Source organism: Triturus cristatus, chromosome 7, assembly GCF_964204655.1.
Source record: "Triturus cristatus chromosome 7, aTriCri1.1, whole genome shotgun sequence".
Taxonomy (NCBI): Eukaryota; Metazoa; Chordata; class Amphibia; order Caudata; family Salamandridae; genus Triturus; species Triturus cristatus.
This window is the reverse complement of record NC_140590.1, coordinates 101,154,412-101,226,500: the sequence shown is the minus strand read 5'-3', so window position 1 is coordinate 101,226,500 and position 72,089 is coordinate 101,154,412.

Below are 72,089 nucleotides of genomic sequence, written 5' to 3'. Positions count from 1 at the left end.
AAGGACCCCCATGTCACAGAAAACAAAGATGTGGGCGAGGAAGGTGAATGCCCAAGCACCAGTAAGACGCACAAAGGACGATATCCAGAACAGGTAGTATGCCATGCGCAGGAGGGTCAAGAAACTCATCGAAAAAGATCACGTCCTGAGTCAGTGTACTGGCAGTGCCCTCCTGCCAAACCAGTCTACTTCAGGACCTGGGAGGAGAAGGTGCGGGACATCCTACCACCAGAGAGCATCCATGGGCTAACAGACATACCAGAGCCTGGTGAGTACACAAACAACATACCCAAGATTGTGTGGCAAGGGGACAGTGAAACCATGCACCGCAAACAAAGCTACAGTAACCAATAGATAATCATCCCAAGATGTGTATGCCAGTCAGACAAACACAATACCTGCCATCTCATAGTGACTTGGAACTGTGTCATGACATGCACCAACCTACAAACAAATAGAGCAAGGCAGTGGCACAAAGCTAAATAGACACTGCCAGACAGTTTTCCACCACAAACACACTACCTAACAGTGCAGCTGACGGACAGGAAGGAATTGTGGGGATGCAGGTGAAGTGAGTGTATCCAAAAGCATGATGGGGTTTGTAGTCACATATAATGCTCCCCCTCAAAATTGGCCCATCAAGGCCTCTCTGAAACATGCACACATCACAGGGAGTGGAAAATGAATGACAAGATGGCTGACACTGGGTCCTGCTGCGGGGAGGACAAGGCCCTGCTAGGGCATGTGCGCAAATCAGAAGCAGGACACCACTGACTGACATCCTGAAAGACAACTTGCACGCCCTACAATGGAAGCACGTTTCATGGTGGGATGTCTGGTCGGGTGAGAAGGAGGACTGACAGCTCTGATCATACTTACAAGCATGTGGACACACACCCCCAAACACAAACTCCACACAACTCACCGGGTAGAATGCATTGACCCACATCTCTGTGAAACATCATCAAAAGACACCCCGTACTGGGCTCTCTTTTGACTTGTAGCCAAACAAACACCAGGATTTCACAGTCAGCCATCTTTCCATTGCTGTCACACTCCCTCACAGAGAAGCGGAGTCAAGAGGGAGGAAGTATGGGCATGCTGGGAAGGGGGGGTGTAGCCAAGAGTATGATGGGTGTCGCAGTCACAGACAATCAATGCCCACTCACATGGCCCAGCAAGCATACACTGAACCATACTCTCCCCACAGGGAGTGGGAAGGGACTGACAGGATGTCTGACACTGGGCTCTGTTGTGGGGAGCACAAGGCCATGCTGGGACATGGGCAACAACAATATCAAACTCTGTCTGTGACAAGCTGGGAAAAAGCAGTGTACAGGCAGGCATCTGTTCGTACAGTATAAAATGTCATGTTTGTGAACCATCGATGCATGTAGAAACATAACTCACATCGTGTGTCTCTTCCAAACACAGGAGGTGCTGGGGACCCAGCTCCAAATGAAGAGGATTCCCAGGCCCAGACTCTGGTGGACACTGAGCTCTCTGGTTTGACTCTGTCTCTGTCCTCTTCGGATGACGACGACCAACCTGGCCCCCCTGGTGTGAATCATCATGCAGCACCAGCAGCATCAACATCTGCACCCCCTGTACCCACACCTCCAGCATCTGGAAACCGACAGGGCACCCCCGCCAACACGGACAGACCAAGGCCACTGAATACCCACAGCACAGGGACACAGGACCCCCCGGAAGCTACAGCAAACACCACCAGCAACACCACCCAAGGGGTTCCAGTGTCACCTGTGCGTCCCGCCGCTGGTCCTGCCCGTGTGGATAGGGGTGCTGGGAGGGGTGGGAGGCAGAGGGCGCGCCTTGCAGAGGGGTCTGGACTGCATGATGACCCCCCACTGGCACATATCATAGATGCGTACCAGGATAGTACCGAAGGATTTGGCCAGGAAGTGGGGATCCTCAAGGACATGCAACAGGAGCAGGCTGCCCACCATGCCCACAAGGAGGCCAAGTGGGATGCCCTTACTGCGGTGCATTGGGACATACTCCAATGCCTCCGCCAGATCAACACAAACCTGTCCACACCTCCCTGTGTGGCCACAGCATCTGTTGCAACACCATCTGCCAGTGCCACAGGGAGGGAGGAGGACTCTGGCGGAGAGTCCCCTGCACCGCAGAGGCCTGCACCTGAGGATCCCCCCCCCCCAGGAAGAAGAGGGGTCGTCCGAAGAAGGACATGTGAGAGGCAGATGTCCCAGCACATCACCCAGGGCCTCTAAACCTGTTCTGGACAATGTTCTTTGTGCGCAACCCGTTCACCTTGTTCAATCACACTCAACTCGCCCACATGACATGGAGGGTTCATGTTGGGCCAATGTAGCAGATGATTGTGGACTTTACTCTGGACATTTCATCTACCAGCACCTCCAACTCTAATATGAACTTTGGATTCCAAAACCAATGTACAGCACCCACCATACTGTGCACTTTCCTCACACATGTTCGAAAATAAACTCACCAGTACACCATACTTGCCTCTGTTGTGATTCCAAATTGTCATGTGTCATGGAGATGTCGCTCTGCTACACAACACAGTGCATGCCAAATACTGCAACAATGTGACCAACGTTAGGTGAGTCATGGTGCTGTGACAAATGTGAGGGAGACACACCACTGTGGCACCACAACACATAATCACCATGGCCATGTTACTCATCCCACACAATGATGTTGACTTGAAACACATAGGTATGCACAACAACAACACCTATCCACAGTCAGTGGCAACAAGTCCACAGGTGAGGTAAGCAAATGTCAGTCAGATGTGGGAAGACAGACAACGCACCTAACAAAGCATAGCACAGGTTAATTACACATCAGCAACATGTTTATTCAAAAATAGGTGCAAGGCAATTATACGTTACGGTGGACACACGGTCACAGAGTGTCTGAGAATTGTAGTCCAGGGGTGTGTGGCACATCACTTGATGTCAATTGACTACTCCCACACTGGTGTCGGATTCTGGGTGTTGGGGGTCAGTGTTGAACATACAACAGTCAAATTACCCTGTGAAGGACAGACACAAGACACAGTCAAAAACAGGAGAGAAATGCAATACACATGCACAAAACATGTCACAAGAAACCTACACAAAAACAAGTTAGCAGTACTACCCTATTGTGGTGTACACACCACCTGAATGGACACATCACTGCACCCATCCAGTCAAGTGGCACACAAACACACTTAGACAGCAACAGAGCAGCCACAACACATTTCAGGCTAACTCCATACATTGACATAACAACCCTGGAAACTCACATTCAGGTGAAGAAGTTGTTGATGAGCTGTGAGCGGACATCACCCTCATCATCACTGGCATCTTGGCCCAGGCCGGGATCCTTCACAGGTGCCGGAGGTTAGTCATCGTCATCCTGGATGAGAGGCACCTTCTTCCGCACTGCCATGTTTGTAGCATGCAGCATACAAGGATTATTTTGCACACCTTTGCAGGTTCATATGGGAGGGCCCCTCCGGTCTTGTCCTGGCAGCGAAAGTGGCTTTTCAGGAGGCCGAATGTCCGCTCAATCACTCTCCTGCTCCGACCATGTGCCTCATTGTAGCGCATCTCGGCTGGTGTTACAGGGTTTCTGAGGGGTGTCAGCAACCACGGCATGTTGGGGTATCCGGAGTCACCTACACACACAAAAATGAACAAGTAGCTGAGTTTTGGAGGAGTGCGGAATACAACATTGACAAACACACACAATGATAAACAGTCAGTACACACCGACAAGCCAGGCATGCTGAGCTGGCATCTGTGACAGCAACGTTGCAATGCGACTACTCCTCATTATGTAGGCATCGTACGCAGAACCAGGGAACCGTGCACACACATGTGTGATACACATGTCTGCAAGACATACCACCAGAGCATTTATCGAGTGGAAATGTTTCCTGTTCCGGTATGCCTGCTCATGTGCCTGTGGTGGTATCAGGGCCACATGTGTCCCATCAATAGATCCGATGACGTTCGGCGTCCTCCCCAGTGTATAAAAGGCATCCTTTATTTTAGGGAGTTCAGCTAGGCTCGGGAACTTGAGGTACAGGTCTAGGAAATGCAACATCCCCTCCAAGACATCGCGTAGCATCCGACTAAACATAGTTTGCGACATTCCACCAGCAGTAGCCACAGTGTACTGGAAGGTACCAGTAGAAAAGAAGTGCAGGGCTGCTATCACCTTCACCTCTGGGGTCAATGCTGTAGGGTATGTCCGGCCAGGTAGCTGATGTGGCACCAACTGCTCCGCCAACTCCTCAATCTGTGGCCTGGTGAAGAGGTACCGTCGGATGCAGTTACGTTCCTGCATGGTTGCAAGGTCTGGGAACGGTCGATGGACAGCTGGTGCCCTGCAGAACAGAGATGAACAAAGGAAGATTGTCGGTTCATCCACCCATGTGGCCATGACCAGGCTTAATATCACATGATAGATCATGACATTACAAAATGTACTGAGGTGTGTGCTGTTGGGCATGGACACATATGTCACCTACATGACCATCACATCACATCTCAATTCCACATGTCCACATGAGACCCATGCAATGGCCAATCATCTGGCTGTGTCACCCAACCTATGTACTGCTGTGACGTTCCAAACACACACCTCAGTGACAAGTGAGGCCTGATGTCTCCCAGGCATCACAGATCTTTGCCATTTAGAAACCCAGGGTCCCTGTATTGCCACATCGACACTGGCATGGACATAGCGTATCACGTACACACCACAAGGCAAGCGTGAGTCCCACAGGTAGTGGCCACTGTTGTCCCTGCAGGCCCTACATGTACGTCTCTTAGACACACACACACACCATCAAGGTTGATGCATATACCACATGGATGTGGAGACTGTCACCCATTGGGCACATTTGATCAGACACATCTGAGACAAAACATGCACACAGACTGTGGGTGCACATCAGTATTTTGGCTACAGGTCTCACTGTGACATACATGCCATCACCCCCAGGACTCAGGCTGTATGTGACATGGCCCAAACATATCCAACATGAAAATGTGTCCGTGACTCATGCCCATTACTGTACATTTGCACATCACAGTGGTAATGTGCACGACACACAAAGGATTCCCCAATGTACACGTGCACAGCCTGGGAGTGGCTGCACAAAAGTGCCACACAACAAACCAAATGTGCCCCCCCCCAACACACAGGGAATGCAGCCTTACATGCCATGGGACACTGTGTGGCCAATGCTGCAGTGTGGTAGGTGTGCACAGGTGTCCCTGGCAAGTAATTGTGTGTTGAATACGTCGAATAGTCGCACCAATGAGGTCCGACGCGGGTGGCAATGCGTACGCATTGCACGGTTCATGACCAAGCCGTGCGTACACTTTGCCATTGACTGCAATGAGGTCTGACGCGGCTGACAATGCGTACGCATTGCACGGTTCATGACCGAGCCGTGCGTACACTTTACCATTGACTACAATGAGGTCCGACGCAGGTGACAATGCGTACGCTTTGCACGGTTCATGACCGAGTCGTGCGTACGCTTTGCCATAGAATGCAATGAGGTCCGGCGCGGGTGACAATGCGTACTCATTGCACGGTTCATGACCGAGCCGTGCGTACGCTTTGCCATTGACTGCAATGAAGCCCAATGCGGGTGACTATCATGCATACGTGTCGGGCAGGCATGGTCCGAGACAGGCGTACGCCTTGGCCATTGAATCGTATGGAGACGGGTGCATGTGTATTTTCAAAATACGCGTTGTACAGTCAGTTGACCGAGCCGGGCGCACCCATTGGCTCTGGACTGTCATGGAGACGGATGCAGATTCCAAACTTGTACAGGTTGTGCGCATTAAATTCAGTTGGATGCCTACAACAATGTTGCAATTACTTGTGTTTCATGAAGGTGAAGATTTCAACGATGCGGAAGGCGTGTACGAGTCTTACTTTTCCATGGATTGGCCAGATTCATAGAATGCAACCGTGTTGGGCCTATCACTTGGGACACATGGCACAGATTCTGCCTCTGCAGCAGAGATATAAGGCTGGCTGGCACCCAGGGAACTCACTTGCCTGCACTACATGCTACTGGACCACATCCCTGCTACCACTGCTGTTGTCTCTGCATCCTCTGGCTTCTGCTATGGCACGTACTCTGGAGAGGGCCACAGCCTTCACTGAGGAGGAGAACCAGGCCCTGCTGGACGGGCTCCTTCCACAGTACAGCAGGCTGTATGGGAAACCAGGGGAGCAGGTGAGTGTGCAGTCCACTGCCTTCCTAATAGTGCATGTTGTCTGACTAGCAGTACTAGCAGTGTGTACACCAGTGGCAAGCATTCTCACTGACTACTTTCATCACCCAAAGTGTGTAGGTACATGTAATGAACAGGTGTCCTGCTGCTAAAGTGTATTAGTGCAAGCGTAAACTTCACAGGCATTGTTAACATGTCAGACATGCAGGTGATTTGTCCTTCCCCATGGTTGCACTACCTGTGTAACTCATTTCCCTTTGTGATGATGACATGTATCTCCAAATGTGTGCAGCACAAATATGGGGCATGTGTGTTAATGTACTTTTAACTTTGTCATCCTCACAGGTTGATGCCCACCAGAAGCAGGAGATATGGCTGACCATCGCCCGGGCAGTTCGTTCGGTGAGGGTCTACAAGCGCCGGATCCGCAACTGCCAGAAGAGGTGGCAGGACCTTCGGGGCTGGACCCGGAGGATAGCTAGAGTCCAGCTGAAGCTGTCACCTCCACGCAGGAGGGACGGACACCGGACCCTGACCCCCCACATGCTCCGGATCCTGGCGGTGGTCTTCCCGGACCTGGATAGGTAGCTGAAGGCCAGACAGCAGCAGGAAGGTGGTAAGACCATGCCTAATCTGTGTACTATGTCTGACATGCTAATTTCAGTCTTTTGGCCTGGTCACACTTCCACATTACGTAGGTCTTGTAGTCCAATACTCAGGTCCCTCAATTGTGTGATGCACCCTACTCATCTGTTCCACAGGTGTGGCCCCTACAGTCTGTTGCTTGTGTCACTAGGGCACTGTGTCCCTGTAGTCAGCTATGCTTCAGCTACCTGACAGCATCTGTTCCCGTGACTCTGTTGTGTGTTTCATGGGTGGTTGAATTGTTTGCCCAATGCCTGAGATCTGACATGTGATCTGTTTGTGCCCTTGAGATGCGTTCCAATTGCTGGTCTGAAACGCCACATGTGGCTGGGTTATTCCAAACAAACCCATGCTGCAGGGGACTCCAATTGTGGGGCCTCAGGAGTATGTATAGCAAGTATGTCACACTTGCTTAGCCACCTGACTATTGTCCAGGGCCAAACATTGTTTCACATAGACCTGGGCAGTCATGCCTCCTCAAGGGCATTTAGAAACACTCTGTAATCCCACTCCTGTGCATCAAATTACAGGTTGTGCTTAGTGACATGTGCCTTCAGGTGTCTGCCTCTGTGTCATTATGGTGTGGCTTGTTGTTACGTACAACTGGGGTGTCCATGATTTAGAGGGTCAGCAGGACATCTGCGATGTGACTGTGAGAGACAAGACCTGTGTGACATATGGGTGTGTGATCATCTGACAGCGCACAATGGTGTATGCAACTGTGTCCTTCAGGCAGCTGGGTTACATGCATGGCAGAATGTGATGTGTTAATGTACAGGGAGTTGTGTTTGCAGAGACTCATTTGTCTGATTTGCATGATGTGGGGTCTTCTGGGTCCTGGATATGTTTGCAGGGGATGGGCAAGTGCACCTGTCATCTGCAGAGTTAGGTTTACCCCTGAGCTATGATTGTGAGACAGTGCATACTGTTGTTGTCTCAATGCCCTGCCCCTGTGATAGGAGACAGTGTTGACTGACTTTCAGGGCATGCCAGTGCCATGGCATTTAACTTGCTATGAGTGATTCTGCATTGTGTTCCAAGTGTGCACCATGCACCCCATTGTGGCATTGCCCATCAGGACATGGGAACATCATAGTGTGGGTGGCTGGCATGCATCACAAGCATGTGGAATGAGTCTCTGCCCATCCCTTCATCCGGACACCTGTACTGAGTCAGTAGCAAGAGATGTGCTGTGTGTATAGTGACATACTCCTACATGTTTACTTGCATGTCCAACTAATGTGTGGGTGGTGCATATCGGGCCATTGGGGCATTAGCATCCAACATGCAACAGACATATGTGTGCAAGTCAAGGGGGGATATGTGTGCCATGGTTGATGATGAGAATGACAATTGGCTTATTCTAAACAGCGTTGGCACTTTGAGCTGTGTTCAGCTGATGATGCCAGGGCTTGCCCTGTGATGTGATGTACTCACTGCGGTGTGTGCCGTCAGTGCAGGTGACTGATGTTGTTCTCTTACTTCCTATTCCTATCCAGATACATCCACGGGCACAGGAGGGGACAGGTCCACGGACCAGGAGGAGCCACAGAGCCTGACAGGGACAGAAGGAGAGGAGTCGTGGGGACCCAGTGGCACGGAGGGCGAGTGGAGCCACACAGAGGAGTCGTCATCACCATTCCCCCCCAGCTGAGGGCCACAGCAGCTCAGAGGATGACTCCCTTGTGGAGGCGGGTGTCAGCAGCCACCAAACCCCAGCTAGTGAGGCTGTCCCCGCCACCGCCCCCACCACCACCACCCTCCCATCGGCTCCCATCCCAGAGGTCCCTGGAGAGTCCCGTGTTTGGGAGCATGTCTCCTTTGTGCCAGGCACCGCATCCCCTTCCCCTGTGTCCCCTGCTGCCCTGAGTGAGGAGTCTGTGGACTAACTTAGACAGATCCATGTAGGGCAGACATCGATGCTGAAGATCCTCCATGAACACACAAGTCTGTTGACGCAACTGGTGTCGTTCATGGAGGGCATTTCCTCGGGCATGTCTGCCCTACAGAGGACCAATCAGTCTGTGGCCTCCTCCCTGACGGCAGCAGTGTCCCTCCTCAAACAGTCCCGCACCCTTCCTACCCCTGCACCACCCACGATTCCTAGCAGCCTACCTGTCCCAAGCACACACACATCTGCACATTCTCACAAAGCCACAGACACGGGCAGCACACAAACACCCAAACCAAGGTCTAGACGTGCACACAAGCAAGCGCAGGGGACTGATACCACACTCACAGGGGATGGTTTGCAGACACACACACAGTCATCCACAACCACTCGCAGTCCTCCGAAACCTCTCCCTCCCAGCCCCCTTCCCTTGCCTCACCTGCAACCCCATCTCCACAGAAGCTCTTCCTCTGTGACATTGGCCTCATCCCCACTGACCCAGCAGATCCAGATTACAAGGGGAAGAGGAAGTCCCCACACACAGAGGGGAGTGCCCCTCACACCCGGACACCCTCCCCCAGGCGCAGTCAGACTGAGACCCCCACCCGCAAGTCCCCCCGGAGCCGGAAGAGCAAGACCCCACCGCCGCCACGCAACTCCAAGGTGAAGTCTCCGTCCTCCATCCCCCAGGCCACCACTCCTGAGGTTCCCCCTCAACTCCCTGCCCCGGGTTCCCCCACGCACAGATACACCATCCCCAAAATGCTGAGGCCATCCCCCCTACCACTTGCTCCTCCACACCTGGTCAGACGGTTAGTGCCACTGATGTGGGGAACGTGTCCCCCCCCCTCTGTCCTGCCGACCTCACCTGCACCCCATTCAGCTCACATGGATTTAGGCACTGCAGTGGAGTCCACGACCACCCCGTCTGACTTGGGCACTGCAGTGAGGACCCAATCCACTCCATCTGACCTGCGCAATGAAGTTGTGCCGGCACCCACCCCATCTGACTTGTGCCCCACAGTTGTGACTGCACCCACCACTTCAGTCAGCTCCACTGCAGTTGCAAGTGTCTCTCCTGCATCCACACCTCTTCACTGCCTCCTTCTGCTGCACCCTGATCCTGTCCCTGCGGTGCCTGGCCTGCCCCAATATATGCCCCTCCGAGGGCATGTCCCCTGTGCTTAGCAGTGCAGGCAAGCAACGTGTGACAGTTGTCACTCTAGTTCACTCCTTGGCATTTGATAATGGACTGGCCATTAGCCTTTTGTTTGAACGGACGTTTAACTTTTAATATGCTGAATATAGCTTTTTTCTTTATCCCTGTGAACTTGATTTAGCTGTACATTAGGATGATGATGTTTAACATGCCCTTGCACCTGTAATGCTTGGTTTCCAATGTTGAATACTGAGGTGTTGATGTGAATTACTCCATGTGGTCCATGAGATATGTATCCTATTCTGTTCGGTATCCATGTCATCCTTTGCAGCTACCTGGGTGTGTCATGATCAACTATTTGTGGACATCTCTGTGAACATTTCATTTGCATGGTCACATCTCTGGCTTGCACCCATGCACATATGATGTGCTTCCCATTGTCCAATTTGTCTATTTCACAGACCTTGTGCGCATCACCACTGGACCTACAGGTGCGGGCATCATTGGTATAGGAGCAACTGGGTCCTCCGTGCAACTTGCTGTACATATGTTTTGAGTAAGTGTAGATGACTTACGGGAGACTCCCGTACCCAGGCTGTTGTGACCAGAGCCTTCATTGTGTGGTAACTGATGGCTGACTGACCAAGTGTTCTGCTGACATGACTGAGACGTGCTGTGACTATGTTTGGCATAGCTGGGCTTCCACAGGAGTTGGGTCCCCTCAAGTAAGTGTGTTGTCCTGTGACATCGCCTGGGCCCATGGTGCATGTTGTATGAGCATGTGTGTGTGTGTCCACATCCCTTTTCATACACAGGCAGTGTTCCCTTGATATGTTCCTGTTGTTGATGCTTGCTGAGTGGTACTGTGTTCATCCCACAACTTTGCCATGGGCTACCAGATGTGCGGGTGCATGACACACTACTGTTAATTGGTGTTTCATCATTGGGATTTGTCAGTTCTGAGTGGTGATGATGTTGTCAGACGCAGATGGGACACAGTCAGGGGTCCCCAAGGCACTCGTTTGTTCACAATATCATGTAGTTGTCCCTAGGTGGTACCTTTCATTGATTGGGACATGTATAGGTGTGTGTGACTGCTCCCACTTGTCGGGTTCAGGGCTGCAATGTTTGCAGGTGTCAGCATGTGTGCCTTGTGGTTCCCCTTGGCTTCTGCATTGCCCTGGGACTGTGGCAGGTATTCGGAGGGTTACGTGAGCTTTGACGTAATGGCCATGTACCGCATACTGTGCAGTATGTCTGTCATTCACCAGGGTTGTAAACTGTCCTTCCACTAGCTCCCGTTTGTCCATGGATGACGGGCCATGCTGAGTGATTTGTGTTTGTGTATGTGTGATGTACGTTTGTGGAACAGGACACATGTCTGGGTTTCCCAGTTTGTACTATATCTACCTTTGTCATCACAGTGGAGGTGTCATGCATGCTTGTGTCACCCCAATGTCTGGTCCCTGGGGGTAGTGCTATTGTGTGTCAGTCTCTTGATGTGTTAGTTGGTGTTCATTCCAGCTTGTGTCACATGTGTCTGTTGTGCTCCCTCTAATCTCACAATGCCTGATTGCCCACCAAGGGTGTCCCAATGATGGTTTACTTTTGTTTGGCACTGTGTCCACATCTGTGTCACTGTGGTTCAGCCCCCTCATGTGTTGTGTAGTTGCCTGGGGATACTGAGACACACACACATATTGTGTCAGATGTGCAGTGTGAGGTTGCCTGTTTGTGTTTGTGCATCTGCATCAGTGCATTGGTATTGCTGTAGTGGGCCATTGTCTGGATGCTGTTTCTGTGATTTTCCCTGCTGTCCCTGTGAGTCATATCACATCATTGTGCACATTCATCCTGGTTGTTAGGTGCCATTGCTGGCATGGAATGGGAGTTTGTGGCCTGACACCTACAGTCTACACAGGTTGTTTTTTTTAGTGTGTCTATTTTCAAGATGTGGGTATGCTTTGTGATGGTCACTTCTGCTCTTGTGTCATTGTACACTGTATGCTTTGTCAGCCCCCATGGGTGGTGCTTGTCTGCAAATGGCCGAGAGTATGTTAGGTTTTCACAGCACTGTTAGCCTCACCACATCTCTGTGGGTATGGGACACAACCACTACTTTGCCCCAGGAGTGTTTGATGTGTTGGGACCGGGAATCATACATGCTGTTTGGCATTTGCAGCTTTGACCATGATGACACTTACCTTTTGGTCACTGTTATGAGGGGGGGTTTAGACCCCATCACCACAATGCTCAACATTTGCTCCAGTTTGGAAGCCCACACTTAACTTTTGTTCTACACAGTGAGGGGGTGTTATTTTTACATTGACACAGTACTATAGTGATGCTTGCCTTATGTAGGGAACACATTTGTTGGTCACACATGTGCTGTTAGTTACATTGTATGTTCGAAGTCATAATCACTGTTGTGGGCATTTGTCACAGACTACACACTGTTGTCATGATGTTAGGGGGGATGTATTTTGCTGACATACCTGATGTTGGAGTATGATGGATGTGTGGCGCATTACCCATCCTATGAGTGGGGGTGGCAGGGGTGATGGGCAACATAAGCCCTATGAGTGTGGGTGGCAGGGGTGATGGGCAATATAAGCCCTATGAGAGGGGGTGGCAGGGGTGATGTGCAACATAAGCCCTATGAGTGGGGGTGGCAGGGGTGATGGGCAACAGGTCCCCTATGGGTGGGCGAGGCAGGGTTGATGGGCAACATAAGTCCTATGAGTGGGGGTGGCAGGAGTGATGGGGAACAGGTCCCCTATGGGTGGGGGTGGCAGGGGTGATGGGCAACATAAGCCCTATGAGTGGGGGTGGCAGGAGTGATGGGCAACAGGTCCCCTATGGGTAGGGGTGGCAGGGGTGATGGGCAACAGGTCCCCTATGGGTGGGGGTGGCAGGGGTGATGGGCAACATAAGCCCTATGAGTGGGGGTGGCAGGAGTGCTGGGCAACAGGTCCCCTATGGGTGGAGTGGCAGGGGTGATGGGCAACAGGTCCCCTATGGGTGGGGGTGGCAGTAGTGCTGGGCAACAGGTCCCCTATGGGTCGGGGTGGCAGGGGTGATGAGCAATAGGTCACCTATGGGTGGGGGTGGCAGTGGTGCTGGGCAACATATGCCCTATGAGTGGGGGTGGCAGGGGTGATGGGCAACATAAGCCCTATGAATGGGAGTGGCAGGCGCGATGGGCAACATAAGCCCTATGAGTGGGGGTGGCAGGGGTGATGTGCAACATAAGCCCTATGAGTGGGGGTGGCAGGGGTGATGGGCAACAGGTCCCCTATGGGTGGGGGTGGCAGGGGTGATGGGCAACATAAGCCCTAGGAGTGGGGGTGGCAGGAGTGCTGGGCAATAGTTTCCCTATGGGTGGGGGTGGCAGTAGTGCTTGGCAACAGGTCCCCTATAGGTGGGGGTGACAGGGGTGATGGGCAACAGGTCCCCTATGGGTGGGGGTGGCAGTGGTGCTGGGCAACATATGCCCTATGAGTGGGGGGTGGCAGGAGTGCTGGGCAACAGGTCCCCTATGTGTGGAGGTGGCAGTAGTGCTGGGCAACAGGTCCCCTATGGGTGGGGGTGGCAGGGGTGATGGGCAACAGGTCCCCTATGGGTGGGGGTGGCAGTAGTGCTGGGCAACAGGTCCCCTATGGGTAGGGGTGGCAGGGGTGATGGGTAACAGGTCCCCTATGGGTGGGGGTGGCAGTAGTGCTGGGAAACAGGTCCCCTATGTGTGCGAGTGGCAAGGGTGATGGGCAACAGGTCCCCTATGGGTGGGGTGGCAGGAGTGCTGGGCAACAGGTCCCCTATGGGTGCGAGTGGCAAGGGTGATGGGCAACAGGTCCCCTATGGGTGGGGTGGCAGGAGTGCTGGGCAACAGGTCCCCTATGGGTGAGGGTGGCAGTAGTGGTGGGCAACAGGTCCCCTATGGGTGGGGGTGGCAGGGGTGATGGGCAACAGGTCCCCGATGTGTGGGGGTGGCAGGAGTGCTGGGCAACAGGTCCCCTATGGGTGGGGGGGCAGTAGTGCTGGGCAACAGGTCCCCTATGGGTGGGGGTGGCAGGGGTGATGGGCAACAGGTCCCCTATGTGTGGGGGTGGCTGGAGTGCTGGGCAACATGTCTCCTATGGGTGGGGGTGGCAGTAGTGCTGGGCAACAGGTCCCATATGGGTGTGTGTGGCAGGGGGGATGGGCAACTGGTCCCCTATTTGTGAGGGTGGCAGGAGTGCTGGACAACAGGTCCCCTATGGGTGGGGGTGGCAGTAGTGCTGGGCAACAGGTCCCCTATGAGTGGAGGTGGCAGGGGTGATGGGCAACAGGTCCCCTATGGGTGGGGGTGGCAGGAGTGCTGGGCAACAGGTCCCCTATGGGTGGGGGTGGCAGTAGTGCTGGGCAACAGGTCCCCTATGGGTGGGGGTGGCAGGGGTGATGGTCAACAGGTCCCCTATGTGTGGGGGTGGTAGGAGTGCTGGGCAACAGGTTCCCTATGGGTGGGGGTGGCAGGGGTGATGGGCATCAGGTCCCCTATGTGTGGGTGTGGCAGGAGTGCTGGGCAACAGGTCCCCTATGGGTGGGGGTGGCAGTAGTGCTGGGCAACAGAACCCCTATGGGTGGGGGTGGCAGGAGTGATGGGCAACAGGTCCCCTAAGGGTGGAGGTGGCAGGGGTGATGGCCAACAGGTCCCCTATGGGTGGGGGTGACAGGAGTGCTGGGCAACAGGTCCCCTATGGGTTGGGGTGGCAGTAGTGCTGGGCAACAGGTCCCCTATGGGTGGGGGTGGCAGGGGTGATGGGTAACAGGTGCCCTATGGGTGGGGGTGGCAGTAGTGCTGGGCAACAGGTCCCCTATGTGTGGTGGTGGCAAGGGTGATGGGCAACAGGTCCCCTATGGGTGGGGGTGGCAGGAGTGCTGGGCAACAGGTCCCCTATGGGTGGGGGTGACAGTAGTGCTGGGCAACAGGTCCCCTATGGGTGGGGGTGGCAGGGGTGATGGGCAACAGGTGCCCAATGTGTGGAGGTAGCAGGAGTGCTGGGCAACAGGTCCCCTATGTGTGGGGGTGACAGGAGTTCTGGGCAACAGGTCCCCTATGTGTGGGGGTGACAGTAGTGCTGGGCAACAGATCCCCTATGGGTGTGGGTGGCAGGGGTGATGGGCAACTGGTCCCCTATGTGTGGGGGTGGCAGGAGTGCTGGGCAACAGGTACCCTATGGGTGGGGGTGGCAGTAGTGCTGGGCAACAGGTCCCCTCTGGGTGGAGGTGGCAGGGGTGATGGGCAACAGGTCCCCTATGGGTGGGGGTGGCAGGAGTGCTGGGCAACAGGTCCCCTATGGGTGGGGGTGGCAGTAGTGCTGGCCAACAGGTCCCCTATGGGTGGGGGTGACAGGGGTGATGGGCAACAGGTCCCCTATGTGTGGGGGTGGTAGGAGTGCAGGGCAACAGGTCCCCTATGGGTGGGGGTGGCAGTAGTGCTGGGCAACAGGACCCTTATGGGTAGGGGTGATGGGCAACAGGTCCCCTATGTGTGGGGGTGGCAGGAGTGCTGGGCAACAGGTCCCCTATGGGTGGGGGTGGCAGTAGTGCTGGGCAACAGGTCCCCTATGGGTGGGGGTGGCAGGGGTGATGGGCAACAGGCCCCCTATGTGTAGGGGTGGCAGGAGTGCTGGACAACAGGTCCCCTATGGGTGGGGGTGGCAGGAGTGCTGGGCAACAGGTCCCCTATGGGTGGGGGTTTCAGGAGTGATGGGCAACAGGTCCCCTATGGGTGGGGGTGGCAGGGGTGATGGGCAACATAAGCTCTATGGGTGGGGGTGGTAGTGGTGCTGGCCATGCAACCCCTATGGTGGCCTGTTAGTGGCCAGGATGTGGATCCCCTGTATGTGTGTACCATTTTGCGGGTACTTGTCGTTTGTTTGTGTGGTAGGTGTCTGACTTACCGTCTGTGCCGTCGGCATCGGTTCCAGATCCGGTCATAGATGTAGAGTACTGGTATAACCTGCGCGATGGGATTCATGATGTGTTCGTGTTGTTCACGCTGCTTGTTGCTCCGTCTCGTACCCACTACAAGCTGGTCCGTCTCCTAGCCGTGGATTGAGTTGTGGCGTGAATCGTAGCTGATATGCTTGTTTTCTGGATGCTGTGACGTGCCGTACGTGGCGACCCATCCGGCGTGTAGGAAGTCTCAGGGCGGAAACTGCTATGGATACTGCTTCCGAGGGACTCGGTTCGGCGTTCGGGGTTACGGCCTGGACGGAGAATGGAGCTTGAATCACAGCCTACGTGTCGGTCGTGTTTTTGGCAGTTATGCGCATCGTACTTCATCTACAGGACGGACCGGCTACGGGTACGAGTCGGTCGCACGGTAAGGCTACGAATAGCTCTCGGATAGCTGTCCGACCCGGATCCGAATCACCCCTATATGTATGACAAACTGTTTCTGATGTACGAAGTATGCACAAATCACGTATTATTGTATTATATTTCCTGTCTATTTGCTCAGACTGTGCAGTGGGTATAGAAGATGTTTAGGCCGATTATTTCTGTACCACTGAAATATCTCTGTACCAATGAAATAGCGCTTTTGTATATTATCACTCTGATATCAGTGTGTGGTGGAGGTACATTCGTCCCTGTTTATCAAAAGTTTAATACACTGTTTTTTTTGGTAACTTTTAACTGTACCCTTCTACATACAGCGTGTGTAATACTCTTTATTTGCGTTGATGCTTTTAAATGGCTACAGTCTGTTTTGGCCATCTCATTATATTAAGTTTGCCATTGATGATTTTCATTCAATAGAAAGGAACTTTTCTCATTATGTCCATTTTCATTATGTCAATTATCCATCTTTCCACACAGACACAGTGGATTCACTTTAATTGTGACGCATACTTAATATGTGAGAAATATATGGTGCAGAAACTCACGATTGTGACCAGGCTATCCATTCTAAGAGGGCCGCATTTTTCTTCACTAACTCCAGGTCTATTTGTTTAGACATTTTCTTGATGGCAAAAGCCTGTTTTAGAGTGAGTTTATTCATATGGCAATCAGGCTCCATTATACCTCGTTATGTGAGGCATTACTCATTCCACATAGAGATAGGGTGGATCGAGTATAGTCCTGTGTTGAATAAATTACTATTTGTTACAGGGTTATAACTATGATCAGGCAATACACTCAAAGATGGCCGTAACATTACTGTGTTATTCTTTGCAAGTTTCAGCCCGTTTTCTATTTTTGATAGAAACGGCATAGCATTCATATAGAACCAGTGACTCAATTTTTCATACACGCCGACTGCGGAGACAGCGGGTTATGGAAGGAGCGCTGTCCCATACTCATTGACTGGTAAGGTTTTGCCGCAATATGTTTGAGTATAGTTTGTAGCTTTGATATGCCACAGAGAGGGCATTAATTTATGTTCTCCTGTGTTTCCGTTTTGTTTTTATAGATTTGAATATACGAATCTTGTAGTCTATCACTTTTGGATCACTATGCTAAAATCACTACTTTTAGAGGTAAGCGTGAATGGGACATAAAATAGTAAAATAGTTTTAAAATCTGACACTATAATCCTCTCATACATAATTGGCGGAGTGGAAATCTTTCACTTAATATACTACAGTATCTTTGAACATGCGGTGTAGAACTCTAGCAGCCCTTCTATTAAAAGCGTTTAAATCTGTTTGTGTCACGATTCCTGGCCGGGTGTTACGCTAGCTGTACGCGCGTATGGCCGGCCAGGAACTACATTCCCCAGAATGCCCAGAGTGACGCGACGTGCGCCAGCAAGGGCGGAGCCGGAACCACGAAGCAGGATACAAAGCGGCAGAGCCCCGGGCGGCGTTGCCGATTATTCCTCCAGTGCGGTCTGCTCCAGTGGCGGAGAGAAAGTCTTCGCTTCCGTGGTAGCGGTAAGAGGGTTCTGGAGTCCTTACTCACGGAACCGCCATTCTATTGCCTTGGTCCGTCATTCGGACAACCCAAGTCCTGTGATCTCCTCTGTTGGCCGTAACGAGCTTCCCAGCCATTACATGCAGAGGGGAGTTGTCGCCCGTAGTGGCGCGTGGGTTACCTGCTCCCTGTTGGAAAAAGGCCGACTCGTGGTCCTTTATTGCAGGGAGGGTATAGTGCCCGCGAGCTAACTTTCAGTCACGTCTAAGCAGTTGTTGGAGAGCGTGCTGTGTGCCGTGTCTTTCGTACTTTTGATAGAGACACACAGTCAAGTATAAACAGTGGTTTGGAGAGCGTGCAGTGTGCGGTGCCTTCCGTACTTTGGGAAGTACAGTACACAACAGAGCGAACGCTCATCGCAGTGAGTGTGGGTGTGTGAATTGACTTGAGGGAGGATTAAACACACCTCCATATTTTTCCGTCCTCCTCACTTTGACTTTGAGTATAAGAGAAAGGGTGCGAGGCTACCTCAGAGTTCATTTATTTACCTGTTGCTCCAGGTGGGGCATTCTACAGGCAACAACGTGTTCCGATATGTGTTCCATGGTGGAACACTTTATTGTGCAGTAGTTGTGTTTTCTCATTTTCTTCATTTGCCTATGTGTATGTGTTGCACGTTGCCTTTCTTTTCTTTACAGGTCTCCCTCCCAGCAGTCCCCATCCTTTCCTTCCCCCGCTCAATTGCCCCAAGAGTCTGTGTATTCTACATGCGCCAGACTTGGGTCGATTCAGAGGTGGGCCCCCATAGAGCATCGACACAGCCCTGAGGACTCGGATTTGGAAGGCACGACAGAATAATCGGCCCACGAATTAGTCTCCTCCCGGTTGTGTTGAAAGTAGGGATGGCCACATTAGAAGATGTAGTGGCCGCCTTAGCGCTGGTCCAAGCTGAATTAGTCACATCACGGCAGGATTCCACGGCTCTCCATGCCAGACTAGACAGAATGCAAAGGAACCCATTTGATGCAGGGAGTACCTCGCACCCACAGTCGGTGGTAGTTGAAATGCCGGCACAAATTCCCCTAGCACCCCCAGAGAGATTCTATGGGGATATAAAGAAAGTTCAGGTATTCCCCACACAGGTGCTTCTCCATTTCTCATGCAAACCAAAGATGTTCCTTACAAACCAAGCTCGGGTGGCATTTCTAATCTCATACCTAGGGGGAGAAGCAGCTCAGTGGGCGGTCCCCATAGTAAGAAGAGATGACCCGAAGTTGTATGATTGGGATGAGTTCAGCAAGTGCTTTGAAAAGACATTTGATAGAAGAGCCGAAACATTCTCGGCGGATAGAGATTTGTTGGGACTGCGACAGGGGTCTTCCGAACTGATCAGTTATTTAAACAGCTTTCGTCGTTTAGTCGCCGAAACCGATTGGCCGGAAGAAAAACAGTCGGCGATATTTTATCAAGGCCTCTCGGACGACCTAAAAGATGTATTGGCGCAAATAGATCCTCAACCCCGAACATGTTCCGCGCTCATAGACCTCACCCTGAGGTTGGATCACAGGCTTCGAGAACGTCGGGGAGACCATAAGAAAAAAGATCGCCATCCTCTCATGGGGGATCGAGTTTCCCCTCTGGACAAACCGACTACTTCGGCGGAACCAATGGAAATAGGGACCGTAAGGGCTTCATTAACGGTCGGCGAGAGGGACTATCGCAGGAAACAAGGATTATGTTTGTACTGTGGGAAGAAGGGCCATTTTCTGAGGGAATGTCCAGTTAAATCCAAGCTCAGTAGACCCCGACAAGGACAGGTGGTAGCTTTTGACACTGAAAAGGAGGAGGGAAACTTCAAAGCTTGAGCACTCAAGAAGGGAGAGTCTCAAGCGGTCAATCCATCCCTTCTATGGATACCTTTGTTTTTACCAAAACAGAACACTTCTTTATTTCCATGACTCTGGAAATAAATCAAACCAGTAATCCTGTACTGGTCATGATTGACTCAGGAGCCACGGGGTGTTTCATGGATAAAGGAGAGGCTCTTCGATTAGGAATTCACTTGGTACCTAAACCACGGCCAGAACGAGTATATGCAGTGGATGGTAAAGAATTAGACTCGGGCCCCATCACCCATAACACACCGGATTGCGAATTGGTATCCGAAGATTACCACAGAGAAATCGTGTCATTTGGAATCATACAAGCACCACACTACGGGATCATATTAGGTCTTCCATGGCTGCAGCAACATGATCCGAATATCCGATGGGCCACCAAGACGCTAACATTCGACTCAGAATACTGTCAAACCCATTGTGTTACGAATGGTCCTCAGCCGGCTCGAATTCTTTCCACCATTCACCATGTTGCAACAGCGGCTGAAAAAGAGGTGGACCTACCCACTTGCTACGCAGATTTTGTTGATGTATTCAGCGACACCAAGGCAGAGGAGCTACCACCCCACAGGGAGTATGATTGTCGGATAGACCTGATACCCGGTGCGGTCGTCCCCTGCGGGAGAGTGTATGCCCTTACGGTGCCCGAAACAACGTATCTTCGAACCTACCTAGACAAATACTTAGCGTTGGGCTTCATTCGACCTTCACGTTCGCCTGCAGCGTCCCCCCTGTTTTTTATTCCGAAGGCTAACGGAGATTTACGCTGTTGCATCGATTACAGGGCGCTGAATGACATCACGGTGAAGAACCAGTATCCGCTTCCCCTAATACCGGTGCTTCTGGAGCAAGTACGAACGGCAGGGATATACACCAAATTGGACCTCCGGGGAGCGTACCACTTGGTCCGAATAAGGAAAGGGGATGAATGGAAGACCGCATTTAAAACGCGGTATGGGCTTTACGAATACTTGGTAATGCCTTTCGGGTTATGTAATGCCCCCGCTGCGTTCCAGTTCTTCTTAAACGAGGTATTGCGGGAGTACCTGGATCGTTTTGTAGTCGTATACATTGACGACATCTTGATTTATTCCAACACCAATGAAGAACACGTTGATCATGTTCGTATGGTATTACAGGCCCTTCGAGAGCATTCCTTGTACTGCAAGATCACGAAATGTGAGTTCCACGTCACCACCGTAGAGTTCCTAGGGGTCATGCTCACCCCCTCGGGTCAGATCATGGCCGAAAGAAAGGTGAAAGCCATCTTGGACTGGCCTCGTCCTAGCTCCGTGAAGGAAATCCAGAGTCTCTTAGGATTCGCCAATTTCTACCGTCGATTTATTCGTCGGTTTTCGGATTTGGTAACCCCCTTAACCCGGTTGACCAGAAAACAGGAACCATTCGAGTGGACGGCAGACACCCAAGAGGCTTTTGACAGTCTCAAAAACGCATTCACCACAGCTCCAGTCCTTCGACACGCCAACCCGTCTTTGCCGTTTGTGGTGGAGGCCGATGCTTCGGACGTGGCATTGGGCGCGGTCCTGTCTCAAAGACACGAAGAGACCGGATGTATCCATCCTATAGCATTCATGTCACGAAAATTCAATCCCGCAGAGCGGAATTACACCATCGCAGAGAAAGAACTATTGGCGATTAAAGAAGCGTTTCTTGAATGGAGACATTGGCTGATGGGGGCGAGTCATCAAGTAACGGTGTATACCGATCATCGAAATTTGCAATTTATGCGGGCAGCTCGACATCTAACCCCTCGACAACTTAGGTGGATGCTTTTCTTTGCTGAGTATCATTTCGTGGTCACATTTCGCCCAGGGATCCAGAACAAGAAAGCAGATGCCCTGACGAGACAAGACCTCTCGCTCCCAGATACATGTCCCACTGAAAACTCCATAATTGAACCCAGTAGGGTGTTAGGTGCTGTTCGCACTGATGAGTTCTTACAAGAAATACGTCAAGGAATTTGCTCCTTCAAGTGGAAAGACTGGATCAAGAGCCATCCGGAATGGCGAATGCGGCAAGGGCTCCCGGTAAAAAACCAACAAGTGCTGCTTCCTACCCAGAGATTACGCAAGATCGCGTTCTCATGGTGCCACGATCTTCCCTGGGCCGGGCATCTAGGAGGCATGAAAACCCTGGAGAAAATACTACGACAGTTCTGGTGGCCAACGGTGCGCCCCGACGTTCTAGCTTGGGTGAAAGAATGCGCAAAATGCGCACAGATGAAGGTAGATCACCGGAAAATGCCAGGACAACTACAAATCATGCCCACACCAAAGATCCCATGGGAAAGGATTTCGGTGGATTTCGTGGTTGGATTGCCAGCAGATCAAGGCAACACAGCCATAATAGTAGTGGTCGATTTCTTGACAAAGATGGGTCACTTCATCGCCTGCAGACAAGCACCCACGGCCAGCCAATTGGCCAAGCTGTTGTTAATCAACATAGTACGTCTTCACGGCCTGCCCACAGACATTGTTTCGGACAGAGGGGCTCAATTTACCGCAGGGTTCTGGAGAACATGGTGTTCTGAGCTACAGGTATCCTCGTCCCTGTCCACCAGCTTCCATCCTCAGACGGATGGCCAAACTGAACGTCTGAATCAAACACTCAAGCAATACCTCAGATGTTACGTAGCGGAGAACACCGACGAATGGGTCAATTGGCTATGGATTGCTGAGATAGCATACAATAGCGCAATACATTCATCCACAAAACACTCTCTGTTCTACAGCACGTATGGGTTTCACCCCCGATTCTCCCCCTTGATCCTTCCTAGTACACAAGTCCGCTTTCCTGATGTTCGAGAGAAGTTGTTACACATGCGGAAAACGCTCATTCAGACAAGAAACAACTTAATCCAAGCAAAAAAGAAGTATAAAGAACAAGCAGATAAGCACAGAAGGGCTACTCCGAGGTACAGGCAGGGGGAGTGGGTATGGCTGGCCACAAAACATATACGGTTTAAGAAACTTAGTATATTCCATCCAGTATTCCATGTCTCCCTTCTGAAACCTGTGCAGGGAAAGATACAGAAAAGGCCAGGTCCTGTGCTAATAAAAGGGGAGCCGGAATATGTAGTGCAGGGAATACGAGACGCTAAGAGGGTTCGAGGCAAACTATGGTACCTAATCGCATGGAAAGGGTATGGCCCAGAGGAAAACTCCTGGGAGCCCAAGGATGCGGTTCACGCGCCCAAGTTGATTGCCCGGTTTTATAGACTCCATCCGAATGCTCCACGTGACAGCTAGCGTCTTCTGGGAAGGGGAATGTCCTGTCACGATTCCTGGCCGGGTGTTACGCTAGCTGTACGCGCGTATGGCCGGCCAGGAACTACATTCCCCAGAATGCCCAGAGTGACGCGACGTGCGCCAGCAAGGGCGGAGCCGGAACCACGAAGCAGGATACAAAGCGGCAGAGCCCCGGGCGGCGTTGCCGATTATTCCTCCAGTGCGGTCTGCTCCAGTGGCGGAGAGAAAGTCTTCGCTTCCGTGGTAGCGGTAAGAGGGTTCTGGAGTCCTTACTCACGGAACCGCCATTCTATTGCCTTGGTCCGTCATTCGGACAACCCAAGTCCTGTGATCTCCTCTGTTGGCCGTAACGAGCTTCCCAGCCGTTACATGCAGAGGGGAGTTGTCGCCCGTAGTGGCGCGTGGGTTACCTGCTCCCTGTTGGAAAAAGGCCGACTCGTGGTCCTCTATTGCAGGGAGGGTATAGTGCCCGCGAGCTAACTTTCAGTCACGTCTAAGCAGTTGTTGGAGAGCGTGCTGTGTGCCGTGTCTTTCGTACTTTTGATAGAGACACACAGTCAAGTATAAACAGTGGTTTGGAGAGCGTGCAGTGTGCGGTGCCTTCCGTACTTTGGGAAGTACAGTACACAACAGAGCGAACGCTCATCGCAGTGAGTGTGGGTGTGTGAATTGACTTGAGGGAGGATTAAACACACCTCCATATTTTTCCGTCCTCCTCACTTTGACTTTGAGTATAAGAGAAAGGGTGCGAGGCTACCTCAGGGTTCATTTATTTACCTGTTGCTCCAGGTGGGGCATTCTACAGGCAACAACGTGTTCCGATATGTGTTCCATGGTGGAACACTTTATTGTGCAGTAGTTGTGTTTTCTCATTTTCTTCATTTGCCTATGTGTATGTGTTGCACGTTGCCTTTCTTTTCTTTACAGGTCTCCCTCCCAGCAGTCCCCATCCTTTCCTTCCCCCGCTCAATTGCCCCAAGAGTCTGTGTATTCTACATGCGCCAGACTTGGGTCGATTCAGAGGTGGGCCCCCATAGAGCATCGACACAGCCCTGAGGACTCGGATTTGGAAGGCACGACAGTTTGCAAATATTCCTTTATTTTACTACATATAACTACATCTGAATCCGCAGTTCCAATGGTTGAGCGGATCTCCATATGACCCATAATAGATCACAGTACCTCCAATATGCGATGTGGTTGTCCAATTGGATAAGCCCACCTGATTAATTCAATACTGTGAATCAAAGAGGTGTCAATGTAGGTGTGAAGCCTCTGATTCATTGCTCAATAAACATCGTTTTCTATTTTGTTTTCAATGTGAAAACCATCTTTCCTGTGTCAATTGACCGGAAAGTTTTAATTCTCTGGTTCAACAAATGTTATGCTTGACCAGTATTTAGTAAATCTTTAGTTTTGTTTTTTGCTTTTCAAGCATTTTTTTCACAATGGGGTGATTTTTCTCTCTTAAGTAGGATTATGTCACTAAGGTTGGAATCCTGGTCTCACATGCCGGTCTGCTTTTGCTTTGGTTCTTTTCTACACGGGTCTATCTTTTTCTTTAATTTAAACATTTAATGCTAGACCAATAACTTTAAATTATGTCTAAACAGGGGACAAATACAAACTGTTTTTCATTGTCCTGATGATGGTCTAAAGGACATCAATGCCATGCCACCAGACCGAAACATCAACTTCTACATCTATTTTCTTGATGATATATCATCTATGAAACTGTTGTCTATTTTTAGACTCATGTTTTCTGTATATGTACTTTTGGGAATAGAGTTTGACATATATGAGTCAGAAGTCTAGAATTGTGTAAATTTCATTTTAACTCAACTATTATGTTCTGTGATATTGTTTAGTACCCACATTTTGTATATTAAATAGGTTTATATTTTTGTAAAAAGTTCACACATGTCTAAATTGTTTACTACGGATTCACTGTGGTCCAAGAAAGTTAAAAATAAATGTAGTTCTGGATTATTCCTGTGTCAGCCATATGTGATGGCTTGTCAATCAAATAAGTACTGACATTGTTTTTGATTTATGGTTATGAAACTAAACCCTTGAGGGCACTTTTACCTTAGAATGGAATCCACTGCTTTAAGGCATCCAGGCAGAGCTGCAGCTACGGGGTCAAGGGTAGCAGAGAAATAGGCCAAAGGCCTTCAGGCATTTCTGTGCATCTGTGTAAGTACTGAGAGAGCACAGCCTCCCTCTCACTGCAGAGAACTGCAAAGGTGTTGTTATATTTAGGCATTCCCAGTGCCAGAGCATAACAGAGACTTTCTCTCAGCTCTAGGAAGGATTGTTATGCCAGGGTACCGGATCAGACGTATTCTTGTGTGTCAGCCTCTGTAAAGGCTTGGCCACTAGAGAAAAGTTGGATATCCTGTGGTACTGTAAAATTTGGAACCACATCGGAGGCATGGCCTACCATGCCGATTTTGGTATCAACGGACCGCAAATGACAAATGCGGCACGTTCAAGTGTTTTCGTCATGTTTCAACGATGAATTCACTGTGTATACAGTACCGCATATTGAACCCTTGGGTTCCATTTTAGAACAGTAGCCATCTTGTGGTTGCCCTCACATAGGCTGCACTCAGAGGCCATGCCTAGGCCTAAAGGACACGTACACCTTCTGTGACTTCTCTATGACCTGTGCAAACTGACTCCACTGCCCAAGGTCAATCCTGTCCGGCCGGTTCCTTTTCCCGCGGCCTAATGTGATTAGCATCAGGGCTCGACCCATCATAAAGTCCTTGTTCACACACGATCTCTGACTAAGCTATTTCACACCTGACTCTCTTTCTTACTTTATGGCTTGTTTTACGAGCAGGAGGTGCCCGCTTTATTGGGGTCCGCTGATATCTGATGAGACTTCTGAGCCTTGCTGGGTAAAATGATTGTATGCATAACGAATTGAAATGTGGGATTGTCATTATGGCTCTGCTGTTCCTTTGAAACGAAAATATGTGAATGACCACTTGTAAAATAGGGGCGGTGTTGCCCAGAAGCGTAATATTCTGTATATAAGAAAAGACTGGTTTTTGGTTCGGGAGCAGTCTCCTGAGAACATACATTGTGTTGTACTTCTCGGATACCTGTGATTGGTCTGCAGCCAATAAATACGATCTTTGACTTCACCTAGAAGACTCTTTGTTTCTGTGGGTCTGAAACAGGAAGAACTCGAAGTCTTCGGGTGTGTTCCCCTGCACCGCTGGGTTCTAAAAACCCGGTACTTCAGTTGGCGCCCAACTCGGGGCGATTTCAGCAGTACCGGTCCAAGCCAGAGGCTCGTGAGGAGCTTCATGTGGAAATTCTGGAGGAAGGCCGCCACTTCATCGACCCCTGCATGTCGACGTGGTCTAAAAGTCTTTACTACGAGGTTCTCCGCGTCCCGACGGCTACAAAGGACTGCTGCCCTGATTATCGCCCTGTTTTGGACCCTTGACGATTTTGGTAGAGCGAAACAATTGAGAGAGTCTTATGGTGACGTCATCGATCATCGATACCTCAGTTAAGTATAAGTGGAGCGTCTCCCAATTTGTTTGGTATTCATCGGGATTTTGGTATCCTCCGGGATTTTGGTATTTTGGTATCCTTCGGGATCGCTTTTATTTGGAGCTTGCAAGTGCCAAAGCCAAAGGACTTGTGTATTCACGAGAACTATCGTATTCGATAATCCTTTGAAGTTTGAAACTAGACTAGTGAGCGAAGATGCCTGGTTCTAGTATATTTGGAAATTGGTTTTGTTTGGGTTGTAAAAGGGATTCCCGATTGGAGGATTCTTGTCCGGTCCTTCCAATTGGAACTCCAACTTATGAGCTTTATGTGAAACATGGCGTAGGCCCCATTGCATATAATGAAGTATGGATCCGATACACCAGGAAGGATGGTGTCTTAAAATGGCCCAGATAACTTAGAAGTTAAATTGTTTAAGAAGAAAGCCCGGCCGGCGATGTTTGATTCTTTCCGCCTATGGCGAAAGGAAGCCAAACAAAAAGAAATTAAATCAGCAAAGAAAAATAAAAGAGAGAAAGGTATATCGATAATGCAAGCAGCTGTGCAGTTTAAAGATAATGAGGAGGACCAAATGAATGAGCAGTTGCACAGGCAACGCAAATTAGTCATTGATAAATGTTACCCAGTTTTGCCGCCCCTTCAGCAAGAGGCGTCAAAAGAAAAGGAGAAAGATCCCCTAATGTCGCATTTGCTAAGTTTGCCACCCCCGTATGCGCAAAATGCTACAGCTCCTCCGCAACCCTTAAATGCACAGCCTCTAGTTAATTTGCCACAAGCTGCCCTGCAGCCGCCAGCTCCTCCTCAGCTGGCTCCTATGCCTATGGTGCAGCCCTCTCAAGGGCCGCCAGTTTCGCTACCTGTCTCTTCTGCTCTCCCTGCGACTTTACCTAGCACCTCAGCTGCCTCCCTTGGTGCCCTACCTGCTACTACTCCTGTATCTGTATCTGCACCCATTTTTCTCCCCTCTGTCTTTCCCCCGTTCTTGCCTCGACTTTTCCTTCTACACGACAACGAATAGCTAGTGCAGTCACTAGCCTTATATCACCTCTCTTTGGATCATCTAGTATGACCCCTGGTTCACAACGTAAGCAGTTGCGCAGTCAGCTGCCTGATTCTGGAGAGAAAGAGGTATTAGACCATATGGCACGTAGATGGATTGTTTTTCCTTCAAACTATGATGTAGAGTCAGTTGTTAACGTTTTTCACCAATGGGAAGCCCCAAAACAAAGGTATGTGTTTGAGAAAATGTGTGAATTCCTCTGCGAGGAATTGGAAGATCATGGTTTAGACTCAAGCCCGCAGGAGTTGTGTCGAGTGCGATTTGATTTTGGAACAGGTACGATTGTGGGTCCCGATGTAGATAAAGCAGTTTCGACTCTATTGTCCTTCAGGAATGATGATTGTCATCAGTCACTGTTCGAACAGGATTTCCCTGTGGGGAAAAAGGTAAAAGCACGCCAATACCCGATGCGTGAGGTTCCTCCAGTTTGGAGACCTGGTGATGCTAATGCTAATCCACCTGTTTTGGCACATTTTCAGCGTGTTTGGGTACATGTTCCATGGAAGCGATCAGAAGTAATAGCGCTTAAGCAGACATTGCCTGACCCCCGTAAAAACCCTGCAGGATATTATAAGGAGTTATCACAAACTGCAGAATCTTGTGCCATGAATCTAGCTGACAAAGATATGTTGTTTGGGAATGTTGTTCCACAGCCTTTATGGGGATCAATTCGTAATGTAGACCACGTTGCAGAACTAGGTGGCACATGGGCTAATATCGTTGCTGCAGACACTAGACAAATTGGTGGTGCGAAACCTGAGCCCTTAGTAGCAGAACTCCCTGGTAGAATTATTACCTACATGAAAACGTTAATGCCCGCAATGCGTGTGAATTGGGATAAATTATCCGCATGCAAGCAGAAGAAAGATGAAACAGTGTCTGATTTCTTCACCAGATTTGAAGAAACATTTATCGACCACAGTGGTCAAGATATGAGTACGGAAGGTGGTCAACGACTATTTGTTGATAAATTTGTGCATAATTTGCTTCCCGAGTTGTGTAAAAATTAAAAGATTCCGAGAGTTCTTGGGCTGTTTCCTCTTCAGCGCAAATACTGGCTACTGCACAGTATTACGAAAACAGGGATAAAGGTGAGAAGGACAGAACCGACAAGAAAACGAAAGAATTGAAAACGAAGGTTCTTTTACAGCAGGCTTACCCGCCACGTGGAGGTCAGAATAATTATAGGCAAACCCAAGGTATCTATCAGCAACCCCAACAGTTTCAGAATAACCAGCAAATGAATGGGTATTATCAACCGCGTGTTCCTATAGGTCCCAATCAATGCTCGTATTGTAAAGAAGAAGGTCATTTTAAGTATAGTTGTCCTAGGCTGTTGCAACGTACTAATAATGCTTGTGGCACAAGAGGTAGAGGTGGTCAGCAAGCTCCTAGAGGGCGTGGAAATGTTTCCCAGAACGCGCGTTCTCTTCCGCCTCAAAATACGATGAATAGCTTTGATCAGCAAGCCAATGCAACTGGTAATACAGCCCAGTACTATAATAATGACTATTATGCAGAGGACGAAAATGTGGAAAGTAATGATTACTAGGACAGCCATAGACAGAGGAAGGGAGTTGTTTCAGTGCCAGTTGATCAGAGTGGACCGTATGTTAAGGTGACTACAGCGGGTGTGTCAGAGCCCTTTCTGCTGGATACTGGTGCTGCAAAGAGCTCAATTATGCATTCAAAAAACTCCCTGGCGCGCCTTTGTCTGGCGAAATGAATGTTTCAGTAGGTTTTTCTGGCGCCCCTGCTAGGAACCCGATCTCTAGCCCTATGCCCCTTTCTGTTGGACCCTGTGAGCTAAAAGCACCCCTTATCCTAACAACAGGTTGTGGTGAAAACCTGTTAGGATTAGATTTGTTAAAAAGATTGCATGCAACATTATATTGTTCCCCCTCAGGAGTACAACTTACACTGGGTAGGGAAGTAATTTCCCCAATGTATTTGTCAAAGAATAAACTACCGATAGAGTTGTCGACTCTGCCTGACTCCCTTTGGGCCACCAGCCCTAATGATGTGGGTCTCTTGGAAATACCGCCGTATGTGGTCACTTTGAAAGCCAATGTCAGATTGCCACGCATCCCCCAGTACAAGATCTCTAATGAAGGTAAAAAAGCGTTGTTAGCAATCATCTATGATTTGATCGATAAAGATGTGATTGAAGAGACAAGAGGCAACGTTTGCAATAGCCCTGTTTTACCTGTTTTAAAACGTACTGACCCTTCTCAGCCACCTGTTTACAGGTTTGTGATTGACCTTAGAGAAGTCAATAAGATAGTTGTGCCACAGTTTCCAGTTGTACCTGATATAACTGCCCTGTTAACTATGGTTCCAGCTTCCGCTGCCTGGTTTTCAGTGATCGATTTAAAGAATGCTTTCTTTAGCATCCCAATTGCAGAGGAGAGCAGGGACATTTTTGGCTTCAGTTTAGGAGGTCGAAGCTTCCGTTTTAAACGCGCTCCTCAGGGCTACTCTGAAAGTCCCTCAATATATAGTCAGGCTTTAAAAGCGCAGCTTGATGCACTTGTTTTACCTAGTGGCGCTATCCTTATTCAGTACGTTGACGATTTACTAGTCTCCGCGGATACTGAGGACATTTGTAAAGAAGCCACATTGTCATTGTTGCGTCATTTGTCTGCCTATCATCACAAAGTGTCACTCTCAAAATTGCAATATTGTCGACAAGAAGTGACCTACTTAGGTCATCTCTTATCGAAGGAGGGAAGGAAACTGACCCCAGAAAGAATTCAGGCAATAGCAAAATTGAACGTGCCAAGGACACAGAGAGAAGTGCGTGCTTTCTTGGGCATTACTTCATACTGTAGGCACTGGATCCCAAATTTTTCTTTGCTGGCAAAACCTTTGTTGCGTTAACCTGTAAAAATACACCGAATCCTGTACCATGGTCTGAAGAGTGTCAGAAAAGTTTTTGGGAATTGCGCGAGGCATTATGCTCTGCTCCTGTGTTGTACAGCAAGCCTTTTACATTGTATGTTCATGAAAAGGAAGGTTGCGCATTATCAGTGTTAACACAGTCTTTTGGAGACAGACCGCGTCCATGCGCGTATTTTTCGTCAACTTTGGATCCGGTAGCGAGGGCATTAGCAAGTTGTTTGAGAGCTACAGCCGCAGCAGCTGTGTCTATTCGACAGTCTGCTGGATTAGTGATGAATAACACATTGATTGTAATGGTTCCACATGCTGTGGACACATTGTTAAACAGGACCAAGACACAGCACTTAACTAGTGCTTGATTGTCAGGGTATGAATTGACACTGTTAGCAAACCATGTGCACATAAAGAGGTGCAACACGTTGAATCCAGCTACATTATTGCCAGTCCCAACAGACACAGATGAGATTGAGCAGCATGATTGTCTGTTCAGAATGGAAGAAGAGATAAAAGGAAGAGTGGATCTTCTTAGGGATACTCCCCTGACTGAGTGTGATGGTACCTTATGGGTGGATGGTTCGTGCTTCAAGCTTCCGAATGGTGATACGACTGCTGCATATGCTATCACGACTTTGTACACGATTGTTGAAACTGCACGCATACCACATAATTCGGCTCAAGCAGCAGAATTAATTGCCCTTACAAGAGCATGCGTGTTGTCTGAAGGAATGAAAGTGAACATATATACCGACAGTCAGTATGCCTTTGGCGTGGCCCATAGTTTTGGGCGTTTGTGGAAAGAACTTGGGTTCCTGACTTCGCATGGAGCTAAAATTCAGAATGGTCAGTTGGTGAATGATCTCCTTTAGTCACTGACCTTACCGTTACAAGTTGCGATTATGAAATGCAGTGCACACAAGAAGGTCACCGATGATGTTGGTCGTGGTAATGCGTTTGCTGATGAAATCGCGAAAGAAACAGCAAAAGATGTGACAACTCGAATGTATGTTGCAGGCCCTGCGAGATGGGTTGGTGATGTTGGAATGTGTGGAGATACGATAGAGAGTGTGAAGTCCCTTCAAGCTGAAGCCACAGAGAAAGAATTGAGTATGTGGAAAGAAAGTAAGGGTAAATTGGATGAAAATGGTTGTTGGGTTGATCTGTCAGAGCACCGGCGATGGTTGTTACCTGATGCATATGTGCTTCCAGTGGTCACGATGGCACATGGAATGGCACATATCAGTGTGAAAGGGATTTGTAAGTTGTTGGCTCCAGTATGGCAGAATGCTGGGATTCCCAAGTGTGCAGAGAATGTGGTCAAAAATTGCATGGTATGTTTGAAGTACAATCCTGGTAGGGGAACCCCAACTCCAGCTGGTCACTTTGCGCCTCCATCATATCCATTTGAGGTTTTGCAACTGGATTTCATCCACATGGAAAGGTGCAACAATTTGAAATATGTACTGGTTGTTGTTTGCGCTTTTTCAAGATGGATAGAAGCATATCCCCTAAAAGACAATACTGCCTTATCCACAGCCAAGGCCCTTGTGAAAGAATTTTTCCCTAGGTTTGGAATGCCAAGGATGATATGGAGTGATAATGGGAGTGAATTTGTAGGTTGAGTGATGAAGAATGTGTGTGAGGGTCTAGGCATTCAACAGACGTTCCACGCTGCAAATCACCCCCAATCAGCTGGATTAGTAGAGTGCTACAATGGCACTTTGAAACTTAAGTTGGCCAAAATTCAGGCGAGCTCCGGTATTAAGTGGCATGACGCTCTGCCCTTAGCACTCCTATCAACAAGAATGACTGTGCATTCGCGAGTGGGACTTAGTCCCTATGAAATTGTGTTTGGCCGCCCGGCCAATGTATGGGGTGTGCCAAGACCGACAAAATTCAGTGAAATTGAACATCCAGTACTGCTTGATTACCTGTATGAATTGACGGCTAAATTGCGTGTCTTACACCAACAGGTTCACGATACCCTGCCTCAGGTCTCTGAAGCTCCAGGACACCCTATCAATCCTGGATCCTGGGTGCTGATAAAACATTTTCAGCGCACCAAGAATGATGAGCCCCGCTGGATCGGCCCTCACCTCGTCCTTCTTTCGACGAGATCAGCGGTTCGAGTGAAAGGGAAAAAGAATTGGATTCACGGCATACATTGTAAGAGGGTCCCTTTGCCTCTGCCGTATGACCGGTGGGTCCAGGAGGGTATCGCTGACTCTGAGACTGACACTGTGCCTCGTTTCGTGCCATTTAGCGATGCACGCGTAAAAACAGCAAGTTCTGAGCAGGAAAGCGACGACATTCTGCGGGAAGCTGTGCCGCCATCAAATCGACTGGACACCACAGAGCCTGAACTCTTGTTTCAAGACCAGACAGTACCTGGCAGAAATCGCTATAACTTGAGGTCAAGGACTAAGGACAAATAACATTTTCCTTTACTATTACTCCTTTTTGATATTACAGCTCTCCCATCTGAAGGACCTTTTTGATTTTTGTTTTTTGAACCACCATCCGGGTTTAGCTGCAGGGTCGCGGTGCCAAGACTTTGGGGTACAAGCCGAAGACGTTAGGTCAACGGTTCTGGTTGGTCTAGGGCGTTCCCTGGACTGACAGGTGTACTCCTTAGCAGAAGATACCCATCCGCCGCGAGCAGCACGATTAGAGGATGGAGTTTTTCAAGATGGAGAGGCCCACTAAGGAAATGAACTTCAAGAGCAGAATATGTAAAATAATGAACAGCAAACGTTTTGTAATATTATGTCTGTTTGTACTATTTAGCATAATGATGTTTTCTGTAGGTTGTGTATTATTGTCTTTTCAAGTGTCATTTGTATCCACTGTACAGCCCACACCTCCTCCTACTGTTTTCCCGCACTCTTTTCACCCTCTGCCTGAACACGAACAAGCTAGACGTTCTGAGTTTGTAAACAATTCGTTCATTCAGCTCCTACACCAGCACCAACTAGTTATGAATACGACAAATTGCTGGATGTGTGGGTTGATGCCACATACCATTAATAAGGGTATCCCATATCTAGTGCTGCCGTTTAGCTATAATGGTTCATCATGGGCATTCCAGACTATGTTTCTTTTTGCGCTTGAAACCTACTCCCCGCGACCACCGCGTTCCACTAGACCTAGCACGAACAATAAAGCCTTGATGAAAGGAGTTGCAGATATGAGTAGAGATATCGATGCATATACATCTATTCCCAAGGATGAGTTGCGAGCTTATGTTGGGTGGAACGCGACGGGGTATGTTATGTTACCTGTTTTGTAGAGCGCAAACAGCTGCCCCAGCGACGGGGCGTCCCGGCGCTAGAACCGTAACACAATCAGCTGGCAACGAAAGAGGGACCTACGGGGAGGGAAAGAGATGGGTTTTGATCGATCTGCGGAAAGCTAGCAGATTATCCATGCAACGGATGTGGAGAGGGAGGGAGTTCCACAACTTGGCCCCCAGTAGTTTGAAAGAGCGCCCTCCGATGCGACAGAACTTCGTATGGGGTATCAAGGCTAGATGTTGCCCCATCGACCGGAGATTCCGTTTGGGATTATAGGGGGTCAGCAATGAACGGAGGAGCTCTGGACCTTCGTTCTTCAAGATTTTAAAGGCAAATATGAGGGCCTTGAACTGGACGCGGGCTTCCATGGGCAGCCAATGTAATCTGTAAATGGTCGCTCTCACTGAGCACCTTCTTGGAAGACCTACTATAGCTCTTGCCGCCGAATTCTGGATTCGTTGGAATCTTTTTATCTCAGCTTTGTTTGCTCCTAGCAGCAGGACACTCGCGTAGTCCAGTCTGGACAAGATGGTAAACTGTACGATGAGTTGTCGTGTCTTGGAATCGAAGTAGCCTAAGATGGGGTAGAGACTTCTCAGTAGGCCAATGCAAGTTGCGGCAACTTTTTTGGTGTGCGACTGGAAGCTAAGGGTCGAGTCCAGCCATACTCCTAGATTTTTTACTAAATTTTTTGGAGGGGGTGCTGGGCCCAGCGATTTGGGCCACCAGAGATCGTTCCAGTTGTTGCTGTTTTTCCCCATTATCAGCACCTCGGTTTTGCCACCGTTAAGTTGGAGGCAGTTTGCTGTCATCCATTTGGAGACAGCAGTCAGTCCATCCCTGAAGTTGGTGGCATCAGGAGAGGGGGCCTCACTAAGGCTGATGACCAACTGAGTGTCGTCAGCGTACGACACCATTGTGAGGCCCCATGTCTTAGCAACCTCCGCCAAGGGTTGCATATATAGGTTAAACAGGGAGGGACTGAGAGCAGAGCCCTGTGGGACTCCTTGTCCTATATCTTGGGGTTGAGAGATAAACGGAGGGGCAGATACCCTGAATGATCTGTTGGTTAAAAATGACCGAAACCATTGAAGCGCCGAGTCTACGATTCCTATATTTTCCAAGCGTTTTAGTAGAATGGCATGGGAGACCGTATCAAAGGCCGCGCTGAGATCGAGCAGTATCAGCGCGGCACTTTTGCCGGTGTCCATAATTTCCCGTAAGCTTTCCGTGGAGGTGAGGAGCGCGGATTCCGTACTATGGCCCGGCCTGAACCCGTGCTGAGAGGGGTCCAGGATGTTATTTTTCGCCATATACTCACTGAGTATTTTATTCGCGTGCGCTTCCGCTAGTTTAGCGACCCATGGTAACAGTGAGACCGGTCGGTAATTCTCTGGTTTAGAGGGGTCTAGGGAGGGTTTTTTTATAATCGGAGTTACCCAGGCCTGTTTCCAGCAGGTGGGTACCGTGGCCGTAGCAAATGAGAGATTAAGGATTACGGTTAAGGATGGGAGGAAGAATTCCAAGGCTCCTAGAAAGTGAATTGGTCTCATCGGGTCTGTGGGTGCACCCGATTTCACCTTCTTACAGAGTTTGGTGAGTTCTTCACCGGAGATAGCGGGTAGGCATGTGAGCCTGACGTCTCCGAAGGTGGCGTTGGGGGGGCTGATGTCCTCTGGACTGTCCTGGGTGAAGGTGTTGTATATTTTCTTCACTTTATCCGTGAAGAAGCTAGCTAGGTCTTCACATTGTTGCGTGGAGGTGATGTGAGCAGCCGGCTTGCCCCCGTTTTGTAATTTTTGCACGATTTGGAAAATAGTTTTCGTGGGGTTTGAGCTGGCTTTTATTTCAGAAACGTAGAAGGCAGCACGGGCTGTCCGAATTGCCTTGTGGTATGATTTCAGAGTAGCCAAGTATGCGATTTTGTCCTCCTGCTTATATTCCTTCCTCCATTGCCGTTCCGTTTTTTTGCAGGCTTTCCTCATTATTTTGAGGTTCTCGTCATACCAGGGGTTGGAAGGAGTATTTCGCCCTTTAGTCCACTTGGCTGGTATGATGGCGTCCAGTCCCTTGGTGATCCAGTCCTGGAAAGACGCATACGATTTTTCTATGTCGTTTATGTTCTCCAGGGTAGGTCGCCCTAGGCTGGCCGCAAGGTAACATTGTTGGAGTTTGTGCCAAGGTCGCTTTAGACAGGAGGTGGGTGATTTTTTTACAGGAGGGGAGTTATTCGGAATGGAGAGGGTTACTAGCGAGTGATCAGTCCAGGCCATGGGTTTAGGATCGTCAGCTCTGGCCTCGGGAATGTTAGTGAATACCGGATCAAGCAAGTGTCCCGCTACATGTGTGGGGGATTTGACGAGCTGGGTTAGTTGCAAGGCAGCTAGGTCCGCTACAAAGTTGCTAATTTTAGCATCCGACGTAATGTCTAAGTGGAGATTGAAATCTCCTAGAATCGTGAAGTTAGCCGAGCCAGTGATCAAAGCATGCGTTACTTCAATAAGCTCTTCCGTGAAGTTAGTAGAGGGCCCCGGAGGTCTATAGATAAAAAGGCCCGAGAAAGTGCAATGGGGGCTCGTGGAAATTTTGAAGCGGGCGCATTCGCAGTTCGCAATACTTTCATTTTGAAAGGAGCAGGTAAAGGGGGATCTATAGATGGCTGCAATGCCACCTCCTCTTGAGTCTCTATTGATGCACGTCATAGAGAACCCGTCCGGTATTGCTAGATTGGGGATGCTAGTGAGGTCGTCTTTAAGCCATGTTTCACTTAGAAACATTATATCTGGGTTCTCGTCCATTAGGAGCGTTCTTACCTCTGCATGGTGTTTAACCAGAGATCTGACGTTCAACTACATGATGGTAAGTGATGTTTCGTTCCTTTTAATCTCTTTGTGGCCTATAAGGCGTGGTTCCGGTATGGCCAGATTACAGTGCTTGCAGTGAAGGGCGGTTCGACCAATGCAACCTTCTGTATTGTTGCATCTAGGGCCGATGTTGAGCGACCGCAGTATGTTACTGTCATAAACGAATTTTTGGGCAGGGGGTCTGGCGAGAGGCGAGGACTTGGCGAGGACGGGCGAAGACGGGCTTGCCTTGGGCGCGCCTTCGGCGCGCTGACGGCGCGCCCGCTGCGCCCGTCCGCTGCGCGTCCGGTGATTGCACATACTTAAAAGAGGGAGAGGGGGCGAGTGGGCGTGGCCTAGAGGTAGGCGTGGCCTCTACTCCTCGCCGTCAATGGCGGCAAAACATTTGTTTTATTGTGGATCGTTGCAGCGAAGGAGTCGCTGTTTAAGCGTATCTCTAGCCCGCTATGGAGGTGGCAAACGGGTGAGTGCGCGTTTTAAAAGAACAGATATATTTCAGTAAGTGACACAAGAAAAATGCAAATTTTTTTAAAAAAAGGCCGTCTTCTCCCGGCTTCCGCCTCAGGAGATTGCAGGGTTCTGGCAAGGTAGCGCTAGTGGCAGCGTTTTATATTGTGGCGGGTGGGCGTGGCCTAGAGGTAGGCGTGGCCTCTACTCCTCGCCGTCAATGGCGGCAAAACATTTGTTTTATTGTGGATCGTTGCAGCGAAGGAGTCGCTGTTTAAGCGTATCTCTAGCCCGCTATGGAGGTGGCAAACGGGTGAGTGCGCGTTTTAAAAGAACAGATATATTTCAGTAAGTGACACAAGAAAAATGCAAATTAGCATTAGTCTGGGCGAAAAACAGCGTAAAAGTTCATCTCCAATTTGGGTCGTACCCCACATAGGTCGGTTCTGCCTACAAGGCAATGGTCAGAATCCAAGAGCTCAACTAGGGAAGAGTGACTGTACTGAAACGTACACTTTTCCATCACAGTTTTCCCCTGCTTTTTGGCTGCCAAGGGTACTTACTTTGTTTGTAATGACCGAGAATATACATGGTTGCCCCCTGATTTTTCGGGTACGTGTTATATTGCAAATTTGCTGCCGCCGACATTTACTGCTGCCTCTGATTACCACAAGACCAGAGTTGTGAGAGGCGTGGTTAGTCAAGAGGATACTACCGGTCAGGAAGCGGGAGACTTTTTCTTGGGTTTCCTGCCGTTTTGGGGACCAATGGTCAATAGTAGGAACCTGAGACAACTGACCCGTGTAGTTGAATCCACTGTTAATGTGACGGCCGGTGCCCTTGGTAACTTGACAGCTGAGCTCCAAGCGGATCGCCTCATGATGTTGCAGAACCGTATGGTTCTAGATGTCATACTAGCAGACCGTGGTGGGGTATGTAAGGTTATCCAATCAAGCTGTTGTATTTTCATACCAGATACCGCTCCGACAGTCTATCAAGCCATCTCCAAACTACATAAGATTTCCGAATCCATTCACGTGGATAAAGGAGATTGGTCGATGATGGGGTGGTTCTGGGGACTGATATCAGCTTGGGGATGGAAGATTCTAATAGCCACTGGGATGATCTTAGCCACTCTTTTCCTGTTCTGTCTATGTATACAGTGTGCTCCTGTAATGTGTTGCCTCTGTGTTACATCATGTGTAACGAAACCTGTATCAAGGGACGAGCTAAGCAACAGGATGATGCTACAGCAACATCTCCATGACTTTATGAATATAGACCTGGACTCAGATTAGTATGAATATAGTTCTTGCCTATGTACGGGCAAAAGGAGGGTCTGTGGTACTGTAAAATTTGGAACCACATCGGAGGCATGGCCTACCATGCCGATTTTGGTATCAACGGACCGCAAATGACAAATGCGGCACGTTCGAGTGTTTTCGTCATGTTTCAACGATGAATTCACTGTGTATACAGTACCGTATATTGAACCCTTGGGTTCCATTTTAGAACAGTAGCCATCTTGTGGTTGCCCTCACATAGGCTGCACTCAGAGGCCATGCCTAGGCCTAAAGGACACGTACACCTTCTGTGACTTCTCTATGACCTGTGCAAACTGACTCCACTGCCCGAGGTCAATCCTGTCCGGCCGGTTCCTTTTCCCGCGGCCTAATGTGATTAGCATCAGGGCTCGACCCATCATAAAGTCCTTGTTCACACACGATCTCTGACTAAGCTATTTCACACCTGACTCTCTTTCTTACTTTATGGCTTGTTTTACGAGCAGGAGGTGCCCGCTTTATTGGGGTCCGCTGCTATCTGATGAGACTTCTGAGCCTTGCTGGGTAAAATGATTGTATGCATAACGAAAAAATGTGGGATTGTCATTATGGCTCTGCTGTTCCTTTGAAACGAAAATATGTGCATGACCACTTGTAAAATAGGGGCGGTGTTGCCCAGAAGCGTAATATTCTGTATATAAGAAAAGACTGTTTTTTGGTTCGGGAGCAGTCTCCTGAGAACATACATCGTGTTGTACTTCTCAGATACCTGTGATTGGTCTGCAGCCAATAAATACGATCTTTGACTTCACCTAGAAGACTGTTTCTGTGGGTCTGAAACAGGAAGAACTCGAAGTCTTCGGGTGTGTTCCCCTGCACCGCTGGGTTCTAAAAACCCGGTACTTCAATCCACTGCTGACAGTAACCCATCATTCCTAAAAATCTCCTGACTCCTCTCTTAGTAGGAGAATTCATTTTCACAATTGCTGAAATTCTTTCTTGCGACACCTCCCTTGCTATCTTCTCAATGTTATGTCCTATATACTGGACCTCTTTTTGACAGTACTGCAACGTACTCAGGGACACTATATGTCCATTCGCGGTCAAGTGGTTCAAAAGGGAAATGGTATCTAGTTTGCAAGCTTCCTGTGTATCTGACACAGCCAACAGATTGTCGCTGTACTTCACTAGAAGCAAGTTAAAGGGCATAACTAAGGACTTAAGATTCTTTTTAAGGATCTGGTTGAAAATCATGGGGCTCTCTGTATATCCTTGTGGGACTCAGCACCATGCCAAAACTTGGTTTTGGAACTGAAGTGCAAAGATGAACTGGCTAGCTCCATGCAAGGGTATGGAGAATAAGGCTTGACATAAATGGATGACAGTGAACCACTCGGCCGCACATGGAATTTGAAATAAAATCACAGCTGGATTCGGTACCACAGGACAACAAGGAACAAATATATTTATCCTTTTCAAATCTTGCTCTATGCGGTTCTTACTGCTAGGCTTCTGCAAGCCCATAAAGGGTGAGTTACGTGGCCTCCCCAATATTTCCTTCAAAATGCCTTGTTTTATCATTGACTGAATCACTGGATTTATTCCAGCAATCATCTTGGGGGTCAGATTATGCTATGGTGTTCTTGGGTACTCAACATTGGTTTCACTGTAATGCGAACAGGTTCAACACCTTTGAGACCTATGTCCTTTCCTGAAAAGCCCTAGACTTCCGACTTCACCGTATCTCTAAGATCTGGTGGCAAATCACCATTTGTCAGCATAGGGAACAATCCAATGTCTAGACAATGTCTTGCCAGTTTGAAGGCAACATCTTCATCATGAGTTTAAAACTTTATGCCTTTTGGGGCAGAGTAAATGATGCAGTTCAACTTGGTCACGCCCTAACAAGTTTAAAGGCCTTGAATCACGCACCACAAATCAGTGATTCTCCTCAAAAGACCCTATTTTGAAAGGTACGTCTTCTGGTATGGGGCTTGCCATTGGTGTATTTGTGACTTATATGACTTGGATTCTTTTTCCAGAGAGGGTTAGGTTTAGAATTTCCACTGTTCTCTCAGTAGAGCGGGTAGGATCAGTATGAATCAAAAAAGATATGGGTAGCCATTCACCTCACCATCTACAAAGGGACCACTCTGGTCTACCTCTACGGTTGCACCAAGCACACAATCCTCCACCCCCCACAAGCACCATCATTGTGACAGGTCAAAGATGTAGCTGACAAACGCTTCCATCATAGGGAATTATTGAAATATACCTTGATTTTGGAAAGAATTCTGATTTTGATGTGGAACTTGATTTGAGTTAAATCGGGGACCATTTGCATTTTGTTGCGACATGGGTACTTGGGGGACCTGTATTACTGGAGCTTGAGCACATTAGGCTTTTGCATCCTTGGTCTCTGTACATTCTGTGACTGTACATTCAGTTATTTTTTTTAAACTTATTTTTATAGCAACACGGCAACATATCGCATTACATGTCAACCATACAGTTTACAATGTATCAGCGGTAGGCTAATTATTAACGTGTTATATCGCAGCAGTCTACTTCAGTGCCAGTATGCACCACTCAGTAGCTGGGCGTATGCTAACTATATGGCATATAAAGTCTTCCCAACCCCGGAGAAATGTGTGCAGCAATACTCATTATAACTCATAATAAGAGAATAAAGATAACAAAAAGAACCTTGGCAGCGATCAGTGGCAGAGACCCATCCCATAGGTAACAGAAGTAGGCTATCTAGAGCAGGACTATCAAATGGCCAACAGAGGTTTCCGAGGAAGTAGCGGGTGAGTTCTTCTGCCCTCCGGAGAAGGCTATTTCTATTAGTGAAAGCAGGGGTTCACTCCATTCTCAGGGTTCGGTGTTGGGGTGGTATGACTTAACGTCTGCGTCGAGACATCTCCTCCCTCTCATTCTGGCCCTCTGTCAACTGCAATTCCTCCAGCATGTATCCCCACTCTTCCAGATCACGCTCTGCATTCTCGTCCGTACGCACAACTCCCAGGCAGCACTCCTCAGACACACCCCACTCTTGCAAGTCCGCCCTCCATATGCCTAGTCAAGGGAGGATAGGGTGAGTCCAATGTTTAGCCAGGACATGGCCTAGAAGAGCAAATTTGTACCTCATCCGGATTCCCTTTTTGGGCATCGGAAGTACTCCTAGTAAACAGTGCTTAAGTGATGTCTCTATCCGCACAGCTGTAACCGTTCGGAGCACCTGGATTACTTGCAGCCAATGCAATTGCAGGCAGATGCAGGTCCAGGTCATATATATGAATGTCGCCGGGCCTGTGCCACAGTGGGGGCACACTGACGAGCACCTCGGATTGAAGCGTGCCAATTTCTGTGGTGTTAAATAAGTGCGGTGTAGGTAGAAAAACTTAGTGAGTTTAAACGTTGCATTACTGGCTACCTCACATACTTGCGCAAATGCCCTCTTCCACTATCCCTCGGTGAGTGGAGACGGTAAGTCTGCTATACATCTGTCTTTTATCATGGATACCTCAACTGTGCGATCTTCTTCCAAGGCTTTGTATTTACGTGAGATTTGCCCTCAATTGGACCCTGAATCAAGTAACATTAATGTGGGTGACTCCTCCGGCTCATGTGGAAACGAGGTCCATATTTCGCAAACTGTGCGTGATATTTTCGCATACTGTAGGCAGTGACTATCTGGCACTTGAAAACACTCCCTTGCCTCGCCGAAGGACAAGAATGTTTCATTCATAAACATGTCTCCAGCCTTTGTGCAGCACCCGCATGCCATTTATTGATATCCATAACAGACTGGATTTGATAGAAACCCTGTAGCCACCGAAGTGGAAGTGAACTAGTGTATGGAGCACTATGGATAATCAGAGTGACAACTTGCTCCCAGGCCTCTGCTGCCTGCCGGATTATGTACAGGCATTCCCCAGGGGTCCGGGAGCCCATCATGAGATATCTTGGCAGCTCTGTCCTGCTGCCCCAGTCTTCCAGCAGTACCTTTTCTACATTACGGCCCTCGGCACACCACTGTCCTGCGTACTGCAGCAGCACCGCAAAATAGTCTGAAGTCTGGGATCCCAGTCCCCCCAAGTTTGCATCTAACTTGAGTATCTTAAGTTTTCCTCTGCTGCATCCTCGGGCCCACACCAACGATATATGAAGACTGTTCAAGGTATCGAAAGTGGATTTCGGGATACTGCAGAATAAGTTTTCAAGGGTATAGAGACAACGGAGGAGCATAACCATCCCCCCCCATGGCCACACGCCCGACAACTGAGAGGGGAAGTCTGTTCAAGAACCGGACTGATTCCCTCAGGCCCATAAAAGCCGCTTGTATTGTGCATCTGGTGAATGAGCTACCTGTATGTCCAAGTAGCAAAAATTATCACTCTCCCAACTAAACTTCACCTCATGGAGGTCTGAGATGTCTCCCCACAAAAACGCTGCCGATAGGGATATGACTGACATTCGGTATTGCCGATCCTAAAGAGGTTAATATGTCCAGGAGCGCTTCCTCTGGTTGGCGAATATAGAGAAGTGCATAGTCTGCATACAGTGAAATTACATGGGTGCGACCACCAATGGTATTACCCCACAGGTCCATGTCTCTTTGTAGTTGAATCGCCAATGGTTCCATCGCCCAGGTGCAAAAAAGTAGGGATAATGGATACCCCTGCTTCATGCCCCTCTCAATGGGTATATTCTCTGATACCAGGCCACCACTGCAAACCCGAGCACTTGGCTGATAACAGAGGAGTTTGACCCAGACCATGTACTCGCTAACTAATCCCATTCTCCTCAGGACCTCCCACATATGCTCCCAATGCAGAGTGTCAAATGCTTTCTCAATATCCAGGGCAACAACTGCCATCCGGATATCGCTATCTGCCACTGAGTGTAGCACATGTGAGAGGCGGCGTATATTCATGTGTTCTCCTCTCCCCGGCATGAATCTGCATTGGTCTTCATGAACCAAATGCATTACCACTCTTCCAAGACACATTGCCAGAACCTTGGCGAGTAGTTTAGCGTCTACCCCCAGGATTGACATGGGTCTGTATGAGTCCAGTTCATGTACATCTCTGCCCGGCTTCGGGTGCATGACAATCTGCGCCCCTCTCATGGATTGTGGCAAGACTCACGATTGTTTGGCCTCTTGCAAAGTTTCCAATAGTCTGGGGAGTAATAGATTGGCATATGTCTGGTAGAATTCTGCCAGGAGGCCATCTGGAACTGGGGATTTACATAGGCCCATACTTTGCACCACCTCCCGTAATTCATCAAGTCAGATCGCTGCAAGCAAGTCCGCCACCTGTTACCCGGTGAGGCGAGGGAGAGGTAAAGCCTTTTGGCGCCTTTCGACTTGACATGCACTATTTGTTTTATCTGATAATCAATTATGATTCTACTTTTATGTACACATTTTATTTATTAGCTGATGAATTTTTTATATGATCACTTTTGCAATGGATTTTAATTATGCTGTACATTTTATCTATTGTATATGGCGTGTGCTTTTATGGCCCTGGTGGCCGAAATAAAGTAATTTGAAATGAAATGATTTCATATGTTTATTAATGTAACATTTAATTATATTTTTATTTTGTTAAAGTGTAATGCATAATACACCTGTATGAACACTTTAAATATTAAAATACAACACATAGTTTTTTAGTATAAGTGTCCATAACATTATGAATGCTTGCACCAAATTGTAAATCTCCATCACATTCTTTACTAGTGTATGAACTTTACAAATTAGACATTTAAAAACAATGTTGCATTTCCTGTCAAAATTGTAATAAAAACTTAAGCAATTAAAATGTTCAACGTTAGCATGAATAATAAAAGAAAAAGAATGCTTGAACAAACTTTGGCAAAATATTTTATTTTTATTAACAAATGGGACACTTATCCATACATTATTTATTTAAAACAAGACATGAAAGGGCAACAAAAAGCCTTTCAAATTAACAACAGGCTGCATTAGTGTTGCTCAAAACTTGCCTCCTACACATACTGCAAAAGGGTAACTTCCCCAGGAATGGGCATCTATTGGGTACAGAGGAGGCACTTCGAGGATGTGTCTTGGGAGGGGTGTGTGTGCCAGGGGTTAGAGACAGATAAGAGACACATTTTTCTTGAGGAGTACAGGAAGGAGGGGTAGGAGAGGATTGGATTTGGGAGATGGAGGGAGCTGTAGTGGGTGATATGCGTGTGTCTGTATGTTTTGCAGTTGCATGTGGGCCTGGTGTATGTTATGTAGTTTAGATGTGTGTTTTTGGCAGGTGTTTGATTGAGTGTGTGCATTTGGGGTTGGTTGGTGGTATTTTGAGTATAGGTGTGCTTTTGTGTGAGTGTGTTGGTTTGGATGAGTGTGCTGTTGAGGTGGTTGGTGTGGGTGTGGTGCATTTGTCTGTATGTTTTGCAGGTGTATTTGAGTCTGGTGTATGTTGTGTATGTTTGGATCTTTTTTTTTAGCAGGTGTTTGTGTGAGTGTGTGTGTATGGGTTTGATTGATGTTGTTTTGCATGTATGTGTTACGGTGTTGGTTTGGATGAGTGTGCTGTTGAGGTGGTTGGTGTGGCTGTGGTGCTTGTGAGTGTGCTGGTGGTTGTGGTGATGGTTATGGTGCTTGTGGATTGAATTTGGGAGATGGAGGGAGCTGGAGTAGGTAGCAGGTAGGTGTGGGTGTGCTAATGGTTGAAGTGGTGGTTATGGTGTTTGTGGGTATGATGGTGATTGTGGTGGTGGTTGTGGATGTGCTGGTGGTTGTGGTGGTGGCAATGGGTGTGGTGATGGTTGTTTTGCCTATGAGTGTAGTATCAATAGTGTGTGTAAGTTGTTTGTGTTTCTTTGTGTGTTTTTTGGTTATGTGTGTGATTGTGCTGCTTTTGTCTGTTGCAGTAGGTGCCTGCTAAGAAGTGAGTGTGCTTGGTATTGGGATGGCACTTGGGATTTGGGTTGAGGAAGGGGACCTGAGTTGGGGCACAAGGTTGGAATGGTGCAGTGAGTGAGGAGATTAATTTTGCAAGCAATCTCTACATGCCAGACATTGAACTATGAATAGCTCCCAGAAATGCAACCATTTGTTACCATTCACTATTGCAGTCTGGCCTACAGAGAATCTGCGTAAGAGGTCAATGGCTTCCTCACTCAGCACAGCTGGAGTGACAGGGCCAGGGAGTGAGTCTCTCTGTGGCTAAGAAGACCGCAGCACTTTTAAGGGGTCTGATTTGTTCAACTTGGGGGGAACAAGAGGGAGGGTGGAGATGGGTATCTGGGTGGTGGGCAAAGATTCAGTTGGTACAGTACCTGTAGGATCCACCACCCTTAGGGACTGGTCGCTTGTGGAGGCCTCCAAAGATGATGAAGACATGGTGGCCTCCATTCCAGTGCCCTTACCCTCCATGCCACTGCGTCCATCAGTGTCCGATGTTTCATTAACGAAAACAGAGCAGCCAGCTACTTCCCCGCCTTTTTGGCCAATATTCCCTTCACCTGCTCTCGAAGATGCTGTAAAGACATATACGATAATTTAATTGTATCTGTGTTCATAGAACGGATTTTTCTCAGAACGTTTTCAGATTTCTCCTGCTTCATGGCTTTCAAACTTTGGTTTAATTTCATCATTATCACATGCATATAGGGAACATCTTAAGAAACCATTAGGCCACAATTTTGCAATTTCACATTATTGCTCCTACTTCATTTTTAATCATTTCTCTTAATCATTTTCAATTCTCTCTAGGAATTGTTTTAACATTTCTAAATGGTTATCATTGGTTGTTGTGAAATGCGTATTTATGTCACAAAAATCAATATAAGCTAAAATAGCTTTGTACATTGTGGGGCTCATTACGATGTCGGGCGGAAAGCCTCTGCCCGACAGTCGAAATCTTCACGACTGCTTCGGAGCCCTTTTGACTGACTTGGTCGGTTTACAGTCCGACTGCGCGATTACGATGTTAGCAGTCGGAACATAAACCAGCCGGTTATTCTGACTCGGTTCCGACCAACTTGCGTAGTGTTCCTGACGGTCGGAACCGCACCTGAACCCCCTATGGACGGTATTTACGCAGTCGGGATTACGATGTTGGGTTTAACAGCCTTTCTGCTCCGGCCTGTTTGACACGGAATGGCTGTTGAAAAGTGACTTTGGGGCACCTGTAAGGGCGCCCTTGCCCTTGCGGTCTAAGGTTGGTAGGCGAGGGGTACCTAAGGTACCCCCCTGTGGAACCTTGCACTGTGTGGCAGGTACCATGGGGTGCCTGCTGCAGGGTTCAGGGTGTTCCAAACATACCCCATTTCCCCATAGGAGTATTGCGGCTGGATCTCTGGCATCTCATAAGAAACAATGGGAATCCGACCGAACACTGTTCGGTTTCATCATAATCTGTCGGTTGGAACTGCCGACCGCAAGTCGGGCGGTTCCAAATACGAGACAGTGTCTCCTCCTGACATCGTAATGATCCCCTATGTGTAAAAGGCAAAAAAAGCTGAATTATTTTTATTTAAAAAAATATATATATTAATCAATGTGTGTAAATATTTACTGCAATGTTGTAGAAATATTTGTATAAATTGAAAGGCTGTTTTTATGGGCATGTTACAATGGTAACACTTACTTTAAATAACTTAAGTATTTTCCAAATGTAAAAATTATTTTATGGACTCAGTACTTAAGTTGCTGAATTTATAGTGCTATATGTATATACTTATGCTGTTGAATAAATTCACAAATACATTTGTTGGTATTTAAAATTACTTCTACAGCATATGTAAATACACGGGGCTTATCCACTTTAGTAATGAAGGTAAAAAAATCATTTGACTCCAAAATATCTTAAGTAATCTTTAGTTTGTTTTCACCATTGTAAAAAAAATGTATTAATAATCTGGATTTAATTTCAGGCAAAGATTGGTACAACATTACAGGAAATGTAAAACACACAATCAGATATGCTTTAAAAAAAAATCAAAATGCAAATCACAATATGTAAAAGATTGAGCCTTGATGCATTTCTAAAATTTCCTAATGAGTTTATTTTTTGTGCCTGATTTAGAGTTTTCCAGATGGGATACTCCAACATATATGTGTATTTTTTTATGTATGCCTATAAAATAGATTTTTCAAAAAACAGGCTGATTTACATGCACATTTATGAATGAGTAAGATGATGCAATTCTGTCACTTTTAACATAAATAAAATTGTATTTTTTAGTAAAACCACATTTTAATAGGTTTTTAACAAAATATTTAGCCATTTATTCCTAGGTTTCTAGTCATTTGCCTCACAGGCTCACTGTTGTTTATTTATAATACCGACTCACAAATGTGAGGTCAGGAACATCCACTGTATCATAAGTGCTTTTTATGCTATGGCTCCTGTGATAGGGCTAAAGTAACTTCCTTCCCTTGCTGACAGAGCATCACACCTGAAACAACCATACATTTTGGCCTGTTTGGTACAACCGTCCCTTATCATATCATCCCACACCTTGTGCAAAACTAGCACCTTCAAGAACTCTTTTTGTGCGTTGGACATGTGTCGACCTCTATGTTGATGACATAATTTGTTGCTCTAAAAACAGAAAGATACCATCCGCCCCTTGGTTCTCGGAGGCACTAAGACTAGAAAAGCAGAAATGCAGAAACTCAGAACGTCACTGGCACCGAAACTACGATAGTACTATGAAAACACGCTATAAGGAAGCATTGTCTAAATATAAAAATCTTTTAATCACAGAAAAAAGTAAATTCTACCTGAATCAGATCATTTGCTAACTGTCCACAGAACCAAAAAAGCCACCTGGGGAGACAAAAGATTCACTGTAGCCACTGCCAAACTCTGGAATACACTCCCTTTACATATTAAAACCATCCCCACCTTGCTATCCTTCCGTAAACAATTTAAAAAATGGCTATTCAGTAAATAACTCATCCTTCCCCCTTCTCTTCTCAACTTAGCTGTCCACAGCGCCGAGACACCTAAGGGTATTTGTGTGCTCAATAAATTGCTTAATAATAATAATAATAACAAACTCAAAAAATAAGTTACCCCCTTGCTGTTGCTGTTGGGCTCTCAACTGCCTATCAAGATGGGGTATGCCACTGCCAGTATGTGGACCATTAGGTGGGGTCAGCTTTGCAGGTTGGAAGGACTGAACGAGCTGGACTTCAGCTGACTTCGTCCAGCATCATAGGTCCTGCCAACACTTTCTACAGTGAATGCGGCACCGCTTGTAGACCCCTGGGGTCCGCACCTTCTCTGCGATGGCCTTACATATGTTCTTCATTTGATGGGAGTTGACCTGTATAGACACAACAAATGAAATAACGAAAAAAGAAATTGTGACCTTTTGTTTTCTTGTATTGTTGGAACACAATTTTGAGGAATCATTCACAAACATTTTAAAAAACTTACAACAGTAAGAAAGTTTTTTTTTTAATTCTTATAAAATAAAAAAAATGTAGTACCCTATTGAGTACCATTACCCCTTGTTATGTTCTTATTTTTCTGAGTTATTTGTAGGATAATACAAATAGCAAAAACAAAATCTTTGTAATCTAAAAAAAATATATACATGATAAATAGTATTAATTTTATAATATATTTTCTAATTGAAAATAATATTCATTTTGTAGATTTCACATGGAATTATCAAATATATATATATATATATATATATATGCCACCGGGAGGAGCCGAACCCAGGAGTCCAGGTCCAAGCTGAGCAGACATCAGAGTAAGTACTTGCCCCAGTGGGCGGTGTCTGCTCCCGTTTCCCCATGGCCGCCTAGTTCTTGAGGGCTTAGATATGGAAATGAGCGGGATAGCATTGTTCTGGGTCCTTCACCCCACCGCTTTGACTCCCGATAAACTCCAGTGCATACTGCCTAAGTAGGCAATGCGTCCCCTGCGAAGTCGCGGTCCATCATTGACAGCCAGGTGCTGATCAGGTAAGCGGCGTTCCGGCGTCTACCACAAAGTCTGTAGTTACACCAAGGTTTTGCCACAAAATCCGCCGGACACTTAGGGGTTGGTACTCTTAAAGTGCTCGTGGCTCGCACCATAAACATCCACCAATTCTCCCCTCAGACGAAGGAAGCAGAGCACACACAGGACTTCAGTTCAAAGCGCTTTACTTCTCCAATTGGCATTGCATGACGCGTTTCGCTACAATAGCTTTCTCAAATGCTGCCAAACAATTTCACGGTTCTCCCGCCCTCCTTTAAACTGCCTGCCTCATTGTGATTGGTTGAGGCAGTGCTGTCGTCATGCCACCGGGAGGAGCCGAACCCAGGAGTCCAGGTCCAAGCTGAGCAGACATCAGAGTAAGTACTTGCCCCAGTGGGCGGTGTCTGCTCCCGTTTCCCCATGGCCGCCTAGTTCTTGAGGGCTTAGATATGGAAATGAGCGGGATAGCATTGTTCTGGGTCCTTCACCCCACCGCTTTGACTCCCGATAAACTCCAGTGCATACTGCCTAAGTAGGCAATGCGTCCCCTGCGAAGTCGCGGTCCATCATTGACAGCCAGGTGCTGATCAGGTAAGCGGCGTTCCGGCGTCTACCACAAAGTCTGTAGTTACACCAAGGTTTTGCCACAAAATCCGCCGGACACTTAGGGGTTGGTACTCTTAAAGTGCTCGTGGCTCGCACCATAAACATCCACCAATTCTCCCCTCAGACGAAGGAAGCAGAGCACACACAGGACTTCAGTTCAAAGCGCTTTAATTCTCCAATTGGCATTGCATGACGCGTTTCGCTACAATAGCTTTCTCAAATGCTGCCAAACAATTTCACGGTTCTCCCGCCCTCCTTTAAACTGCCTGCCTCATTGTGATTGGTTGAGGCAGTGCTGTCGTCATGCCACCGGGAGGAGCCGAACCCAGGAGTCCAGGTCCAAGCTGAGCTTTGTGGTAGACGCCGGAACGCCGCTTACCTGATCAGCACCTGGCTGTCAATGATGGACCGCGACTTCGCAGGGGACGCATTGCCTACTTAGGCAGTATGCACTGGAGTTTATCGGGAGTCAAAGCGGTGGGGTGAAGGACCCAGAACAATGCTATCCCGCTCATTTCCATATCTAAGCCCTCAAGAACTAGGCGGCCATGGGGAAACGGGAGCAGACACCGCCCACTGGGGCAAGTACTTACTCTGATGTCTGCTCAGCTTGGACCTGGACTCCTGGGTTCGGCTCCTCCCGGTGGCATGACGACAGCACTGCCTCAACCAATCACAATGAGGCAGGCAGTTTAAAGGAGGGCGGGAGAACCGTGAAATTGTTTGGCAGCATTTGAGAAAGCTATTGTAGCGAAACGCGTCATGCAATGCCAATTGGAGAATTAAAGCGCTTTGAACTGAAGTCCTGTGTGTGCTCTGCTTCCTTCGTCTGAGGGGAGAATTGGTGGATATATATATATATATATATATATATATAGAGAGAGAGAGAAATACACACCCACAAAAATGCATAAGGTGTCAAACACACAACACTTACTAATGCTGTGGTATTGTCTAACCCTGGGCGTAGTTCGCGAAGTATCGCTACGCGTAGCTACGCAAAGTGCGCTTTGCACTACGCGAGCTACGCGTAGCACTTCGCGAACTGTGTAGTACCCTGTTCGCACTGTGCAAGGTGCCGTTTTCAATGATTGCACAGTGCGGACATGCATCCAGCACTGTGCAATCATTGAAAACGGCATCTTGCACAGTGCGAGCTGTAGTTTTCTGCCGCTCCAGAAGATTTTTACTCGAGTGGCAGCTTTCTCAACGCGGACTGGTAGTTTCTCATCGCGAGCGGTCACGAGCATACGCGACCACTCGCAATGAGAAATCTGACCTCCCCGCGTTGAGAATCTCACCGGGAGGTTTATTTTCCACGCTCGCGATCGCCAACTTGATGTTGCTGATCACGAACGCCGAAAAAGTCTCGCCGGGATGTCATTTTGCTTGCTCACGGTCGCCAACTTGACATTGAGGACCACGAGCAAGCAAAAAATGACTGCTACATTACGCAATGCTACGCGTGTTTGCACTGTGCTAAGTGCAATTTGCGTAGTGCGAAGTAGCGCAAACTTCGCAAACTATGCAAGCGTAGCGTAGTGCTTTGCCCAGGCTTAGTATTGTCTAACTATAATGGGGCCGATTCCGATCCGGGTCGGAAAGCACTCCGACCGAGTCGGATCCGAAGTGTTTTCCGACCGAGCCGGACCCCTACAGTCCAACCGAGCGAGTACGATGCGCACGTATGCTGTCGGACTCGGTTCGGTCGGACTCCCATAGAAGTCAATGGGAGCCAGTTGTACGACGCGTACATGCGCTCCCATTGACTGAATGGGTACGTCTCGAACAAGTGCGCCCCCCTACAGTGGGTACGCGTCGGTGCCATCCGCACCGTACATGCCTGTGTTGGGGAGACCCATAGGTCTCCCCCTGTGTCCGAGTTGTAGGTCTGCGGGTTTTAGGGGGTCCGATGCGGACCCCCGGAGTCCGACTCCGGGAGCTTTTGCGAGCAGGACACTCCAGCTCGCACAGGCTGTCCGACGCGTGCATCATACTGGCTCGGTTGTAAATCGCATCCATTGCACGCCACGGTTAGCTTCCGACCGAGACGTACGGAGCGGTTCGGACCCGGAAACGACTCAGTCGGTGAATCTCACGTAGCTCACATCGTACTTGCTCGCTCGTACAGCTGTACGAGTAAGCCGGAAAACACACGTACAGCTTGTAGTTTTTCCGGCCGGATCGTGTTTGGTGCCCTTCCGACCCGGATCGGAATCGGCCCCAATATGTTTAAAAATACACACCATAATATTTTCTATGTAATTTTAAAATAACTTTAACTTCAATTCTATCACTACACTTTGCACAGGAACTAAAAGGGACATTCTAGCCAGATGGCTGTACACAGACTGGACCTTAGTAGCCAGCAACTCCAGCTCCTCTAGCAAGTTTTGGTCCACATACTGTTACATTACGTTCAAAACCAACTTTTTATCTAATGGGCATAAAAGTCTGTGGGGACGCTTCAATTTCGACCTGCCTGCTGCCTTGTTGACCTACCTGCTGTGAGGGGAACGGCCAGTCCAGCGGGGATATTTTTCCTCTCTTGCCTCCGCTCTGCTCGCGGACGCCTCCGCCACCGCCGTGAGGGGAACGGCGCACCGGGACTTCATTTCCCGGCTTCCCTGGAGAGTGGCGCTCGCGGTGACGACACCTGGCAGCGTCGGACCACTACATAGGCTGCCAGGTGTCACCGCAGCGCGGGACGCGCGCGGGCCAAGGGCGGGCCCGTCCTCGCCCGTCAGAGCCCGGAGGAGTCTGGTCTGGGCCATACCCCTGACAACTAAGGACAGCTAGAGGTCACTTGTCTGGTGAGCACCACTTACTTCCTATATTTTTCTGTAACTGACATTGTTACCCCCTTGCATTACTGCTGTACTGCTATTGCAACTCGAGGATTTGGACCGTGACTTTTTCTGTTTGGGGCAGATGCGGTGAACCCTCTTCCCGTTTGAGGAGCTAAAGGGATAGACTTGCATCATTTGCTACCGCGGGACTGCGAGGAATAGGGCGCTTTGCTGTTTGACTGATTTACCGCACCTGGCCCTCTTCCCAACCCCTCCTATTAATTATCTTCCCTACTTTACTCTTTTCCTCCTTCGCTTATCAATTATGGCTGAGAGTCACGATATTGTGATATTGAGTAAGGCAGGGGGTCCCACGAAAGGTACATTAGATCGTTATTTTAGTAAGGTTCTCATAGATGGAGGGAAGGAAGATACTCTAGCTGAGCGACGGGCTGAGCGTCGCCAGTCAGTGGAATACATGAAGAATAGGCCCTTCACAGATTTAATTCAACAAGTTACCCTGCCTGATGCCAGCCCTTTTAATGAAAGCGATGACTTGTTGTCTACAGATAGCGTTCCTGTACTCTTGTGGGAGCTATCTCCCCGAAGTCTTCCACCCAACCCGCATGATATTGTCTATACGAACTCCATTTCCACTCACGTTAATTCTTTAGTGGACATAGAAGAGATAGCTAATTCTCCTTTGCCAAACGCGGTGATAGCTAAAAAGAAGACTAGGAAATTAGTGTCTTCCAAAGTTCCTGGTCCACCACCAATTAAAAGGAGGAAAAAGGGGGGAGACTCAAGCAGACTTAGGATTAGCCATAGTGACTTTGGGAAAAAAAAAAATTAATGCCATTAATTTGGATGCATCTACTCTTAAGGCCCCTATAGTAAATACACCTACCCCAAAGGTTGCCTCTAACACAGCTCCGATATCAGTGGAATTGGTCGCTATCCCACTTTGTCCACCTAAGGAAATACAGCATATTGACCAGTTGGCAAATATTGAACATCTCATAAGGTCATTTATTCTACCAATCATTGAGAGGCTAAAGAGGGTTGAGGAAAGGCTACGGAACCTAGAGTTGGCAACCTGTAGTAAAGTAGGACAGGCTAAGGACCTATCGGTTCTAGCCCATCCTCCTATAGTTATTACGCCTTCCTCTATTCCTGCCTTAAGTGAATGCCCAACTGCAGGTAGTACGACTCCAGATCCCAGGCAACAGAGGCCTATATCTCCCAAACCTGTAAGGCATTCCGTCCCACCTGCTCCCAGCACGACATCTAGGGCGGAAAAAAATCAGGGTGTGGGAAATATGGGTGTCGATAGGAGTTCTAGTACTGTTAAGGATGTAAAATGTAAGGAGCCCCAAGTGGAACTACCTCCAGAATCCGTCCCTTACGTAGTTGTACTAGCGGGAGTTCCTAAACTACCAGAAGGCATGAGGGAAGGGTTCTTTCAACTTAAAAATAAAACAGTACACTGGTTAAGACAGAATCGTCCCCTTCCTTATAACATCAATGGTGAGATCCTCCATGTACGCCGACTTTCTTGGCTAGGAAGCAGGGTGAAGGATATCAAGGGGGACCTAATCGTTATAAATTTTAGAGATCCCAAGGCTGTTAGACACATCCTAAACTGGCCATTAGGGAACCCTGGTAATTTTATTGTCCCCCTCGAACTTACATACTTCTATCCCAGAACTCAAGGGACTAGAGTTGGGTACCCTGTAGTTTGTGATTTCCCCCAGATTAACCTACGTGCACCTCCTGACGATGGCTATACATTAGTAGAACCAAACTATATTCCAAAAGCTTTGGATAATGCCCCAAGGTGGGATACTATACCGCCTAGGAACTATGGGAATAGAAGCAGGAGGATGGACCACCTGATGCCATTCATGCCGTTCGAGGCTGCAAATAGATATGAAGCTCTTTCTGGCCTCGACGGATGCGACTGACATACGTGGTTACTGACTAATTCACCCCCTGTTCTTGCCCAATCTAATCCAAATGACATCTTCAGCCCATTGGATATTGGCAAACCTGACCTAATTGAACGTTCTGTGCAGTGTACGGGGACCCAGATTTTAGAACCCTTTGTTGAATTCCCTCCTATCCCTTTTTCTACTTTTTGTCTCCCCATAAATTCTATACCTGTCAAAGGGGTTGGTGTTGGTTCACCTACGTTGAGCAATTCTAATGGTTCTCTGGACCCTGTATTACTTAAGAATGCTATGGCTGCTGACCATGTTAGAATCCTTTCGTGGAATGTGGCGGGTCTAAAAAATAAGCTTCCTATTGCTGAGTGGGGTGCGTTCATTGCCACTTTTGATATCTGTTTGTTCCAGGAAACTTGGCTGCTTAATGAGAGTGTGGTTTTGGGCTTTGCAACATATGATATCTTGGCAAGTATGGGCACTAGGGGTAGACCTTCGGGTGGCCTGTCCATATGGGTTGGTACATGCCTAGGAGTAAAGGCAGTGGAAATTCAAACCAACTCTCGGGATGTACAACTCGTTTTATTGGATCCAGTAAACGGCCCTAAAATTGCATTGATTAATGTTTATGCAAGGCCAAACAAGCGGGCCATGATTTTGAGACTATTGCTGAACTGTCTAAACTTATGCAGTCACTCGACCCCTCCACTGTGATATTACTGGGTGGGGATTTTAATTGTCACTTTGAGCCCCTTTGGGACCCAAATTTAGGAGATGTAGATGAAGTAGATTTATTATGGAATATCCCTGATCCGTTGATGCCATTGGTTAAAGTCTGGACTCCCCCTGTTTTGCAATTGCAGTCGCTGGCTCTAGCGGCATCACTACGAGCATGCAATGGCAGGGTGAATCCAGATAGACCTGGGAAGGCAACATTTAACCGACCAAATCATACTTCAATAATTGATTATATTTTTTTGGAAGCTAGGTATTGGGACAGGATTTATAAATTTGAGGTCATTGAGAGGTTTGATAGTGACCACAATGCCTTAGCATTGACCCTTAAACCGGGGAGCTTTGGCTTAAAAAATCCCTCACCGAACTTAAATAAAGTAACTAGTCCACTGATCATTGCAAATTGCAGAAGGAGGGTCAAATGGCCTGAATTCCTAACGTCTGATAGTAAACTTGCGGAACTTTATGAGATTATCATACCATTTCTCGAAGAGATGGGGAAAATTGGCCTATCGGCCAGCCCAATTGATCTACATGGCCAACTGGTTATGGCTCTAAAAGACACATTGTTTCCGGTAAAGAAGGTTACTCAGTTTCAGACCACAACTGTTCGCTGGTTTAACACGACCTGTCGCATGGCCAAAAAGGCTCTGTTGCTGGCCATTAAAACCAACGACAGAGAAGTCATCAGGGTAAATCGCTCCCAGTACAAAAAAGCAATTAGTGACACGAAGAAAGAACGGGAGGTTGTAATGTGGGAAGAACTGGGTTTGGCACTTAGCCGAAATGACGCCAAATCTTTTTGGTCCATTGTAGCAACTGGAGTTGGTGGGCAACACCATACTCCTGCACCTAATATTGCCTCCTCAATCTGGGAAAGTCATTTTGGTGACTTATATGGTATGCCCGATCAGAACGGTTTAACTATTGGTACTCCTGAACTTTTACCACCACCCGGTTGCTGTGATTCAGCCGATCTTCTTACTCTGATTGAAGTGGAAACAGCGATAGGAAAGATGCTCCCCAACAAGGCTCCCGGCCTTGATAAATTGCCTGGAGACTTGTTCAGGGCACAACCAAAGATATGGGCCCCCTACTTGGTTACCCTATTTAACTGCATTTTACAGGGGGACAATGTGCCTCCAACTTGGCTTGGAGCTGAAATTGTCCCTATCCAAAAAAAGGGTTGCCCATTGACCCCTTCCAACTACAGGCCCATTAGCCTAATTGATACTTCCCAAAAATTAATGGGGAGGATTCTGCTGGATAGGGTCTTGGAGTGGATTGAAGAGAAAGGGATCCTTTCTACCTTCCAGGCAGGTTTTAGGGCTGGTATTTCTACTGTCGATCAGATTTTTCGCCTGCAGGTCCTGTATTGGAAAACAGCCAAGGCGGAGGGTGGCAGCCTCTACCTTGTGTTTGTGGACCTGCGGGCAGCCTTCGACTTAGTTCCACGAACTAAATTGTGGCAGGTTCTAGCTGATTTGGGCCTTCCGCCCTATTTGTTAGCAGTCTTATTCAGGCTCCATGAAACTAACTTTGCCCAGGTGAGATGTGGCAAGCATGGTGACCTTACTGATCGATTTCCTGTTCACAAAGGTGTCCGCCAAGGGTGTGTGTTGGCTCCCACACTATTTAGCCTTTACATCAATGGCCTTGTCGACCATTTGAATTATGTAGAAAACAACGATGCCCCAAAACTGGTAACAGGACGAGTGCCCGCTCTGATGTTCGCAGACGACACCCTGTTGTTGTCTAGAACATCATCGGGCATTCAAAACACACTCGATGGTTTTGTAAAGTTCTGTGAGCAGCGGGGATTGGAAATCAACCTGGGGAAAACAAAATTTATGATTTTCAACCCCCCTAAGCGGGTACGTCCAAACCCAATTTTATACGGCACTCCCCTTGAAAGGGTTAAAACTTTTGTCTATCTAGGCCTCACTCTGACTGAGAAATTTAACTGGGATAAGCAGATAGCCAAGTCGACGCTTAAGCTTTCCCAGTTGGTGGGGGGTCTCAATAAAGTTTTTTAAAAATCGACCTATAAACCAGTGTCACCTGTTTTGGAGATTTTTTGTCGACAGGCCAGAGCCGCCGTAATTTACGGGGCTGATTTGTGGGGACATAAGCAAATAGATACCCTCACTAAGGTTGAGCAGTCCTTCTTAAGAACACTTGTAGGGCTCCCCTCTAGCACGCCTCTGACTCCCTTGAAATTTGATTTTGGCCTAGTCTCAATAGATGAGATTCTAAGTGCCAGACCAATCTTGTATTGGAAAAGGTCGTGGTCGGTTCCTGAACTGGCCTCATGCAGAACTGAATTCATTGCGATCTGGCCTCTCCTTAAATCTAAAAAGATCCCCTGGCTCCAACATATCAAAGCTGCCAGCGCCTGTCTAGGACTCCCGGAACTCTGGGCTTCCCCAGAAACTCTTTGTACCGGACTAACAAAGAAAGAATTATCCTCACTGATATGCATACGGAATCTCCAAATACTTTCGAGCTCTATAACAGTGGGTAGATTGACTTCTGAGTTCCTCACAGTTAAATCTGACTCAAAATTTGAGCAATTCATGGATCAAATCGAACCCCCGCTTGCTCGAAAATTATACATTCAGCTAAGACACGGCACTTTACCAGTCAGGTCCTTTTCAGTTAAGTGGCAGACGCAGAACCAGGAAAGTTGTCCCGCATGTAACTACAAATTGGAGACCGTTTCACATGTGTTGTTCTTCTGCCCTGTATACTCTGCAATTAGAAAATGTTGGTTAATTCCCATTTGCAGGAATTTGGGATTTCGTCACTTTAAGCAGGCCCTTAGGTCCCTAACTTATGATACCCACCCCCCTATTGTATTTGCCGTATCTCGCTATTTATATGGCATGTGGCGCAGGAGACGAATCTTTTTAAATTAATTTTTGTATCTACTTTTCACATGATAACGTGTTGTTCAATTCTTTTTTAAATTGTAAAATTATTTATTGTTTTATTCCACTTGTTGATGTACTTATGTGTACTTTTATGGTCTAATGGCCGAAATAAAGTTATCACTGACTGACTGATATTTTTTTGAAAGGGCAAGTTATGGTAAATCCAGGGCAAAGATGTTTGTTGATCTATGTTTTGACACATTGACCACCGTGCTTTTAAATTTATTATCTTTGATTGTCTTAAGAAAATGTGTCCTCAAAAGTTCTCATTTGCAATGTGTCTATTTTGTAAGGTCATACAAATAAATATATTATTGTTTTTATCTGTTTTAGGTTCCTTCACCATGTGATTTTCATTTGGACATTTGAATCTTGTGACATTTCAAGTAATATGCTGCTGTTGCGAATTACAAAGGGAACATGGGTTGATCCTGTGAAAGACACACACACAATTTGGATGTACATACCTTGTACAAAGACAGCTTGCACAGTGATTGAACTGAAATTTTTAAGATTGCATTAGGCTTGTTTGTGTTAAATGTTGCCACCAAGGCAATATGTGTGCCATCAATTGCTCCAAACACATGTGGTAGGAGACGCAAAGCATGCAACTCTCCCTTCATATAAACAATATATAAGCATATCCTCATTTTGTGGTAACTGCATGAAGCTGTTGATGTCTCATCATTGAAAAAGTAACTTCTTGTAACACATCACTGAAAGTTGGTGTCTTGCTTTCTCTTCAGAACACCTGAGCAAGATTTCAAGCCACCAGGATACAACGTGAACACTCTTCAAAATTGGACTCTACACCGCTTTGGAATACCAAGATACAACATAAACAGAGCTCAATACAAATTTACTATACATCAAATAGCAATAATGCACATGTAAAATAAATGCATATAATAAATGTGTATATACACAGGAATAAATGCATGAAAAGATAACTGCATGTACACACAAATAAGGTAATTAAAACTTGGAATACATCACTGGCTGTCTATCCTGCCTCATCCTGCCAGCACGACTGGGGAATCTCAGCAGGAGCTCTTCAACCAGGAAAATTTTCCAGGCGATGTGTCCATGCCTAAAGAGAGTTCCTGACAAAATGCCAAGAGGTCTCTGTCATTATACTCCTACTAACACAGAGGTAGGCTTCTAAGAACTCCCCCCCCCCTTCATCTGCAATGTAGGTACAGGCTGCACTCTCTGTGTAGAGGTCACTCAACAGAGCTGGCCAGGCTCCTATGAGAGTGAAGGCAGATTTCTATACTTTCTCATCCTTGGGCCCTGCACATGTGCAGCACCCCAGTTAGGGAGCCCAAATCAAATTTAAGGGCACATTTTCCTTCTAAACATTGAGCTCTCTCTGCAACTGCTTCATCTGTTAAAGGTCTGTAAGGACCTTGCCCATTGTGTCTTGGGACTGACTGAGGGATCCCAAGACTTGGTTAATAATGGCCTGGGTGACAATACACTCAGTGGCCTCATTTTACTGGCCCACAGTTTCCCTCCCACAACTTACTCTGTGTCCTTGACTCAATGTACCCCATCCCACTGGTTCCTGGCTGAACTGGAGGTGGTGGGGGTGTTGGATCAACATTAGCAAGGACTGGGGGCACACAATTGGGGTGATGTTCGTTTGGACACAGGAAGGGGAGATATCCAGAGAATGAGATGTGGTAACAGCTGGGGTGGGAGGAGCAGGTGTGGGCCCAGTGAGACTCACTGTAGCTCTCTTTACAAGCAGACCAGATGGACCAGGCTTCTCCCCATCATTCAGACTTCCTGGAGTGGGTTCCTTACTGAAGGCTTTCTCCTGGTCTGGAGTGGAGGTATGGTTATTAGCAGTGGCAGATGGAAGTCCACGTACTCTGAGTGTTGGACCTATTATAAAATAAATAAAAATAATATTTTAATGATCTGGATGATGCATCAAATGAGTTTGCAGGTGAAAATTAAGTAACCTAAAAGCAAAAAGTGATTTAATATTATGGATATACCTCTCAGTAGTATAATGATAAATTACAAAAACTGTTTAAATTATGAACAAAACTACTTCCGAAAAGCAGGTAAAAGGATGGCCTGAAATGTATACAAAAAATTAGGAAGTATGCATCTAATTTAGCAAACATTCAACACAACACAGTAGAGAAGAAAAATGCAAAATAAACAATGGCAAGGCCTAGCAGGATACAAATATGTAAATAAACAACCTAGGGCCTCATTACGATGTTGGGCGGAAAGCCTCTGCCAGATACTGATTCGGAATCGGGACGAACCGACTTATGGTCGGCGCTTCCGACTGCCTAATTACGATGCGACCTAACACTGTTCAGTCGTATTCCCATCGTTTCCCATGGGAGCTCGTGTTACGGCTGAGAACAGGCCCTAAAACAGACTCCTATTGGGAAATGGGTTGAGTATGTAAAACCTTGCACCCTGTAGCAGGCACCCCATGGTGCCTGCTGCACAGTACAGAGTTTTACCGGGGGGGTCCCTTAGGTGCCCACTCGGCCACCAATCATAGGCTGTGGAAACTACGAGGCCCTGCCTGGGGCCCCCAAAGTCACTTTTTGACAGCCTTTTTGTGTCAGACAGGCGATGTGGAAAGGCTATTGGAAATGGACATCGTAATCCTGTGGGCAGAAACGCAGTCCATAGGGGTGTATAATGCAGTCCCAACCAACAAGAATTCTTTGTGAGTCATTCAGAAATGATTCGGAATGACCGCGTGGATTACGTTCTGACCGTGGAAATTGTAATCGTGCAATCGGAATGTACACCAACCGAGTCGGTCGTAAGGGCTCCGACGTGGTCGAGGATATTACGACTGTCGGGAGGAGGCTTTGTGCCCGACATTGTAATGAGGCCCTCAGATCAATAAATAACATTACGCATCATATAAACATTGCAAAGAACTTTATTAGCAAAATAACGCATATTCAGCATACAACATAACATACATTACATTTTTGAGTCAGCATACATTTATTTGTGAATCAAATAATATCAAATTCATAAAATTATAAGAAAATAACAACATACACATTTAAACAAAAAATAACATTTTAAAGCATAAAATAGAGATTGATAAATACATAACACTTTTACATATGTGAGAAAAGAATGAAAAGAGAATGACTGAAATAACATCGCTATATCATTTTCACTAAACAAAAGCAAGGCACCATGGTAGTTCTTTTTTCAGTGAAACATTAACAACACTTGCAAAACTGTAAGTTGAACATACCTAGTAAAATATATGCAGTGGGTATCAACAGACATTTTCAATATAAAACAGATATGAGAACTATGCTATTAGGTAAAAATACACTTACAAGCACCATAACATAATGTGCATTTAAATGGAAATTGAAACCTGTAAATCTTAAATACAACAAAATACATTCAGACAAAGAAATAAGGCAAACAAAATACCATAACATGAAGCTAAACATGCACATTGGCAACACATATTTACAAGTAGTAAAACAAGTGAAATGACAATAATGCAATAATTTTCTTCAACACATTGAGAGAAAAATATTTATGAATGGAGGTATATGTTTACAAAAGGTGTGAAAGGCATTAGCAACAGCATTCAGGTTTAGTGACACTTTCAAAAGTCTAAATTACCAGTTTCCACTCCACCAGCGATTCCGATCAAGCCATTAGGATGTAGGATCTGCTAGACCTTCTCCCACCAGGGAAAGATTTATAAGGGGGGCTGGGAGAACCATCAACAAACCTTCGTGCCTCTGGGAGATGATTGGAGGCTAGGAAATGCACTCCCTCCTCAGGTCGTTCCACCTCTTCCTTATTTCCTCCTGTGTGTGCAGGTTGTACAGCATTCACTCTGGCAACTATTCTGGCCAACATTTGCCTTTTCTGAGATATAGTTGTATTTTGTACTTGGGATCCAAACAATAGTGTCTCTACTCTAATAATTTCATTCCATTATGACTGACAATTCTTCCTCAGTAAAATAACGATTTCCCTTCCCTGCCAAAATGAGATCATAAATTTAAAGGAATTTAATAGTCCACAAGATAATAAATAATAAAATGAGAAAATGAAAGCAAAAAATAACATCTGACTTCACTGAAAAAGTGCTCAGGAAAAAAGATCTGCTGGGGTGGAAAAGCAAAGGATCATGGTCTCAAATGGAGTGTGTTTTATAGTATGGTATGCCGGTGTAAACAATTAGCGCAAAACACATCAGGTGTCTGATGTTAGCATCCGTCTGAGAGCCACAGGAACAGTAAAATGTTGAATGCGTCCCGTGCCGGAATCACTCCATCAGCAATTCGCCGCTAGAGCAACGCCAGCACAACTGTGAAATCTAAATGCATTCAGCACAATCCCGCCACTCTGATGGTGATGGAGTAATGTAAGCCAGCAGAGGAGTCTGCCGTGTCGTGGCGGTGAACCATTTACGCAACATTAAACAGTCCATCAATACGCACAGCAGATCAGCAAGCCCACATTTAAATACAGCAGGTGGGAATCCATCAGCTCAATAGATTACTTGTAGACTCCAACACGAAGGGACAACGGGGGTGCTGCCAAGACCTAAATCAGACCCTAAGTTACTTTACAAGAACCATGTCATGGCTGTAGCAAACATATAATAACCCCCACAATTTTTGTCAGAATCGGGAGAACGATATTGCCATGGAAGAGGTGGAAATGCCTTTTTCACTCAGATTTGGTGGTAAAATTGGGGGGTGGAGTGGAGATTCTCTGAAGCCAGGAAGCACGCAGTGCTGTTAAATTTGGGAATTGAAGGGCGTAACATTTATGAGAGCCTGGAAGAAATTGATACTGGCTATGAGGAAGGTGACTCAAGAGTTTTAAATGTCTCTCACTATGTTGGTGAAACATTTTGGTTCATCTATTAATGTGGTAATGAAGAGGCATACACTGTTAATGAGGTACCAGTCTAAAGCGGACCGGGTAGCCAACTACGTGGCTGCTCTACGAAACCTGGTGCGAACCTGTGAATTTATCGAGTTTCACTATTCCCTCATCAGGTACCAACTGGTACGTTGCACAAATGACCTGCGAGTCCAAGAAAAATTACTGCCAAAGAACGGTTCATTTAAACAAGCTATTGAGATTGTGGATGGTATGGAGCATGCAGCTGGCTGGGTCAAGGAATTGAAAGGAAACGCCCTCATTCTGTAGACCCGCTGTCTACAATTCCTGATGAGGCAAAGTCTGATGTGGCTAGCAGCAGCAAGAGGAACAGCCCTTAGAAAGGTGGGGGTAGTGAAGGTGCGGTTGGACACGGCATAGGGAAGGAATCCTGATTCAAATGTTTAATATGTGGTAGCTGCTATTATCTCTCGAGTAGTCCTCAGTGTATAGCCCAGAATTAAGCATGTCATAGTTGTGGTAAAATGGGGCATTTTGCAAAACAAATGCAAAGGTACACTAGATATTGGACGTGCCTGAAGAGTGTCAGAGTGTGATTTTGCGTGTAGAATCCCTGCCCTCTTAAGTTAAGCAAGTGGATTAACTGGTTGATAGTGACCCCATAACAATGCCGGAACCTGAAGTGGAGATAGGTGGGAAGAGTCTCACTGGTTTGGCTGATTCAGGGTCTCCGTTCACAATGGTGGGGTCCAAAATTGGGGAGAAGGGATATGACACGAGTGTCATTCCATTTTTACCACCTGATATCAGTCCTGAAGGATATGGCAACATGAAGATAGATCTTGTGGGCAACACAGTGATGTTAATACATTTTCAAGAAAGGGAGAGTGTAGGGAAAACCTACGTGGACAAGAAGGTGGACAGTTTGTTGGGATGGAGGCACCAGAGAGATTTGGATATTGCCTTGAACCCCAATTCCCTCAATTAAGTTATGATGGTATTTACTCTTGGGGAAGACATTGGTTGGGTAAATGAGTTCTCAGAAGTTTTTCATGATCGATTGGGGCGGCACAAAGGTTTTGAGCACAAAACCATTTAAAAAAAGGATGCACAGCCAGTGATGCACAAGAACAGGAAGGCACCCAACCTAACGATAAAGCCCTTGCAGGAGGAATTAGACAAACTGTTGCAAAGTGAAATTATTGAAGAGATAGAGTCTTCCGAATGGTTGGCCCCAGTGGTTTTTGCCCCAAAGGACAATGGGGCTAAGATCCGCATGTGCGTTGATCTCAGAGACCCCAACCAATGGTTCAATGACAGAATATCGACTCCCATAATATCGGCCTAGACAATTATAGAATCACTAATATTGCATACAAAAATATCGTCTAACAGTCCCCAAAATTAAAATCACACAAATATCGATAGAAAAAATCATCCCAAAGAATATTGACTACAAAATATTGACTACAAAAGTATCATACACAAAGATACCAGAAATTTCAACATAACATATTATCCAACAAAAATATTCACATACACAAGATCGACAACAGAAAACCGCTGAAATACATCTTAAATCAAAATAAAAATAACATTTATACATTATGAATTTAAAATATGTTAAACACTTTAAAAAAGTAAACATTTCAAACATCAAAATATTCATAAAAAATGTTAACTGCAAAAATCAAACTACTCACTAATAAACTAAAAAAGTGCATAGTTAAATAAATGCACAAAATATAATACATACAATGATAATTACCACCATCAAATATAAACAAACATATATACAATGCATTTAAAAAAAATAGATAACATATATAAAACACATATTCTAACTATATTATAATATCAAATAAAATACACCTTTAAATACATATATATTTTAAAGAAATAAAATTATAAATTCCAAAATAATCACACAGATGCTATTCCAACAGAAAAAATTAAACTACAACAACAAAGACCAATAGAAAGTAACCAATAAATTAACCTAAATTTACCTCAAAATCATTAAAAATGTCATATATATATATATATATATATATATATATATATATATATATATATATAAATATCTCCAAAACCTTTTATGATAAAGGAGCCGGCACTCGTTGTCATGGGGTTTTCCCTGTTTATTGCGTCAGTCACATCGGACACAGGAACAAGCACAAGAGGGACGCGTTTCGACAGTCACGCTGCCTTTTTCGACCTAAAATGCGCCATATTGGTGCTCATTTTAAAGGTTACATAGTAAAAATAGAAGATGTACTATTCTTTGCTGCGGTTCAGATGGACACAGGCATGTGTAATAATCACCATTAAAAACCAATTTAGCATAACTACATTCTCAAAAATAGTCACAACAGTGTCAAATCAGCGAAATAAAAACGCATTAGGATTATTCACTAACTGTGCTGTTGGAAGTTACGCCGCTAATTCATTTCAATTTCAAAGTCTCATCATGCCTTGCTTTGTCTCATGTAAAACCCGGACAGGATTAGTGTTAAAGTCCTTAAACTGCAAACGAAGGCATCTCCGTAATATCTTTGTTTAAAAAAAAAACAAGAAAACCAAATGTCACGCATTGCTGCCTATTTAGACAGAGTTAATTCAAGCGTAGTCACCAATTGATTTATTTTCTCCACTCCTTTTAAAGTACATACGTCTCCGAGAACAGCCTGTTCTAATGCTCGGAAACGGACTCAATGCTGAATACAAATATCCAATTGAAAAGGGGACTCACAAAGGCGACTTCATGCTTCGAATACTCAAGTTCCCGTGTCAAGTGTGTCCAAGTTGACAAGCAGTAGTAAGGTCCCATGACACCACCGCTGCTCAGGCCAGTGCCATCTGCGGTGTCCAGCTCCATAGAGAGGGTGGTAATACCAGGGCGAGGATGTGCCTTAGGCAGAGGAGTTCCAGTCCCCGCCAAGAGAATATACATTCTCAGCGTTTGGACCTTTCCCTCTGCATGCGCCTTCTCCTCGTCTCCTTCGCCGCACTCCTCACATGGGGGCACGCCTGTCTCAATATTCCCAAACAGTTTGTTTCAGCATTGAGTCCGTTTCCGAGCATTAGAACAGGCTGTTCTCGGAGACGTATGTACTTTAAAAGGAGTGGAGAAAATAAATCAATTGGTGACTACGCTTGAATTAACTCTGTCTAAATAGGCAGCAATGCGTGACATTTGGTTTTCTTGTTTTTTTTTTAAACAAAGGGGCAGATTTATGACGACTGGCGCATCCCTGCATATCAGCAGGGATGCGCCAGTTATTATGCGCCACAGCTGCGCCACCATGGATGCGCCGCATTTATAATGCGGCGCACCATGGGGCAAAAACGGCACAGATGCGTGACGCATCTGTGCCGAAAAGTGGCGCATTGCTGGAGTTGCGTCGCAAGCGCGACGCAGCTCCAGCAATGATCTGGGGGGCCCTATCTGTACAATGCTGCGTCAATCCTTACGCCTGCTTCAAGCAGGCGCAGGGTTTTGACGCAGCATGGGCATAAAAGTGACTGAGTGAAATCTTGTAGATTTCACTCAGCCACTTTTAGGAGGCGTTCCTGCGCCGGAACGCCCCCACCTGCCCTGGAACGCCTACATGTGGCGCAGGGCTTTACAACGTGACGCATCTGGGAGATGCGTCACGTTTGTAAATGCCCCGCACCATGGCGCAGGATTTGCGCCGCTGCTGCGTCACAAAAGTGACGCAACGGCGGCGCAAAAGTGCCGCAAGTGCAACATTAATCTGCCCCAAAGATATTACGGAGATGCCTTCGTTTGCAGTTTAAGGACTTTAACACTAATCCTGTCCGGGTTTTACATGAGACAAAGCAAGGTATGATGAGACTTTGAAAATGAAATGAATTAGCGGCGTAACTTCCAACAGCACAGTTAGTGAATAATCCTAATGCGTTTTTATTTCGCTGATTTGACACTGTTGTGACTATTTTTGAGAATGTAGTTATGCTAAATTGGTTTTTAATGGTGATTATTACACATGCCTGTGTCCATCTGAACCGCAGAAAAGAATAGTACATCTTCTATTTTTACTATGTAACCTTTAAAATGAGCACCAATATGGCGCATTTTAGGTCGAAAAAGGCAGCGTGACTGTCGAAACGCGTCCCTCTTGTGCTTGTTCCTGTGTCCGATGTGACTGACGCAATAAACAGGGAAAACCCCATGACAACGAGTGCCGGCTCCTTTATCATAAAAGGTTTTGGAGATATTTTTCTACATTTCTAGCGCTAGCGGTGCGCTATCCTTTGAGCACCACCAGCGATCTGGCAGCACGCCAGTATACCGCAAACTGTTTGGGAATATATATATATATATATATACCAAAATGTTTACTTTTCACTTATTTCACTTATTAACAATTAACACTACACACCAAAATATTTACAAACATTAAAAATTTTAAGTACGTGCCAAACACCTGCACGAAAGGAGGCACCCATCGTGAAACGAGTTCAGCAGCGGAGAGGTGTTATTTGGTGGCAAATGTTATTAGAGACTGCCAGAACAGTCGTGCAACCAAGCAGAAGAAGCACCTTTTGACACAAAGTCAGCATTACAAGAATGCAAGTTGCGAGTTACAAAACAAGCATTGGAAGGTATGAGATCTGCAGCGGTAGCAGCGGCTGATGAGGGGAGTAAAGGATGGTGTTAACTTCCGTGACTGTAACACACTATAAAAATAGCCTGCATGTGATAAAAGTTTCAGCACATGATTAAAGATCTAAGAAAGCATCATGAAATGAATGTATTTTGCTGAAAATACCCTTTCAATCATGGCGACCTGCAGGCGTGAATCAAGTGGTCCCTTGTTTTTGTCAACTAAAGCTATATTAAATAAAAGTGCACCAAGATGCTCTTTTAAACACCAGCAACGTGAGAACTGTGATTGCGTGACCAACATTGAGAAAGCCATAAACTGCTGAAACGCGTCTGTTGGAGCAATTAAATGATACTAGAAACCAGAGAGTGCTCCTGTCTCATTTGGGACTTTTGTTGAATTATATATATATATTCAATGAAAAACCAAAGGTTTCAGGGGCGATATAGTTAGCTGGACTTTTCACTCAAAACCATAGAAATTCCCCCGTTATAGTTAGTTCAGCTAACTATAACTCGCACGCCCACAATGCACTGCTGATGACGTCACATATTACATCACTCATGACATGGTCAGTGACATCACTCATGACATCACTGATGACATCTCAAATGACATCACTGATGACATCATCCAGTGAATGTGTGTTTTTGTGAAAATTATATATGTTTTATATATGTATATCTCAAGGTCGATGGAAGAATAAATGGGTATATAAATGTCTAAATGGATGATTTGTTTTTGAAAAATTGATTGTATTACTGACTGATTAAGTGTATCTTAGTGAGTAATGTTTAAATATGTAAATATCTGTATCCGTCTCTCACTTTGTGTATAGGTGGCTGCATTGGTTGGTGAGTAGCTACATGAGTGTCTATATAGGTTATTAGTATATTTATTGAGTATCAGTATGAGTGTCTGATGTCTGTATGGTTCGGTGGGGGGTATTACGTAGTGCATAGGTGCATGAATGAGTGACTCACTGTTTGTATGTGTTGAAGACAGCATGTGTGCAGGACTGTATGGGTGGATGAGTGTGTGCATGGGTGTGTTAGTCAGTGAATGACTGTCTCAATAGTGTCTCTATGAGTAACTACATGTTTTAAACTAGTATATGTGACTATTGGTGTATATAAGTGAGTATATGTGAGAGTGAGAGATTGAAAGAGTTCCTGTATGAATAAGTATGTGTTTCTATACGTGATTGTTTAAAAGACTAAGTATGTGTAAGTTTCTGTAGAAGTAAGTGTGGTGGTGTGTGTATAACTGAATATGCAGGTAAACGGATGTTTGAGTCTTTATTAGCATGAGTGACTACGTGTGTGAGTAACTTTATGGATGAGTGGCGTTGTGTAACAGAATGTATAGGTGTATGAATACATATGATGAGTGAGTGCATATATGAGTAACTGTATAGGACTGTTGGTGAATGAGTGGATGTGGATGTGGATCTTACAATTACTGAATAGGTTGTTGTAACTGGTATTGGTATGTCCATTGTTTTGAAAATTTTAATTTCTATTTTTGAATGTGTGTATGAAAGGTTATATTAGGGGGAGAGGAGGTCTGCCACTCAATCACAAGGATGATGTCATCAGTGATGTCATGAGTGATGTCACTGACCATGTCATGAGTGATGTAACATGTGACGTCATCAGCAGTGCATTGCGGGCGCGCGAGTTATAGTTAGCTGAACTAACTATAACGGGGGAATTTCTATGGTTTTGTACGAGTGAAAAGTCCAGCTAACTATATCGCCCCTGAAACCTATGGTTTTTTCAGTGAATTTCAAAGGTTTTTTAAATGCTAATTTCTAACTATGCCTACAGAGATAGGACATGTGAAGAAAGAAGGAAAAACGCAGAGCAAGAAAAAAAAGAAATGCAGAAAGAAGCAACAGAAGTCCTCAAAGATGAAGAAAAGTGCAGGAAGAAATATAACGTGCAGAAAGAACAAACAGAAGAGCAGAAAGAAGCCTTGTTGCAAAATCATCCTGTACCCTCAACTTTTTCAGACGGATACTGGTGGTAACTGAGTCTGCCTAAGCAGTCCTAGAGCCAGTGCTATGTTAAAAGACACTCAGAATACAGTGAAAACACCTACATACACTAGGGCACACTATGCGTTGGGGTCCCCCTGTGATTAGCATGACCTCCTCTGTAAGCCCCTAGTATATAATAGAGCAGGGGATTAAAACTACCTCTTAAAATGCACCACAGGGCGTGTTTAAACACGTCACCTCATGCCCCGTCCCCTCCCTTCCCCACTGTGTAAACACACCCTGTAGCCATTTTAAGTTGGGAGATTAAGTCCCCTTGAATCCTGAGGGCCCCTAGGGTCCAACTAGACCACTAGGTACCTCCAGTAAGTGCCACAGAGCTGCGTTGCAGAGAGGTGTAAAAAGTGGCACGGCCTGCACCACCTCTCTGCATCGCAGAGCAGTGGTGCTTACTGGAAGCACCTGGTGGGCTAGTTGGACCCCAGGGTCCCTCAGGATTGAAAGGGAATTATTTCCCCAACTTAAAAACGCGCCACAGGGCGTGTTTGTACACTTCACCTCAGGCCCCGTCCCCTCCCTTCACCACTGTGTAAACGCGCCCAGTGGCGGTTCTGAGTTGAGAGATTAAGTCCCCTTGAATCCTAAGGGTCCCTAGGGTCAAACTAGCCCACTAGGTACCTCCAGTAAGCGCCACAGAGCTGCGTTGCATGGAGGTGTAAAAAGTGGCGTGGCCTCAGAACACCTGTCTGCAACGCAGCTCCCTGGCGCATACTGGAGATTCCTGTTGGGCTAGTTGGCCCTCAGGGACCCTCAGTATTGAAGGGGAATTAATTCCTCAACTTACAACTGGCCAGGGGGCGCGTTTGCAGAGTGCTGCAAGAAGGGGGCATGGCCTCCGGCGCGATGCTGGTCTTTTATTTATTTATTTTTAAGAAGGAGGGCTGTGTGGCCCCCTTTCTTTTTCCAATTTATTAGCCCTGGGGACCCCATCCCCCAGGGCCTGCACCCTAATTTTTTTTGTTGAAAAAAATTAATTTGGCCCTCCCAAGGCCTTAATCGGCCCGGGGACCCCAACCCATGGCCTTTTTTTTTTTTTATTCTTTAGGAGGGGGGCTGTGTTGCTGGACAAACCGTATGTACCTATCACCATGACGATTTGTATGATATTCATTAAAAGGCGACTATGCATACAATGAATCCACGTAGAATTTATTAACACCGCTAGTGAAGCTCTGACATGTCTGACACCCTACCGTGCCTAATCCCGGCGCCCCCGCTGGTGGGTGCTCTCCAAGTAGACACCCTTGTCGTTTATTTATACAAACATGGGTAGCTATTGACGGGCACATTTAATACACATGCACACCAAGCCATTCAAAGGGGATTCAACAAAAATTTAACCAAACTATGCAAGAAACCCCCTCACGGTTAATAAAACACACATCCACCGCCGGATGAGTAATACTTTTTATTTTACTCTCTGGAAAGGAGACAAACCTCACTTGAGAGTCACAGCGTGCTCCTGGCTGAGCCCAATGCTGTGTTACACCCACCATTGCCTGCCGAGTGCCACACACCTCTGTGTTGTATTCCACCATCTAGTGCTTATGCTATGACACTCTCTAGCCCATGTGCACTGTAACACCACCCCGTGAATATGTCATGCCACACTTGCCATCGCACAGGTTATATTGCCCCATCTAACGTGCCTTTCTCGATGCCTATGTTATAAAGCACAGCACTATGCCATACTTATTACAATCTGGGATCCATATCTTTGTCACAGTGCATATGCAATGTTACACTACCCAGCACATATTTTATATTACAACTTTAGAGACTACTTAGGTTACACAACACTGCCCTGTGCATATTACACTCCGAGGCGCATATCACATAGCAAGCGCTAGTGCCTGTGCTATCTTGCGCTCTCCAATGAATCTGTCATTGCGCACAATGTATTGCATATTATATTTCACGCCCTGGTTCATCTTATATCACACTTTTTGGTGCATAGTTTATACCATATACTATATCTAGTTTTCATTTTCAATCGTGCTCTCAGGACTATGTTCTATATAATACTGCGTCCACCTACCCTTTTCACGGGCATTACATTTTGTGATGGGGGGTGGAAGGTCAGGGGATGTTTCTGCCAAGTGAGCCCGGAGTCACAGTCCCAAACGTCCTCTT